Genomic DNA, 72,089 nt, shown 5'->3' on the forward strand with positions numbered 1-72,089 from the left:
CGCATGTTTCAATGTAATATTAATTACTCTTGTTGTATCTGATAGTTGTACTGTTCACCTTCGTGACTGTGAATATAATGATGTTAATTTAATTAAAACTATATGCTTGTTTGTTTGATAAGAAAATGAAGGAAAATTTATTGACTTAGAGAGGAAAAACAGAGATTGAAACTATATGCATCTGGAACTTTCCAAGTGTAACAGAATCATATACACACTCTCTGATATTCACCATAACAATTTGGTGGGAAATAAAAAACTTTTAACAACTTGCATTACAATCTTCCAGTAGGTTCCAGCAGCTTGTCCAGCTTGGCATCTGACATCAATTAGTTGACTCAACTTATTCTTAACAAATTTTTATGAACATATGAAATATCAATATCATTGGGCTTTTGATGCTCCCACCCACAGGCTACTTAAAATTGTACCTATAAAAGTCTGTTAGAAGAAAAGCTGATTCAAAATACTTACGGCAATATATGAAGAAAAACAATCAACAAACAGCAAACACACAAACATAGCAATAAAAGAAGACAAGGCAATGTTTGATGAGATTAAAAAGCTGACACATGTAGCATATATATTTACGTTTTCTTGGAGAGAGGAAACCGCTGTTGGATCTTCATTGATGAACCCTTCAACAGGCCTCCAAAAGGCTCTGCTGGGTCATAATAAATCGCAACATCCCCTGGCCTAATTGATTCATCAACCTATGTATCAGGTTTTTCATTCATCAGCAAAGAGTTTCAGCAATTGATCTAAAAAATAAAGACTGCTTTTGACACTCTATATATATGTGTGTGTGTGTGTGTGTCTTTTCCAGACATTAGCAGATCTAAAATACTGTAGTAGAACATACATACATATGTATATGTATATATATCCAGCGGCTCATGGAGCCCTTTTTCTTTTTTTCTTTTTATTTTGCAGGCTGCACGTGGTGGGAGCGCCCTTTATCCTCCTCTTTTTTTTTTTAATTTTGCAGGCTGCGCGTGGTGGACCTTTGATGTCCCGCATCGGATTACTATCCTCTCTCTCTCTCTCTCTATATAATTGTCCAGTTATTTCTAAATTTTAAGCAATTTAGATTTAGTGATGATTTAAATGTCAAAATTTAAAATTTTTATTTTTCTTTTTGAAATTTCGATATCCAAGAGATTGCAGTAATAATAACCCAATTAAACTTCCACCAGTGAAACCACTTCTCCATGAGATCTTATTGTAAATGCACAAAAAGTTGAGGGTACCATGCATATACAGGAGCGCCGTAGCTGAACCCTCAAATTATTTAATTGAGGACAAATTGTAAAAAGATAACCTTATTATCGAAGTCATGGAGTTCTAATATGAAAATGGCTATAGCTTTCTATTGGAACAGAAGCCTGTTAAAATATAATATTTCTCTCTAAAATCATCTAACAAATTAATAATGAAGATTTCTTTATAATGTTGTATGAGTTTTTATAGTATTAATAGTCGAATTGTTGTAGATTCTTGAATTTTAATGTTTTAATCTCTACCATTCATTTGATATAGTGGATAAAAAAAATTAATTATTTAAATAATAACAGGTAACCTTCAGGTTGCAAGTAAATGTGGATTTTTTTTTTTAAAGAAAATTTATATTATGTTGGATAAAAACCCCACATTCAATGGTGGGATCATTTGATTTAATATTATAATCTTTACCCTTAATTTAATTTTAATAGTTAAGTAATTATGTAGCAAATAATTTGCAAGTTGTGATATTTCTTCATACTTTAAATTATTTTTTATCTAATCAACTGATAAATACAAATAATTAATTTTGGAATTAAAATTGTTATGTACTGGTTCTATCACTTTACAATTTTACATTTTTTTTTTTGCTTTTACATTTAGCATTAAAAATATATGTAATAACATTAAAATAAATGTAATTAACCAGTAATATTATTTCAACAATACTTTATTTAAAGATATTTCATAAAATCTTATAACAATTTGTATTGTATGAATTTAATTACAAAGCCATTAATACTTAGACAATAATGAATTGGCAATGGAGATTATTAAGCTAAAGCCTTCATTTGCCAAGAAGCCCAACCAAGATGGCTTCTCTCCCATGCACTTGGCTTTGCGAAAATGGTCAAACTCAAACAGTGCTTCAGTTGATAGATACTGATCCGGAACTCGTTCGTGTTAAAGGAAGGGAAGGCATCACTCCTCTGCATCATGCGTCTGAAGATGGAGACCTGTATCTCTTGGAGAAATTTTTGTCTGTTTGTCTGAAATCTCTTGAAGATGTGACAAATAAAAGCGACACTGCTCTTCATATTGCTTTGAAAAACGATAAGGTTGAAGCTTTTCAAGTCCTAACAAGATGCCCTCCGTCGGTCATTGGCCTTAAAGAAGCTGATCAATGCTACAACAAAAGAATCCTCAACTCGAAAAATAGGGATGGCAGCACTCTGCTACACATTGCAACATCAAAAAATCAAGTCCAGGCAAGCTTGAATTAATATGCTAAAAAAATCGGTTGAGTGATTACATTATTGATATTGCCACCTGTTTTTTGTTTTAAAGTTTCAGAGTTTGTATATTACATAGTGTCGCGCCTTCTATTTTTGTGAGCTGTAGAGCTCTCACTCACACCTAACTTACTTAGGACCGTTTTCTAAGTATTTAGGGAGTAGATGATTCCTAATTAATTAGATTAGGAGTAAGTTTTTCTAAAGATAATCATGCACATATTATTATGTTTTCCCTTTTAAGTATGGTTTCTTCTCATTCGATTAGGATACCTTATAGTAGCAATATTACTTAAGACTTGTATATAAAGACCTCTTTGCAAGCATATAATACAACAAGATCTAAGCCATAATTAATTTGCTCTCTAAGTTCCCACATTCTCTCTTTCTTTGCCGTGATGCTACATTAAGAGTGTGAAAATCAGAAAAAGGACAAAAGACCCCTGTGGTTTAGTGAAATAGTTATGAAACCTACTTATTTTTAGAAATAATCATAAATACACCTTTTAGGATACACAAACCCAATTTATTTGCCAAACTTTAGGGGTCTATATGACTTTTCTAAATGTGAAAATGATTTACATGTCCCCAAAAGGGGTAATGTCGGACTATTTCTGAAAACAATCAGTCTCTATATGATCAATTTACTGAATTTATGAGTGTTGATGTCTTTTTTCCTACTACATCTTATAGCTTAAACACAGACTCACAAGCAAATAAAGAATTGATTTTTTCCATATTAAACATGTCTCATTACGTTATTCTAGTTTTGTACCATATTGTTACATTCCTTCATCATCTAGACCTAATATCAATGGCTTTCAATCAATTACATTACATTACAAAATGATGTAGAAGATATCATATGATATTTGTCTTATTACAGTATTACACATGACATTGCAACCTTAATTAATATAATCAACCTAGAGTGTTCTTGCTCTACAAGTTATACACTAGGTGAAATCATAGCCCTTGATTTTGACACTTGATGAAGATTCAATCATTACTTGATAACTTGTAGAATTCAAATCAAATGCTTCTCTGAAGCATTTCATCAAACAACTTATTCCAAATATCAAACACCCACTCTTTTAACTTCAAAACTACCTAACGACTTTGTATTCACATGTCCCAGCAGATTGTAACGAGTTTATTGAACTGCAAAGTTGAAATAAATTCTTTGAATTCTGATGGCTTGACACCTTTAGATATTACATTACTTGATCAAACTCAGTCAAGAAATCAGGAGATTGAGGATATGCTATGCAGCGCTGGAGCATTAGAAGCAACTCCACTTCCTATTATGGCCAACTGCACAAATGTATTGAGGTAAAACAACTCTTTTGCTAAACTATGGTCCATATATGGATAATAATTTTAAATAATATATTTCATTAATTTGCATTTTCCATGTTATGCACATTGTAATTACTTGCTAAGAATATTGCTTAAATCAATTAATTAATGTCCTTCAGAACGGATCAGAGGTTGAACGAGGCTGCTCAAGTAGGAAATGTTGATGCCTTGTATGAATTAATATGGGAGGACGCATATCTTTTAGATCAGATAGACCGGGTACCATTTGTGGATACACCTTTACATATAGCAGCATCGATGGGGCATGTCAACTTTGCCTTGGAGATTATGAGATTGAAGCCATCATTTGCAAGAAAGCAAAACCAATATGGGTTTAGCCCTTTGCATCTTGCTTTGCAGAATTCACACACTCAAATGGTGCTTCGGCTCATAGATGTCGATAGAAATCTTGTTCGTGTCCAAGGAAGGGAGGGTGTAACGCCTCTACACTATGTGGCTGAGTGAAGAAAATATGAAACGAAGTGTTTGGCTTAAAAGAAAATAACAGAGAAAATAATCTTCTGATTTTCCAGAACTTTTATTTTCATATAAAGAATGATTACATCACTTCTATTTATACTAACTAAACAATAACTAATTAAGAATCAACTCCAGCTAATCATTTTTTCAGTACACACTGTGAGTAATAACAAACTTTAACTAATTATGCTAAGCTAGCAGTCTGGACTGTTGCGTTGCTTAACAGCTTCTGATAGTTTGACTTGAGTTGACCCAAGCTTTGTTTTCTCATGCTCTGCATAATGTGCTTCCTTAACACTGAGAAGGGAAATGTCGATCTTCTATATAAATTTCTAGCAGCTTGCCCAGAGTCTATCCTGCAGGTGACAATTCGAAAAGAAACTGCTCTGCATGTTTTTTTCGAAATATTAGAGGGACTTTTATCCATATGTCTAAACGTTGTGAGTGTGTTAGTCTTTTTCCCTATTTACAAGTACAATTGTAAATTTATTTTCCCATTCTTCTTCCCTTCTCTTCAAAATTCAGCCCGATTTTCTCCATTTAATCATTCGCATCTACAACATTGCAAATCTAGAATTAGAATTAAAAATTCTTATGATTTTCCAATACCAATAAGTCAGTAAATCAACTATTATAGTCAAAACCAAACCCTAAAATAAAATTATCATTTTTTTCCTTCATCCTGTTCTCAAAAGGGGTTATCTTTGTTGCTAGGCATGTGGTGTTTAACGAATCAGAATTTCCTTTCTCTACGGATCCTCAATTCTCTAAGCAATCTTCTACCTCTGTTTCCGAGTATAGACATCCTATGTTTAAAACTTCTTCTGTGTTAGTTCTGCTACATGATCCTTCAGGCTCAAGTGACAACACTGTACAACAGCTTCAGCTCCATGCAGTTCCAGCTTCCTCTTCTTCCTCTAGTTCTTCATCATCATCACCTTTACCTCCAAATCCATATTTCCCTGATCCTTATCACAATATGTCCCATAATTCCCAACACTCTTCTTCTTCTACATCTATTGTGCCTATTCCACAGCCTTCTGTCCCTGCTCATGTACCATTGGCAACTCATCCAATGGTTACAAGAGCAAAAGCAGGAATATTTAAGCCAAAGTTTCTTGCATATTCTTTTGTTCTTGAAGAACATGAACCTGCTACAATTTCTCGAGCTCTCTCAAATCCTAAACGGAAAGCAGCAATGCAGGCTAAGTATGATGCACTCATGAAAAATGAAACTTGGGTTCTTGTTCCAACCTCTCAAGCTACTAAAGTTGTTGGTTGTAAATGGGTGTTTCACATTAAGTATAATGCAGATGGCTCTATATCTGAGTACAAAGCTCGTTTGGTTGCAAATGGGTTTCATCAAACCCCTGGTATTGATTACTTTGAGACTTTTAGTCCAGTGGTTAAGCAATCTACTATGAGAATTGTACTTAGTCTTGCTGTTATGAAGAGCTGGAAAATAAGGCAGATAGACATCAACAATGTTTTCCTTAATGGGCAGCTCAATGAAGATGTTTACATGTTTCAACCTGAGGGATTTGTCTAGCTTTCATCTGGTCATGTTTGTAAATTGCTTAAGGCTCTTTATGGTCTAAAACAGGCTCCTAGAGCCTGGTTTGATTGGTTAAGGAAAGCATTGTTGAAGTGGGGGTTTCAGAGCTCAAGAACAGATTCATCTTTATTCTTTAAACATGAACTTGGAGGTATTGTTGTTGTGTTGATATATGTTGATGACATTCTTATTACTGTAGATAATAATACAGTGATTGAAAGGTTCATCAAATATCTTGGAGATACTTTTGCTTTAAAAGACCTTGGTGAATTCAATTACTTCCTTGGTATTGAAGTTACTCAAGGTACAGAGGACAACTTACATCTCTCACAAGCCAAATATGTAAGAGATTTGCTCACAAAAACTGCAGAGAAAGTGATACTCCAATGAGTACAAGACAGAAACTAAGAAGAGCAAGAAATGAAGATAATTTGATTGTTAATGTTACTGAATATAGAAGCATAATAGGTGCATTGTAGTATTTGGTACTCACAAGGCCAGAGCTTGCTTTCTCAGTAAACAAGTTGAGTCAATTTCTTGCTGCATCTACAGAGAAGCATTGGACTGCTTGTAAGAGAATTCTAAGATACTTAAAGACAACTGAGGATTATGGCTTGCTATTTAAACCAGGTGGTGGTGTTGTCTTAACTGCATATACTGATGCAGATTGGGCATGTGATGTTGATGATAGGAAATCAGTTGGAGCATATTGTGTTTATCTTGGGCAAAATCTTATTTCATGGTCTTCTGAGAAGCAACAAACAATAGCTAGATCTAGCACATAATCAAAATATAGAGCATTATCAACATCATGTGCAGAAATCGTTTAGGTTCAGGCTTTGCTTGGTGAACTTAATATTAAGTGCAATCAAACACCAATAATCTGGTGTGACAACAATGGTACTGCTGCATTGACAACAAATCCAGTATATCATGCTAAAACCAAGCACATAGAATTATATGTACATTTCATAAGAGAGAATGTGACAAATAAACAAGTGGAAATCAAGTATGTGCCTAGTGAATGGAATATTGCAGATGTGCTTACAAAGCCTATGGCTTACTGCTTTTTTAATTACTGTAGGACAAGCTTAATGTTGTTTCATGACCGTTAAGCTTGAGGAGGAGTGTTAAGATGCTTAATCAACAGCAGTAGACCAGTGGCTGAGATTTGTGCGACAAGGATTGCTGAGCTGGACAAATTAGTTAAGTTGTTGTAATTAGTTTTAGTTTAGCCAATAGATGTATTACAGTTGTACAAAAGGTTGTTATTACTGTTGATCAACAATATAAGTTTGCTACGAGCTAAATGTAATTCATATAATTCATATCAATAAAATTTTCTCTGATTTAGTTACTTTTCTTTCTTCTTTCCGTCACTTTCCTACTAACCAAACAAACTATCAACCTAAGATCCGTGAGTTCTAACTTTTACAAATGTAATAATTACCATGAATTTACAAAAACTTGCAGCAAATATTTGTGTCCCAATAGGTTGACAATTGCAACACATATCGAAAAACTGTAATAGTACCCTTCATTATAATTACTTGACCATAGTCAGTGGCGAACTATGTATACGCCTGGCAGCCGAGGTGTCGAGAATTTAATTTAACAGGGGTGCCTAAGTTCAAACACTAACATAATTTAAAAAATGGTCAATAAATAACAAATATTAAAATATTTAGGGCTAGTTTGGTAATCTTATAACTTTTAAAATAATTGTTGTTACTTTCGCTGTAAAAATAATAAGTTGTGAATAGAATTAGTTAAACGTTTGACAAAATTTCTTCTTAAAAGTGCTTTTGTAAATCTCATTGTTGAACTATTATAAGAGTTTAAATGATTAAAATGGACATAATATTAAATAAAATATATTATATAGATATAAATACATACATATAATATTTTTTATTATGTATATTAGTAATTGATAACTAAATAATTATCTTTATTTTATTAATTATTTTTTATCTCAATATAATTAATAATAATAATAATAATCTCTAGATTTAATAATTTTATTTCCTAATTGAATAAGAATAATTTTAGATTTTTATAATATATGTAAGGATATATATGGAATTTTATTAATTAGAAAACTTATCCTAAAAATTAGATTTTGAAAGCCTACTTCTTTTTTGCTTTCCAAAATATACTGTATATAAGATACAGTGATTTTACCGAAAGTGATTTAAAAAAAAAAAATCTACCAAACAGTAAAATTAAAGTTTAACTTTTAAAATCACTTTTAAGTCTCTCAAAACTAATCCCAAATAGGCCCTTATTTCAATACAATTATAATTGTTCTCATGTATTTTCATATGTTAAAAATATTGAAGAATAACCTCATTATCATTACTACAAACATATTTTCTTCTACGTATACAATAAAACTATCATTCAACAATTGGTTTCCCATATGATTTTGTGGAAGCTTTTTCAGAAAATTCATAGCTGAAAATACCCTTTCTAATTTAGTTGTGTTACTTGATAAAATCATTGCTAATGTTACCAACATATAAATTAATGAATACAACTATCCATTATCTCAACCATTTTTCTTGCTAACTCACCAGTCTCTTTTAATCTTAAAAATGTTGTCAAAACCCACATTCATAATATAATCATCAAGTTGAATTTCAAGTGCCATAATGCAACAATCTTTCTTTATGGGTTCAAAGTGTTAAAAAGAATATTTAATATTTTACTTGTTTTTAAATTTTAACAAGGGCGTTATGGTAAATCAAATAAAAATAGGACAAATATTAAAATAAATTTTAAAAAATTAAAAAATTGAAAAAGGGTTTCAGCCCCTGTTAAAATGGCACCACATCTAAAGCCTAGGGTGCCTTGAGGCAACATACCAATAATAATAATAAAGAAAGAAATCAAGAAAAAAGAGACATAATAATAAGTAGTAACATTAGCAATGTTAATTATATTTTATGTTTTGACCCCTATAATTTTACAAGTTGATTTTATGTTACCGCCTACTCAAATTTATGGTTTTGGTCATTGTGTTTGGCCCTCTCAATTTTAGTGATTCTATACTGTATGAAATGTAAGTTATGCAACCCAAGAGGGGGGTGAATTGAGATTTTAAAACTTACGCTAAACAATTCGCACAACAATTTAATGTATTGCCTTAATCAAATGTAAAAACAATAAATTCAGTAAAGCACAATACTAAAAGAGTAAGTACAATAATAAAAGAGTAAGGGAAAAGAAAGCAAACACAACAATTTTTACGTGGTTCGGCAATCCCCGCTTACGTCCACGCCTCCAAGCCAACCAAACTCGAGGATTTCACTATCAAAGCCTCCCCAAAGCTTTAAGTTCTTACAATTAACTTCCAAGGTGTCAATGAACCTTTACAATGAAGAGATTATCTCCCCAATCTATTCACCTGAAGTGTTTCTCACACTTGTACACTTACAATTTGATGAGAAATGAACAATTACAACAAAAACTCTCTTTAAGAGTGGATTTACAAATAATAGCATAATAATAATTCAATAAATGATGATTTACGAAATGGAACCTCAATATGTGTTATATGATCTTATTTATGCTTGCATTAGTCTTGAAAATGAAAATGGAGTTAAGGTTTTATAGCTAAAGCCCGAAAACTAACCGTTATAGGCAAATTCCAGCGCTCAAGCGGTTAGCCGCTTGATTTATCCAGCTAGCCGCTCCAGAACAATGATGTTACCATTAAATTTGAATTTTGCTACAATATCATTGTTCATTAAATTACATTTGTGACCAAAACTTTGTATAATTATATTATAGCCCAACATGTCATAAAACTTTGCAAATAAGTCTAATTTCAGAATTTCTAAATAATACCTGTCATTCCTAAATCTTATTGTAATTATGATATGACCTAGTATATAATAACATTTTTCAAAAAGGTCCTTTTCAAAATTTAAAATAATACCCATAAATTTTAAAGTTCTCAAATCTTTTCAATTTAGTCCAAAATTTGAAAATATGAGACTTTCCTCAGGTGGTTAGCTGCTCACTCTCTGTCCAATTTTTTATTTCAATTGTTTGTATTATGTTTGGGTCCTCAAACTTTCTTAAATTGTAATATGACCCAAAATATTTCAAATATTTGCAAATAAATCTAAATTCAAAATTCAAAATTCAAAGCAATATTTAATAAAATAAAAGATTGCAAAACTTTTTCATTTTAGTCCAAATTACTCAAATCCACAAAATACTTTATGTTATAAATATAAAACCTTTTAGTTTATGAAAGGTAATTATTTAAATAAACTCTTGAGTTTCTCAAATGCTAAATCATGCATCAATTAAATCATACCGACTTTACAAGAATTTGTCACAATAATTTGTCTGTTGAGCTCTAAACTTATTCTTGATTTTGCCGTTGTCCGTTGAGTGTCTTGAACTTGATTCACTTGCATAAATATTATCCTTAAAAAACTAGTAAAAATGTGAAATACAATATTTATTAAATCACTTAAGACACATATTTGTTATCATCAAAATTATATTATGGATAGCCCTTTAGGGTAACATTGTGGCTTACTCAAGTATATAGTTTCTTCATTCGGCCCCAAAACCAAAATCCTAAGAGTATCTCCAAAAAGTTCTATTAATTTTACTCTTCAAATATTTATTTGCTTATCTATGTGGTAAAAAGGAGAGTGAAAAAATATGTTATTCTCCAAAAGACTCTTTAAATAGAAATAAGTTAATATTATTTTAATCAAATAAATATTTTTTCAAAGGAAAAATAAATGGTAATTAAAGCATTTCTCTCTCTCTTTCTCCCCAATAAAAAATAATAAAATATAAATTGAAGAGAGAGAAAGTAACTCTACAAATTGAAGAGAGAGAATTATTTCTTATTTGAAAAATCTTAATTAGAGTATATTTTGAAGTCTTAAATACTGATGTAACTCTTCAAATAAGTAATAAAATCTTATTTGAAGATTTTTTTGGATATGCTCTAACTTCACCACTAGATTTACTTGAGTATTCAACAATACCCGACTTACTTGAGCGTAGATGATTTAGTTATACTTAATTGACTACTAAAACAATTTATTCAACTTACTCGACGATACTTTACTTAGCTCACTCCATGTACTAATATTTTACTATTTTTCTAAGTGGTACATTTAATTACAAAAATCCATGAAAATTTGATAATGATGAAATGCTTAATAAATAAGGGTATTTGGTCAAATCATAACAATGTTTGTTAAACACTGGTCTAATAATAAGTAGTCATTTTCTGATGAAATAAAATTAAAGCTGAAAAAATTTAACATGACTGGTTTACTCTATACAAATACAATATGAATAAATATGTATCTATCATGAAAATTGACATGATTATTAAATGAATTTGGTCTAAGTCAACCCAATTGTTTCCCGTGTCAGGCTAGAATTCAATTTTTCAATGCATTTACTTGGTCAATGACGTGATTATTAATTAGTTAACCAAAACTAATTCATATTTGCATTAAAATATACTTATATTTTCAATTCTAAATTAATTTATAGAATCTTATCATTAAAACTCAAAATTTGGTCATGATTCTAGTGAACATATATTTGATGTTCTATTTTGTAAAATTCTTGATAGATTTAAAACTTCAATGGTTCATACATGTTGTATTTGCATCAAATGAGTGTGTAGTATTTGATGTAAATCGTGTTAGAATTTAAATAGGTATTCAGTGAATTTTTAGGTTAAATCATGTTAGATGACACAACTACCTAGTCATTAAAAGAGCGTATCAAGTCACTATTTTATTTTTCGTATCGAGTTCAAGTTTTAATATTTTAACATTTTATTTTTCGTATCAAGTTTAAGTTTTAATATTTTAACACAATTATTAAATAAGTCGTGTTTTAACCAACATAAATTTAAAACAACACAAAATTGACACAATATGAGTGGCTTAATGACCTATTTTGTTAGTTTTATTTAAAACCCTCTAATCTATAAAAAAAAATAAAAAACGGTCCATGGGCCTAGCCCAAATATATATCCAACAAAACCAGCTCCCGCTCAAATCACACTCTCTCGGTCGTTCCCTTCACTCTCCAAAACCCCCCATTCCAAACAAAACCCTCATTTTTCCCTCTTAACGAAGTCACTTTCTCGAGAACCAAACATTCCCTTAGATCTCCAATTTCATAATGAGAGAAGATGAAATAGAGAAACTTCGAGGATTGGTTCGCGACTGTGTGAGTAAGCATTTGTACTCGTCGGCCATTTTCTTCGCCGATAAAATCGCCGCTTTGATCAATGACCCTACTGGCGTTTACATGCAGGCTCAGGCTCTGTTCCTTGGCCGCCACTACCGCCGTCCATTTCACCTCCCTAACGCCTCAAAAATTGTGCTCCGTGACCTCCGATTTCGTTACTTGGCTGGTAAGTGTCTGGTAAAGTTCTGTTTTTTGATTGCATTAGAAAATTTGAATTTCAGATTTTGGGATTTGTGCTTTTTGCGTTTTTAGTTTTTTTTTTAATGTTATGAAAAAGGGAAATTTTGAAAATTTTAACTTGAAATTGGTGTTCTTTTTATTTTAGAACAAAAGAATTTCAATGAAAAATATGTGGAAATTGAATTGCTCTAGCAAATTTGCATGTGTTGTGTGTTTTAAGAAAATGAAAACTAGATTTTAAGCAATTAAGGAGAAATTATCGACTTTGAGCTGAATGGTTTTGATCAATTTTTTCTTGAATGTTTATTTGTTTATACAACTGGGTAGTTTTTCTTTTACTTATTTATTTCTGGTCTGTCCTTTGTATAATTAGGAGGAACTGAAGGAGTGGGACTAGTGTTTGTCGATGCTCGGTGATGCTAAGGTCGATGAAGATGGTAATGTTTTTGACACAAAGGATAGCAATGTCATGTACTTAGATAAAGATGGGGAAGACAGAGAAATCAATGTAAGTTTTTGTTTGTAATCTCATTTTATCTGGCCTTTTATTTTTTAATTTGTTGCATATTTGTTGTATACTTGACCCAATATTTCTTTTTTCTATTACAGATCTCTTCAGCTATATGCTTTTTGAGAGGCAAAGCATATGAAGCCTCAGGAAATTGTGCCCAAGCTCGGCTGTGGTTAGTTTCTTGCGATGAATTTACATGAAAATCACTCTGCTTAATTGTAAAATGCTTTATGGTTATTTTCCCTTAGTTTTTCAGTCAAAATGATACCAACTTATACTGTCTAACAGTCTTCTGTTATAGTAACTTAGGTGTAGTAATTTAACGTACTGTTAAAGAAAGGAAATGACTTTATTGTTTTAATGGGAGAATTTTGAACATTGTTATAAACTTGTTTAAGTTGGGCATAAGTAAATTTATCTTCAATTTCATTACTGAGCAGATTTTGTTTGAATGCATGAATGTTTGATATATGTGTTTAATAGCCAAGGAGTTTGTTTAGATACTACTTTAAGAATTATCTATATATAGATTGGGTAGTCTAGAAAACTCTCCTTGATTAAATCAATGTATAATTTTGATAAGACAGTTTAAAATGTTAACATCCCATGTCTTCTGGAGTCCATTTGGTGACACAGGAATGGTAGTATATGCTGGGATGGTTTAGTTCAATAAGGCTATTAGTTCTGATCTGCTTTTTCAAAGAGGTTGATTGCCAAATTAACAGCCACATGAAGGAGATTGTCTTTTTTTTTTTTTTTTTTTGTGTATCCTGAATTGTTTTTGCTTCCAACCACAATTCTGGTCTTCTATTGGTTCACACTTCCTACTTCTATCTCGATGATTTTAGCTGCAATACCTCATTACTAAATTCAGCTCTAACAACAGAGGAACTTATTTGCTTCCTCTTTATCTTGTTCCATTACTAGCTTTCATGTGCAGCATTTTTAGAATGTTAAAGACTAATAGTACAGAAAGGTGGTTTTAAATCAAATGTAACAAGATTCAATTGACAGATCAGCTATGCTTCACTCCATGTGGTTACCTACACACCTGGATATTTGTTTTAGAGTTTTATGCTGTCTGAATTAGTGGCCTCATTTTGTTATCTGATTGAAAGCTTGCATGTATTTCGGTAAGTTAGGTTCTTCCCTCAACTCTTTTTCTTTAGTAACTATCATGGTATTGTTTTATAACCTTAATTAGCTTCTCTTTGGTTTTTCATTTGTCAGTATATCTGCTCTATTCTGTTCAATTCCTTTTTCTCTATTCTCTCAGTTATGTTGAACTAAAACGCTATAGTTCATACAAAGGCTTGCTATATTTTTTCATAATGATTTAAGGTACAAAGCAGCAATCATAGCTGATCCTTTGTGCTATGAGGTATGCATGACACGCTATCAATGTTTTTTTTTTTCCTTTCCCCCTAGGGATAAGCTGGTGGGGGGAGCGTCCCGTTCTCAAAAACTCCTTACCTTGAATTTTGTGGCTGCATAAATTTCAGACATGACTTTCTATGCAAAATATTACAACCTGTGGAAACTGTTGCCTTCTCAAGGATTAGAAAATTACTCAAAAGAGGGCTAGATTTTTTGAGCTAGGCTTGTCCCTTTTTTTTTTTTTGTAAATAGAATTTTAATCCTTTTCTTTAATTTGACCTCTGCTGATCACATAGATGTCTCATTTGGATGTTCCTTATAAGATATATCGATTCTCATTCTTTATGATTTTTTTTATGGCTGTACCTTGATTTCTTTTTCAGGCTTTGGAATGCCTTATAGAAAATCACATGCTAACATGCGAGCAAGGTAATGATGTAGTTTTTTCCTAGTCATCTGTTTCTTTCATCTGAGAGAAGTGGATTATGAAAATGTTTACATTTTGAATTATAGTTCTTACATAAGTGTGCACGCGCACACACACACACACACATAAATGAAATTATAGTCACACACAAACATGTTGATATAAATTTAATTTGGCAAAAATTTCTTTGGCTGTGTTCAACTAGCATTGGATCTTTCATGGAACATGTTATAATAGGCTAATACTTTAAATTTTTGGATTTGCTGTTGAATTTCAGAAACAAGTTTACTTTCATCATTGGAATTTGGTTTTGAAGATGGATGGCTTTCTTCATTCTACTCATGTTTGATAAAAAAGGTGAACTGTGTGCAAATTCATTATATGCTCTTCCAAATGTAAACATTTCAATAATAAGTTTCCCATATGTTTTCGTGATGTTGATTCTTTTTGCTGTGTTTGAGTGCAGTGAACAATTTCTTTCCTTCTTTCCTGTCTCCCTTTGTTTTATGCAGTATGACAAGGAGAATGTTGTAGAAGCCAAATTTGGAGAAATTGAAAAAGAAAGATGTGATAGTGTCCATTCGAGCCCATCCTTCTCACACAGTCTGAAAAACAATACTGATCTTTTAGAGGGCTTATTATTCTGTCGACCTGCGATACTAGATTTCAGAAATCTTCTCTTCACACAGTGTTCTTGGCTCTCTAATTGTCAAAAAGTTGAACAGCCTTTTTCTGTCTGATGCATCATATATATGCAGTTTAATATTTGTGGACTTCAATAATATTGATTACCTTGATTATAATATTTTCAATTGTATGGTTTTTGGGTTTCTTCTTGGTAGGGAAGATTTTTGTCTTTTTCTTTTTTTGACTTGATTCTTCTTCTTTCTTATTATTATTGTTACTGTTTCCCATTCACAAGGAAAAAATTGGAACTTGCTCCACCTCGCAAAAGTTTTAGAGCGCATTTAATTCTCGAATTGGGGAATTGGAATGGAGAATGGGAATGATTGATTGTGTTTACTTGCTAAAAACATGAAATAATGACGATCGATTTTGGGTGGAGCTCACAAGTTTGGGAATGAGGTATTGGAATCCCATTGCAATAAGAGAGGTGGGAATGAAAATGGGAAAATTAACACTTTTATCCTTAAAGAAAATTAAATATTTATTTTTTACCTTATATAAATAAATAACTAATAATAATAGTCGTAGTAGTAATAATAGTTATAATAATAATAATAATAATAATAATAATAATAATAATAATAATGAAAATTATAGTATTATCCTCAATATTATAATAAACATGTATATATTTATTTATTTATTTATTTTGTTAGTGAAAAATGTACAATTTTAACTAAGGGCATCATGATAATTTTCAATAATCCATTTTGATTACGAAATAAAATAAATGGATAAATGAAATTCAGCTCATTCGATTCTTATATTTCAAGTAAATAATTTATTATGGTTCTCATTTCTTATTCCGATTCCAGATTCCATCCCATTTCAATTCCTAATCATTTTGATTCATGGGAAGTAAACGCACCGTTAATTTGTCGCTCTTGTTAAATATATCCTTTGTGGATTTCATATGAGGTTTGAAATGTTATTTAGTGAAATTTAATTTCTTGTTGGCTCTATTCACCACAGCAAGGCTACAAATCTTGATGGGACATTCGCCCCCGCTTGGATAGGTTATGGAAATGCTTTTGCTGCTCAAGAAGAGGGTGACCAAGCAATGTTGGGTTATCGCACTGCTGCTTGTTTGTTTCCAGGGTAATTTTTAGCATTATTTATTCATTTCTGTACCTTCCTGATTTTCTTTTCCTTGGATCAGCATATTCATGCAATGAGGACAAGGACAAAGCCACTAACTTGCTTTTGAGCAAGTTTCAGGACACTTTTAGAATTTCATTTTTGGCTTTTTTAAAAAAAAATTTTGGTCTCTGAAAGATATCTTAAGGGTAGGGTTTGGTTGTTTTTGCTCATCTTGATATTATTCAATTCTTGTTCAATTTGAAGAACAGTGTGCTTTGGCTGTATAATCATGTGGGTAAAAAAATTTTTTGGTCCCTCAAGTTTCTATTAGGTTTCATGTAATCCATGAAATTTCAGTTGCTTCAGCTTAATCTGTTTCAAGTGCGCTACACTAAAAAACTTGGGTGTCATGGGTTATCAACCAAGATTTTTTTTTTCTCCTTTGATTTAATATTAATAAACTGTTTTACCAATATAGACTTTTGATGAATGCTTCGCATTTGATTTCCATATTTCTTCCTGAGAAATGTTGTAAGTTGATTAAACATAGTCTTAAATCGACCCAAGGCATTGTTGTAATGTCTTTCTATTTTGATAATAAACCACACTGTCATAGTAGTTTTATGGTCGTAAAGATCAATGAATTTCATTGTTTATTGTTTAGTGATGGTATGCATTGTGTTGTGGGAGTACTCTTATCACTATGAATTGTCTTTTTACAGGTTGAATCTTGATGTTCTCTTATTCCAGGTGCCATTTACCAACTTTGTATATTGGAATGGAGTACATGCGAACTCACAGCTTTAAGCTTGCCGAACAGGTGTATTACCTTCTTCTAAATATAGGCTGCCTTTCATTTCTCTTTAGATTTCAGTGAGAACTCTTAAGAGGTTGTTTGTTTGCAATATGAAGTCTGATTGTTGGATATTCAGATGTTGGTCTATACGATTTGCTAGTTGATGTTGTCTTGGGGGTTTCATTTTCCTCTTTGGATTTAATGTGAATACGACTTCTTTCCTCTTTGTTTAATTGATGTCCAATCCATATCCAATCTACGATTTTACGGATTATAAATTTTCAATCCAATTCAATTCACGGATTGATGAAATTCAATTCAAATCCAAATTCAATTCATACATCTGCAGATCGGATGCGGATTTGATCAAATCCATATCCAATCCATCATTTTGCGGATTGGTTTGCGGGCTGAAAATTTTTAATTCTGTCAAATCCACGAACTAACTAAATATAAAAATAATTTTACTACCGATCAAATTTAAAATTAAATAAGATTTAAATAATTAATTGTTTAAATAAAGCTAGAAAATACATTTACAGTTTTAAAATATAACACACCAAAATGAAAAAAATCTTATTCGTTTAGATCAGTACATTTTTTTTATGCGAATACCACTCTATTGGTGGGGGGCTTAGGCGGGACCCCTACTTTTCATTTAGAACAGATAATGAAGATTACATGTGGAGGGGGACATAAACCAAACCTCCAATCTAGAGAAATAAATATAACAGTAAAAGAAATGATTTAGGCATAGCCTAACATAAGAAGAAAAAGAGTAATGCAGACGGTGACAATATCTCTTACGATACTTGCGGCCGGCAAGTAATTTAATGCCCTTTTTCGAGTGACTGACAACACTAAAATCAAGGCTAGAGTCAATTCTCTCAGAATTCTCAGGAGCAGACAGAAAATAGTCATTATTCGCCAAATGTTTGTTAGAACTATCATCATTATCAGTATAAGAACTGTAATGCCTAAAATATGTGCTGGATGCTCGATGAAGCTATGTATTATATTCACCTAGTTCTCGGATCCTAGAATCAGGAGTCGTGACATCCTGGCCAATCGGCTCCTGAATGGAAGTAGAGTTTGTAGCGTTAACTCGGTTCTCTTAGGTACAATCGGAGACCCCACATCTGCAATTTGCTTAATGATGGAAGGCTAAAGTCGTGGAGTATCCAAGGGTTGTGGAGTATCTGACGGCAAAACTTCTAACTTCTTATTATCTACTCTAGTTTGCCAATTCCCACTGGGCCGCTGGGGAAGGACCCCTGGATTGGCCACGGAACACGTCTCAATGGTATGGCCAAGGCACTTGTAGGAAGCACAGTAGAGTGGGATTTTCTAAAAAATTATACTCTGCCAAAATCCAGAATCTCTCACACCGATTTAGATTCGTGACAACAGAGTTGAGTGACATTATTCTTCACTAACACCCTACTTACAGAAGGGCGAGCTAAAAAGGCAGTAGCTTGGTCAATTCGTAATGGCTTACCAATAGATGATGTAATAGAAAATAATGCTTCCTTACAGTGCATAAAATGGACAAGCAAGTAAGGAATTGAAATCCATACTGGGACTATAGAGGACTCCTTGGAAAATCAAAAATCGGTGGTTTATTTAAAAATTCTCATTGCACTCTCATTGATGTACCATGTCTGTCTAACCCGTAGGCGGGAGTAGTCCTCCTCAACATCCAATTGAATTAACACATGTCGATTATCTAAAAAGGACATCTTGGAAATTCCCTTCAATCTCATAGTATTAAAAAATTTACAAATTAATTCCATACTAGGTCTATTGTAGGAAAATTTACCTACCAATGTCCGCAGTGGAAAATTGTACTTTAGGCTCTCCCTCGAATAAAGTGACGATCTTGATTGGAATAGACAAGCTAGTTGGGTCGTTCATAATATCCACCAAAGATTTTTTAGTGGGTTTATTTTGATTCAGATTGGGGATGGATTTCAAAACCGAGGTATAAGAAGGTACGTATGTGGGCTGAGTGGTATTTTGGATTAACGGATCATTTTGGGGGTTATTTAATAAGATTGGAGAGGGCATTCGGGAGGGCTGGGTGTTGGGGTTTATTTCGAAAATGGATTGGGCTTGGGTTTGACTAGTGGGAAAGGTTAATGGGGCATGGGAAGAGCTAGTGGTAGACACACATGAGGAACACAATTCATGTGCTACCGAAAGTGTCTTATGAGCATGGGAATTACACGCGTGCAGACTTTTGAGCTGATGTTGGGTGGATGTTTGCTGACCTTGGCTGGGTTCTGTGGTGGTTGCTTGCAGCTGACTTTCGGTTGACAGCTGCAGCTGGACGTGAGCTTGTGATTTGCATGGGGTTTTTTTTGTTGTGTGGGAGTTATTTGTGTAGGTAGTGATTGTGGCTGGCTGGTGGTTGTATCTTGGACCGAATCTTGAGACAAATGGCCATGGAGTACGGGCTGGTTTTGATGGTGTATAGGGGCTGTGACAGCAGGATGAACTCTCGAATAGTGTGTGGTTTGTGTTGGCTACGGGCTAGAGGCTGGTGGCTGGTTGGTTTGAGATGAAAACCCATTCACCAAGTTTGGTGGTGAAAGCTTGGAGTTGGCTGTTGAAGGGGTGACGATGGCAGTTGGAGATGGTTGTTGAAGGGACGACGATGGCGGTGTGTTTGCGGAAGTTGAGGGTTGTTGGGGTTGGGCTGGCGTTTGACTCCTGTATTTTGAGCGAGTTTGCCTTTGGGATCTCCTAAGAAAAGAATGTTCATTTATGGAAGTAAGGGGAGGAGCAGATGGTGGCTGGCTGCCATTATCGTCAGCCGGCGAGATAAGAATCGACTTGTCTCGAGCATTGGTTTCTTCCCCTTCTTCTAGTGAATGGAGGGGTGATTTTGCTACCTCACGGCAGCATTCATAGTCATTGATGCCACCATTGATTACCATTTCTTTTTGCTCACTTGCGGCATTAGGTGTGATTGAAGGTTGTTGAAGTTTCGAGAGGATAGCGGCAATGGACAATGGTGGTTGGTTTGCATGGGGTTGGATTTGAGATGGAGGGTCTGCATGAGAGTGGTTTGGTTGGATTCGCGGTGGTGGCAACTGGACGTCCGGTGGCAGTTCATTGGTGAATTTTGGGGGTCGTCTAAATGATTTTTTAGGAGGGTTCAAACTCCTGATAATTTGTTCTTCTGCAGAGAGGGTGTAGACCGGTGATGGCCGGTTGCCATCATCGGCGGCCGGAGAGGCCATTAAGGCCGTTTAAGGCTTTTGAGGGGGGAAGGGGGAGACATGTAGTTGATATTAGCAATTAGATTAGTGCATGGAACTTAACTATTTTAGAAGTTATATTTGTTTATTTAGTTATTTTTATTTTATATTATTATTGGATAAGATATAATATAGTGTTAATATAACTATATTTTAACTTATTTATTTACTAGTAAGTACTAATATTATATTTACAAGTTTTATTTTTTAATTAAATAAATACTTTTTATTTTTTTACGAATTTGCGGATTTTTGCGGATTTATAGAAATAGATCCATATCCAATCCATCGATTTCGGATTATCAAATTTTCAATCCAATCCAATCCATCAATCCACGAATCGGATTTTTACGGATCAAACGGATTGAGCGGATCGGATTGTGAACACCCCCGTACGAAGGACCCCTGATATTGATGTCCATACATCCGAATAAATTTTCTTTATGAGGAGTCTACGTCATGATTTCTACGTCACGAATTCTCCAAAATATGATGTCTCTCACTCTTATCTCTCACTCTTATTTAAGGCAAACCTCATAGAGGCAAATACAGAACATGAAGAAAATTAATTTTGTTCCTAGTCCTCACTATCTAAAAAGAATTTTCGTTGAAGCTATATATATATATATATTGAATCTTTTGAAAAAAATTGCTTCCTGAGCATATGATTTCTTGCTGGTTAATTTTAAAATAAAAATTATTTTGACTATTATATAAAAGTTAATTTTAATATTATTAATAGAGAGATTTTTTAAATTGTAAAATCTATTTAACCCAAAGATTATTTAAAATCTTTTTAATATTACAATTATATTATTAAAATAAATATAATAATTTAAAATTTTAATATTATTTTAAATGTAAAAAATAATTTAATATTATTAGTCTACCAAATAGATTTATATTATTTATATAAAATTTGTGTTAGTTAAAAAAATTTAAAAATCAAATTTTTAATTAATATAATCAAAAGTTATTGTGGGCAAAAAAAAGTTTTTGTATCTTTTTTTTAGGATTTAAAGAGTTTTTTATAACTATTTTCCCAAATCTTAGAATGTCGTTATTCTTTTTCTTTTTTTATCCCATCTCAGTTTTTTTACAAGTATTCAAATATTAGCACGTGAAATATATTTTAAAATATCCATCAATTTATTATTTCTTAAAGTACCTTTTATTAATAAATAGCATAATACACACGAAGGACCATTGATATTGATGTTCATACATCCGAATCAATTTTCGAGTCTACGTCATGATTTCTACGTCACGAATTCTCCAAATTATGATGTATATCTATTCTTTCCCCTTTTGGTAAACATATCTCACTCTTATTTAAGGCAAACCTCATAGAGTCAATCACAAAACATGAAGAAAATTGATTTTGTTCCTAGTCCTCACTTTCTAAAAAGAATTTTCGTTGAAGCTATATATATATATATATTGAATCTTTTGAAAAAAATTGCTTCCTGAGCATATGATTTCTTGCTGGGTTTCTTCAATTGCTCTTCTTGTTCAGTTGTTAAAGCTTTCCAGTTTCCTCTCTGTCGTTCAAAGAATATTTGATCATTGAAGTGTCACCTTCGTAGTGTTAATTTCGGTGATGGAGTCCGCTGCTCAAGTGAGGGATGTCGATGCTTTGTATGAGCTAATTCAACATGATCGATATTTTTTGGACAACTTCGACGAGAAACCTTTTGTCGATACTCCTTTGCATGCTGCTCCAAGGGATGGAAATGTTGAATGGTCCATGGAGATTATCAGACTAAAGCCATCATTTGCCAGGAAGCTAAACCAAGATGGCTTCTCTCCGGTGCATTTAGCTTTGCAAAATGATCAAACTCAGTTAGTGCTTCAGCTGATAGATATTGATCTGGACCTTGTTCGTGTCCAAGGAAGAGAAGGCATCACTCCTTTGCATTTCGTGTCTGAAAAAGGAGACATCCATCTGCTGAGGGAATTTTTGTCTGCTTGTCCGAAATCTCTTGAAGATGTGACGAATAAAGGCGAGACTGCTCTTCATATTGCTTTGAAAAACGATAAGGTCGAAGCTTTTGATCAAGCCTTAACAACAGTACGACCACCGTGGCTTGGCCCTGAAGAAGCTCAACAATACAATCAAAGAATCCTCAACTTGAAGGATAGGGATGGCAACACTTTGTTACACATAGCAACATCCAAAAGTCAAGTCCAGGCAAGCTCGAATCCACACACATATATATAGAAATTTTTCAATGAGGTGCAGGCACTTCATTATTTTTAATGCAGACATGCTATTAAATTATGTGATTTAATAGAGTCAATGTTTAATTCATTATAAAGCCGTGTATTTTAATAGCATGCCTGCATATAAGTTAATAGAGTGTTCGTATGAGAAAAAAAAAGAGAGAGTATTCACATTAGAGAATAACTATATTTATATATATAGTATCTAATTAATGACCTTATCTTCATTTTAACAAAGTAAAGATATCACTAATAAATTAAAAAAAAAAGTAGTTTAACAAAGTAAGGATATCACTAAAAAAAAAAAGCAATTTTCAATATATTGAAATATGTGTTTTTTTTAATTTTATTTGCATTCTTATTTTATTAAAATTTTTTATTAGGGAAGGACTATATCTATCTGGTCACAAATAAAATTCAGTTGAATGATGTCTAAATTGATGAATTTGTTTATCCAAAGCAGATTGTCAGGTGTTTATTGAATTGCAAAGTTGATACAAATGCCCGGAATTCGGAAGGTTTGACACCTTTAGATATTTCATTACTTGATCAAACTAAATCAGAAAACCAAGAGATTGCGGCAATGCTGCGGGAAGCTGGAGCACTAGAGGCAACTTCACTTCCTATTACCGACAAGGATAGACATTTATCGAGGTAACAGGAACACTGCTCTTTTACTAAATTACAGTCCATTTATCGATTATCTTTTTAAAAACAATATGGCATTTTCATATTATGTACATCTCAAAAATTGTTTAATGTCCTTCAGAAGTAAGGATCAGAGGCTGAACGAGGCTGCTAAAACAGGAAATGTTGATGCCTTGTATGAATTAATATGGGAGGACGCATATCTTTTAGATCAGATAGACCAAGTACCATTCGTGGATACTCCTTTACATATAGCAGCATCAATGGGGCACGTCAACTTTGCCCTGGAGATAATGAGGTTAAAGCCATCATTTGCGAGAAAGCAAAACCAATATGGATTTAGTTCTCTGCATCTTGCTTTGCAGAAGCAAAACCAATATGTACTTGATCACGAGCATCTTAAGGAAAAGAAACAGACCCAAATGGTGCGTCGGCTCATAGATGTGGACAGAAATCTTGTTCGTGTCCAAGGAAGGGAGGGTGTAACGCCTCTACACTATATTGCTGAGAAAGGAAATGTCGATCTTCTATGCAAACTTCTAGAGGCTTGCCCTGAGTCCATCACAGAGGTGACAATCCGTTAAGAGACTGCTTTGCATGTTGCTGCAAAAAATGACCAGTTGGAGGCCGTTGAGTGCATGCTAGGATGGCTTCGATATGTGGGCATGGAGGATATCCTTAACTGGACGGACGATGAAGGCAACACTTTATTGCATATCACAATCTCCAAAAGTCAAATAAAGACATGAAAAGTTTTTAAATTTTACTTCAGTTAGTCCCTATATTTTCATGATTATTAATTGCATGCATATATAAATATATACTTGCAGTTGGTGAGGCTACTAGTTAAAAGAGCACGTGATCAAATAAATGCCCGGAACTTAGACAATAAGACACCCTTGGACATGGTAGAAGAACATTTGGGAGGGAAACCTGAATTTAAAGAAGTAACACGCATGGTGCGCAAAGCTGGCGGTAGAGAAGGGTCCTTCCTTCCTCCTCGTAGGGACGTTGCATATTACTTAAAACAAGGTTTAACATGGCGTCGAAAGGTGCTTTTGCTCTTTTACCGCTAGATAAATTTCTTAAAGGAATAGCTTTTTATTGCGGTATGTGTCCTTTGTACAGAGCTCTGCTATTTATATGCAGGGCTAGATACTTTACATGGTAAGTGTTTACATGGCAAGAATCACCGTTTAATTATACAATATTTTCAATCTCCTCATATTTACAATCTCGTTGATCTCCTTCCTTGAATACAGATTCTTGCTTTGTGTCCAAGGTTATTGCTTGACAGCTTCACACGATTATGTGGCATCTGACTTGGACTCTTTTCTAACTCCCCCCTTCAAGCTTAACTGTCTGTTTGAGACTTTAAGCTTGTCTCTTAAAAATCTGAAACGATCACAGCTCAAGGGTTTTGTCAAAACATCTGCCACTTGTTCCTTTGTCGGTACATATCTCACTTCTTGTTCACCATTTGCAATTTTTTCTCTGACGAAATGTACATCAATTTCTATGTGTTTAGTTCGGGCATGAAATACTGGATTGCTGGCAAGGGATGCTGCACTTGTGTTATCACACCAGATTACTGGTCTTTGTTTTGGCTTCATTCCAAGTTCTCCTAGCAAAGAACATATCCACGTGATTTCAGCACTTGTATCGGCAAGGGACCTATATTCTGATTCAGTGCTTGAGCGTGCCACCACCTTCTGTTTTTTCGATCTCCATGAGACTAGATTCCCACCAAGGAAGGTGCAGTAACCACCAGTAGACCGTCTGTCATCTTGATCACTTGCCTAATCTGCATCAGTGAAACACATCAGTCCTGGTTTTCCTTTTGGTGTGAAGTGTAGGCCATAATTTAAGGTTCCTTTCAAGTATCTGAGAATTCTCTTACACCCCTCCCAATGAGTTTGTTTAGGTGCTTCTAAATATTGGCTTAGTGTGTTCACTGCATATGTTATTTCAGGCCTTGTTAAGGTAGCATATTGTAGGCCTCCAATTACACTCCTGTACAAGGTATTGTCACTGAAGGCTTTCCCTCCTTCCTTTCTCAGCTTGGTACTTGTGCTCATTGGTGTAGGCAAGCTTTTGCAATTTTCCATTCCTATTCGTTGTAGGAGGTCAGTGATGTATTTCCCTTGCGATAGATGCATTCCCTCAGCAGTCCTTTCTACTTCAATTCCCAAGAAGTATTTTAGCGAGCCAAGATCCTTCAGAGAGAAGCTTTTGTTCAGCTTCTGAATCACGTCGTCAATTATCCTGCTATTACTTCCTGTGAGTAGTATGTCATCTACATACACAGGTAGCAGCACTGTATCTCCATCTTTGTTCATAAAGAATAGTGAGGTGTCTGATATTGAGTTTTTGAACCCCCAGTCTTTAAGGGCTTAACTGAGCTTATTATACCAGGCCCTTGGAGCTTGTTTGAGACCATAGAGTGCCTTTTTTAACTTGCAAACATATTGTGGCTTTCTTTTGTCCTCGAAGCCTTGCGGTTGTCTTATAAAAACTTCTTCACATAGTTCACCATGCAAGAATGCATTATTCACGTCCACTTGTTTGATATCCCAGTTGTTCATAATAGCTAGGTTCAACACAATTCTAATAGTTGGTGATTTGGCCACTGGACTGAAAGTTTCGTTAAAATCGATGCCCGCTGTTTGATGAAACCCTTTAGCCACAAGTCTCGCTTTATACCTTGCTATAGTGCCATCTGGATTATACTTCACCTTGTAAACCCATTTATTTCCTATTACCTTTTGATCCTGAAAGGGTGGAACCAATTCCCAGGTTCTGTTTTTCTGAAGTGCTTCAAACTCTTCCTTCATGGCTGTCTCCCATTTTTTATTTTTCAACGCCTCTTCTACACTTGCTGGAGTGTCAATTTTCTCTCTTGCTAATCTTTTTGCTGTGTAAATTTTGGGTTTATATATCCCAGACTTGGCTCTTGTGATCATAGGGTGACTGGGGGGAAGTGTTTGTGGCTGGCTTGTTGACTCTGTAGCTGCAGTATTTTGGGTACTTTTTTGCTGTTGTTTCTGAGTTTGTCATGACTGGTTCTGGTGTTTTAGGTTCTGTAGTGTTGGTCTCTTGGTTTGGTGAAAGGATGTGGAGCTCTCGGTCTGTTGGACAGTGAAGGTTGGAGCCTGCTTCTTGAACGACTGCTGGTGGAGATGTAGCTGAGACACATCCTGAAGTAGAAACCTGTGGCACTGTTAGGATTTGAGTATAATATGGACACACAGCTGTATTTTTCTCAGTAGGTTGAAAAGCTTTGTCATTTTGAAATGGAAATTCAAACTCATTAAAGACCACATTTATTGCTATATAAACTCTCCCACTACTGTGTAAGCACAAGTATCCTTTGTGTTGAGAGCTATATCCTATAAACACACATTTAGCAGTGCGAAAATCTAATTTATGTGAATTGTATGGCCTTAAGTGGGGAAAACATGCACAACCGAAATCCTTCATGAATTTGTAATCAGGCTTTTGATGATAGATTATCTCATATGGGGATTTTCGATTGAGTATTAATGTCGGCATCCTATTTATTAAGAATGTGGCTGTTTCAAAGGCTTGCCACCAATACTTTGTAGGTATTGAGGCTTGTGGTAGTAAGGTTAGGCCGATTTCTACTATATGCCTATGTTTTCTTTCCACCCTTCCATTTTGGTGATGAGAGTGAGGACATGAATGCCTAAATAAAATTCCATTTTCTTTGAGAAATGGTACGAAGGATCTGAATTCACCCCCCCAATCTGTTTGCAAGGTTTTAATTTTCTTTTCAAGTTGGGTTTCAATCATTTTCTTAAATACTTGGAAGGTGGAAAAGGTTTCTGATTTGGCAGCCAATGGATAAATCCATGTAAATCTGGAATAGTCATCTACAATGCTTAGGTAGTACCTATAGTTGTTTCCAGAGGCTATTGGTGATGGTCCCCAGAGGTCAATATGCAATAATTCCAGTGGTTCATTTGTTTTTGTTGCTGAGTTTGTATGGCTTAGTCTATGACTTTTTCCATATTGGCATGCTACACAAAATTGAGGAACGGAAATTTTATTGATGTTACTAGATACATCACATGACATTAATATGTCATTTAATGTTTGAACACTAGGGTGACCAAATCTTTGATGTAATGTATCTATTTTATTGACTCCATTACAAGTTGATTCTAGACTTCGACTCTTAGAAGACTCTGATTCGCTGTGTGACAACACAGGCTTATTTAAAGCAGCAAAAAGAGAAGTTGCAAGGGGACTTTTGACTCTAGATTCAGGTGTCTTGCAGGATGTTTCCAACAGATACAATCCTCCATCAGCCGTTCCTTGAAGCAAGACTTTCTTCCTCATCTTGTCCTGTATAAGGCAAGTATTTTTCTTGAAAACAACAAACAAGTCATTGTCAGATAATAATTTAGAGATGCTAAGGAGATTTTTTGTAATATGAGGGACATGCAAAACATCTTTTAAAATAATTGGCTTCTGACATGGGACATGTAATGAGGATCTACCAATATAATTTATTTTTAACTTATGACCATTACCAACCATAAGTTTGTCACTTCCCTTGTATTCAAATTTCGTTTCAAGGTTTTCAATCTGATATGTGACATGGTTTGTAGCACCACTATCCAGGTACCAACCTTGATCATTTTCCGAATCAATCTTTGCAACATTAGCCGTGGCTTGACTCTGGTTTTTCTCATTGCTTTGTGGCTCGTAGTCTTCTTTAAAGCGATGCCAGCAATCGAATGCAGTGTGTCCTACCTTTCCACAAATTTGGCAAGTTGGCTTTGATTTTCCTCTGCCAGATGTTTGTGGTGTTTTTGCTCTGCCTCTACCTCTTGGATTGTTTCCTCTTCCACTATTGTATTTTCTTTGGTTTTGAGTAGATTGAGCATAGTTTGCTGATATGTTCCCATCAGAAGCTATGTTGGCAGCAGTATGCAGCTGATCAAGTCTGCTTTCATGGTTCAAGAGAAGTGAATACACTTCTTGAAGAGGTAGTGTGTCTGATCTTGCTGTTATATTAACCACTACAGGGTCATATTCTGATCCCAAGCCTGCAAGAATATAGAGAACTAAGTCTTCTTCTGTGATGGGATTTCCTGAGGCGGTGAGATTGTCAGCAAAGTTTTTCATTTTGGAATAAAAATCACTAACAGTCATAGACCCCTTTTTCTGGGTTTGAAGCTGCATCCTAAGTTGTAGGATTCGAGCTTTTGACTGAGAGGAGAAAAGCCTTTCCAGTGCATTCCAAACTTCATAAGAAGTGGTGCAACTGATGACTGAACTTAAGACACTTTCATTCATTGAAGACAGCAGCCAACTAAGAAGAAGTTGGTCCTGTTTCTTCCAAAGTGCATATTCTGGATTTACAGTCGTTTCTGCAGTTTGGTCATCTACAGCAACTACCAGAAATTTGTTTGGGCAAGGTTTTGTGCTGTTTATGAAGCCTTCAAGTTCATTGCCACGGATTGAGGGCAGGACTTGAGATTTCCACATCAGGTAATTTTGTCTATCTAGCTTGATTGGGACGGTGAAATTGAAGGTGGTGGGATTGGTTTGTGGTATTGTATGGGTGGCGGAATTGGTGGTATTAACAAAACTAGATGAAGCCATTATTTCGACTTACCCGCTCTGATACCAAGATAAATTTCTTAAAGGAATAGCTTTTTATTGCGGTATGTGTTCTTTGTACAGAGCTCTGCTATTTATATGCAGGGCTAGATACTTTACATGGTAAGTGTTTACATGGCAAGAATCACCATTTAATTATACAATATTTTCAATCTCCTCATATTTACAATTTCGTTGATCTCCTTCCTTGAATACAGATTCTTGCTTTGTGTCCAAGGTTATTGCTTAACAGCTTCACACGATTATGTGGCATCTGACTTGGACTCTTTTCTAACTCCGCTCATCACATGGCACTACGGATGAAAATCGAAACGCACTACTTGTGGTTGCTGTACTAATCGCGACAGCCACATTCCAAGCAGCGCTTACCCTGGCTGACGATCTTCAGGGAAATAAGTCAACTGGAACCAGCAACTCTGTTGCCAATTTTGGATCACAATCAGCGTCGACATCGACATCGGCATCAGCATGGGCATATGTAACACCATCAGGAAGAGCAAATGCAACCGCCATTTATCGGAGCAATGGAACCAGCAGCAGCATCCCAACAAGTGACAAGATTCGATTCGCTCACGGGAAATTTTATGGCGATGCCGTCAGTGATACGATCTCCTCACTTTTCGCATTTTCAAATATTACAGCATTTTGTATATCTATGCTGGTGATTAATTATCACCTTCCGTATGGCTCCGCAGCTACTCTGGTATATCCTCTAGTTATTTGCTTTTGCCTGTTAGTGGTTGGCAGAACCCCGTTGTCGCTACTTGCCTCATTCTTAATGCTTATCGTCTTTCGGATTTTTTTATTTGTACAACTGGACTTCTCCAAGGTTCGATTTAGACGAAGCTTCTGGATTACACAAGTTTTGGGCTCCGTTTTCAAACATTACGGAAGCTTCCGCAATAAGATGAACGAAGATGAAAAATAGCTATAATGCCAATATGCTGCCAAGGACAAAACACATGTCCGTTGGTCTGTTGATGTTCTCTGCCATGGACAAGTGTTTTAGTTAAACACTTCCTCTGAAGTAATATTGCTGGTTTTGTTTTGTGTAAGAAGGTGTGCTTTTCTGTACTGTATTTTCTGAATTATGTTCGTTTGCTTTTGCTTCATTTTGTAAGGTCTTGCATGTTTCAATGTAACATTAATTACTCTTGTTGTATCTGATAGTTGTATTGTTCACGTTCGTGACTGTGAATATAATGATGTTAATTTAATTAAAACTATATGCTTGTTTGGCTGATAAGAAAATGAAGGAAAATTTATTGACTTAGAGAGGAAAAACAGAAATTGAATTCGTTATGATTGATACAGTGAAATGAGATTACAATACACTATATATATATAGTAGCATCTGGAACTTTCCAAGTGTAACAGAATCATATACAAAGTCTCTGATATTCACCATAACATTTTGGTGGGAAATAACAAACTAATAACAAACTTTGAACAGCTTGCATAACAATCTTCCAGTAGCTTCCAGCATCTTGTCCAGCGTGGCATCTGATTCATTACTCTACTTAACAATTTTCTGACATCAATTAGCTGACTCAACATATTCTTAACAAATTTGTATGAACATATGAAATATCAATATCATTGGGCTTTTGATGCTCCCACAGGCTACTTAAAATTGTACCTATAAAAGTCTGTTAGAAGAAAAGCTGATTCAAAATACTTACGGCAATATATAAGTATGCTTCCGGCAATAGGGTGAAAGCCTACACATGAAGAAAAACAAACAACAAACAGCAAACGCACAAACATAGCAACAAAAGAAGACAAGACAATGTCTGATGAGATTAAAAAGCTGACAATTGATGAACCCTTCAACACCCCTCCAAAAGGCTCAGCTGGGTCATAATAAATGTCAACATCCTCTGACCTAACTGACTCATCAACCCTAAGTGACTCATCAACCTATGTATCGGGTTTTTCATTCATCAGCAAAGAGTTTCAGCACTTGATCTGAAAAATAAAGACTGCTTTTGACACTCTAGAAATTCAATTTCATTTTTCCATGTTATTGATGATCAAACTCAGATTAGCAACTGAAAATATAATATAACAATTTGACATCAAAAGTAAGTCCACTGAAAATCTTTGGAAATATATTAATTAAAATTATGTTGATGAAATTTTTTAAAATTTTATGGTTTTGGTTTACGAATCGTGTTGGCGAACGGCTTTATTGTACAAGTACAGGTGCTGCTTCCTCTTCATCTATATTATACGGTTTACATTGTTAATTTATTTTAGTACTTTGTTTCCTCATTTGTTGAAATCCACTGAGTGCTTTAAAGTTACCTGATTGACACTAAAATTATCATTTTTTTCCTTCATCCTGTTCTCAAATTCAGTCACGTTCCTTCGTCATTTGTTCACGAAATCCAAGTGCGGGCAACCAAATGAGAAAGCCTGTATTTTGACAAGCTCAATCAAAATTCTTCGGTTCCTTACGTGTTGATTTCGACCTCTATAAATTAAATTTATTTAGCTTGAAGAGAGAATTTGATAAAAATTTAAATAAAGAAATTGGGCAATGAGAATATATTTATAATTTTATTAACAATATATGGACAAATTGGACAATTAACAACTATTTTTTTATGTGCTAGAAGGGTATAACGGTAATTATATATTAAAATTATAATTTCTGTTAAAAGTAACGGTTTCCGTTGATGAATGAGGGTGTGAATGTCTTTTTTGAAATATTGGAAGGACTTTTATCCATCTGTCTAAACGTTGTGAGTGTGTTAGTCTTTTTCCCTATTTACAAGTACAATTGTAAATTTATTTTCCCATTCTTCTTCCCTTCTCTTCAAAATTCAGCCCGATTTTCTCCATTTAATCATTCGCATTTACAACATTGCAAATCTAGAATTAGAATTAAAAATTCTTCTGATTTTCCAATACCAATAAGTCAATAAATCAACTATTATAGTCAAAACCAAACCCTAAAACAAAATAATCATTTTTTTTCCTTCATCCTGTTCTCAAAAGGGGTTATCTTTGTTGCTAGGCATGTGGTGTTTTACGAATCAAAATTTCCTTTCTCTACTGATCCTCAATTCTCTAAGCAATCTTCTACCTCTGTTTCCGAGTATAGACATCCTATGTTTAAAACTTCTTCTGTGTTAGTTCTGCTACATGATCCTTCAGGCTCAAGTGACAACACTGTACAACAGCTTTAGCTCCATGCAGTTCCAGCTTCCTCTTCTTCCTCTAGTTCTTCATCATCATCACCTTTACCTCCAAATCCATATTTCCCTGATCCTTATCACAATATGTCCCATAATTCCCAACACTCTTCTTCTTCTACATCTATTGTGCCTATTCCACAGCCTTCTGTCCCTGCTCACGTACCACTGCCAACTCATCCAATGGTTACAAGAGCAAAAGCAGGAATATTTAAGCCAAAGTTTCTTGCATATTCTTCTGTTCTTGAAGAACATGAACCTGCTACAATTTCTCAAGCTCTCTCCAATCCTAAATGGAAAGCAGCAATGCAGGCTGAGTATGATGCACTCATGAAAAATGAAACTTGGGTTCTTGTTCCAGCCTCTCAAGCTACTAAAGTTGTTGGTTGTAAATGGGTGTTTCGCATTAAGTATAATGCAGATGGCTCTATCTCTGAGTATAAAGCTCGTTTGGTTGCAAATGGGTTTCATCAAACCCCTGGTATTGATTACTTTGAGAATTTTAGTCTAGTGGTTAAGCAATCTACTATGAGAATTGTACTTAGTCTTGCTGTTATGAAGAGCTGGAAAATAAGGCAGATAGACATCAACAATGCTTTCCTTAATGGGCAGCTCAATGAAGATGTTTACATGTTTCAACCTGAGGGATTTGTCTAGCCTTCATCTGGTCATGTTTGTAAATTGCTTAAGGCTCTTTATGGTCTAAAACAGGCTCCTAGAGCCTGGTTTGATCGGTTAAGGAAAGCATTGTTGAAGTGGGGGTTTCAGAACTCAAGAACAGATTCATCTTTATTCTTTAAACATGAACTTGGAGGTATTGTAGTTGTGTTGGTATATGTGGATGAAATTCTTATTACTGTAGATAATAATACAGTGATTGAAAGGTTCATCAAATATCTTGGAGATACTTTTGCTTTAAAAGACCTTGGTGAATTCAATTACTTCCTTGGTATTGAAGTTACTCAAGGTACAAAGGACAACTTACATCTCTCACAGGCCAAATATGTAAGAGATTTGCTCACAAAAACTGCAGAGAAAGTGGTACTCCAATGAGTACAGGACAGAAACTAAGAAGAGCAAGAAATGAAGATAATTTGATTGTTAATGTTACTGAATATAAAAGCATAATAGGTGCATTGTAGTATTTGGTACTCACAAGGCCAGAACTTGCTTTCTCAGTAAACAAGTTGAGTCAATTTCTTGCTGCATCTACAGAGAAGTACTGGACTGCTTGTAAGAGAATTCTAAGATACTTAAAGGCAACTGAGGATTATGGCTTGCTATTTAAACCAGGTGGTGGTGTTGTCTTAACTGCATATACTGATGCAGATTGGGCATGTGATGTTGATGACAGGAAATCAGTTGAAGCATATTGTGTTTATCTTGGGCAAAATCTTATTTCATGGTCTTCTGAGAAGCAACAAACAATAGCTAGATCTAGCACATAATCAAAATATAGAGCATTATCAACATCATGTGCAGAAATCGTTTGGGTTCAGGCTTTGCTTGGTGAACTTAATATAATCAAACACCAATAATCTGGTGTGACAACAATGGTACTGCTGCATTGACAACAAATCCAGTATATCATGCTAAAACCAAGCACATAGAATTATATGTACATTTCATAAGAGAGAATGTGACAAATAAACAAGTGGAAATCAAGTATGTGCCTAGTGAATGGAATATTGCAGATGTGCTTACAAAGCCTATGGCTTACTGCTTTTTTAATTACTGTAGGACAAGCTTAATGTTGTTTCATGACCGTTAAGCTTGAGGAGGAGTGTTAAGATGCTTAATCAACAGCAGTAGACCAGTGGCTGAGATTTGTGCGACAAGGATTGCTGAGCTGGACAAATTAGTTAAGTTGTTGTAATTAGTTTTAGTTTAGCCAATAGATGTATTACAATTGTACAAAAGGTTGTTATTACTGTTGATCAACAATATAAGTTTGCTACGAGCTAAATGTAATTCATATAATTCATATCAATAAAATTTTCTCCGATTTAGTTACTTTTCTTTCTTCTTTCTGTCACTTTCCTGCTAGCCAAACAAACTATCAACCTAAGATCCGTGAGTTCTAACTTTTACAAATGTAATAATTACCATGAATTTGCAAAAACTTGCAGCAAATATTTGTGTCCCAATAGGTTTACAATTGCAACACATATCGAAAAACTGTAATAGTACCCTTGATTATAATTACTTGACCATAGTCAGTGGCGAACTATGTATACGCCTGGCAGCCGAGGTGTCAGGAATTTAATTTAACAGGGGTGCCTAAGTTCAAACACTAACATAATTAAAAAAATGGTCAATAAATAACAAATATTAAAATATTTAGGGCTAGTTTGGCAATCTTATAACTTTTAAAATAATTGTTGTTACTTGCGCTGTAAAAATAATAAGTTGTGAATGGAATTAGTTAAACGTTTGACAAAATTTCTTCTTAAAAGTGCTTTTGTAAATCTCATTGTTGAACTATTATAAGAGTTTAAATGATTAAAATGGACATAATATTAAATAAAATATATTATATAGATATAAATACATACATATAATATTTTTTATTATGTCTATTAGTAATTGAAAACTAAAATAATTATCTTTGTTTTATTAATTATTTTTTATCTCAATATAATTAGTAATAATAATAATCTCTAGATTTAATAATTTTATTTCCTAATTGAATAAGGATAATTTTAGATTTTTATAATATATGTAAGGATATATATGGAATTTTATTAATTAGAAAACTTATCCTGAAAATTAGATTTTGAAAGCCTACTTCTTTTTTGCTTTCCAAAATATGCTGTTAATAAGATAGAGTGATTTTACCGAAAGTGATTTAAAAAAAAAAAATCTACCAAACAGTAAAATTAAAGTTTAGCTTTTAAAATCACTTTTAAGTCTCTCAAAAGGAATCCCAAATAGGCCATTAATTCAATACAATTATAATTGTTCTCATGTATTTTCATATGTTAAAAATATTGAAGAATAACCTCATTATCATTACTACAAACATATTTTTTTCTACGTATACAATAAAACTATCATTCAACAATTGGTTTCCCATATGATTTTGTGGAAGATTTTTCAGAAAATTCATAGCTGAAAATACCCTTTCTAATTTAGTTGTGTTGCCTGATAAAATCATTGCTAATGTTACCAACATATAAATTAATGAATACAACTATCCATTATCTCAACCATTTTTCTTGCTAACTCACCAGTCTCTTTTAATCTTAAAAATGTTGTCAAAACCCACATTCATAATATAATCATCAAGTTGAATTTCAAGTGCCATAATGCAACAATCTTTCTTTATGGGTTCAAAGTGTTAAAAAGAATATTTAATATTTTACTTGTTTTTAAATTTTAACAAGGGCATTATGGTAAATCAAATAAAATAGGACAAATATTAAAAAAATTAAAAAATTGAAAAAGGGTTTTAGCCCCTGCTAAAATGGCACCGCATCTAAAGCCTAGGGTGCCTTGAGGCAACATACCAATAATAATAATAAAGAAAGAAATCAAGAAAAAAGACACATAATAATAAGTAGTAACATTAGCAATGTTATTTGTATTTTATGTTTTGACCCCTATAATTTTACAAGTTGATTTTATGTTACCGCCTACTGAAATTTATGGTTTTGGTCATTGTGTTTGGCCCTCTCAATTTTAGTGATTCTATACTGTATGAAATGTAAGTTATGCAACCCAAGAGGGGGGTGAATTGAGATTTTAAAACTTACGCTAAATAATTCGCACAACAATTTAATGTATTGCCTTAATCAAATGCAAAAACAATAAATTCAGTAAAGCACAATACTAAAAGAGTAAGTACAATAATAAAAGAGTAAGGGAAAAGAAAGCAAACACAAAAATTTTTACGTGGTTCGGCAATCCCCGCTTACGTCCACGCCTCCAAGCCAACCAAACTCGAGGATTTCACTATCAAAGCCTCCCAAATCCTTAAGTTCTTACAATTAACTTCCAATGTGTCAATGAACCTTTACAATCAAGAGATTATCTCCCCAATCTATTCACCCTAAGTGTTTCTCACACTTGTACACTTACAATTTGATGAGAAATGAACAATTACAACAAAAACTCTCTTTAAGAGTGGATTTGCAAATAATAGCATAATAATGATTCAATAAATGATGGTTTACGAAATAGAACCTCAATATGTGTTATATGATCTTATTTATGCTTACATTAGTCTTGAAAATGAAGATGGAGTTAAGGTTTTATAACTAAAGCTCGAAAACTAACCGTTATAGGCAAATTCCAGCGCTCAAGCGGTTAGCCGCTTGATTTATCCAACTAGCCGCTCCAGAACAATGATGTTACCATTAAATTTGAATTTTACTACAGTATCATTGTTCATTAAATTACATTTGTGACCAAAACTTTCTATAATTATATTATAGCCTAACATGTCATAAAACTTTGCAAATAAGTCTAATTTCAGAATTTCTAAATAATACATGTCATTCCTAAATCTTATTGTAATTATGATATGACCTAGTATATAATAACATTTTTAAAAAAGGTCCTTTTCAAAATTTAAAATAATACCCATAAATTTTAAAGTTCTCAAATCTTTTCAATTTAGTCCAAAATTTGAAAATATGAGACTTTCCTCAAGCGGTTGGCCGCTCACTCTCTGTCCAATTTTTTATTTCAATTGTTTGGATTACGTTTTGGTCCTCAAACTTTCTTAAATTGTAATATGACCCAAAATATTTCAAATATTTACAAATAAATCTAAATTCGAAATTCAAAACAATACTTAATAAAATAAAAGATTGCAAAACTTTTTCATTTTAGTCCAAATTACTCAAATCCACAAAATACTTTATCTTATAAATATAAAACCTTTTAGTTTATGAAAGGTAATTATTTAAATAAACTCTTGAGTTTCTCAAATGCTAAATCATATATCAATTAAATCATACCGATTTTACAAGAATTTGTCACAATAATTTGTCCGTTGAGCTCTAAACTTTATTCTTGATTTTGCCGTTGTCCGTTGAGTGTCTTGAACTTGATTCACTTGCATAAATATTATCCTTAAAAAACTAGTAAAAATGTGAAATACAATATTTATTAAATCACTTAACACATGTTTGTTATTATCAAAATTACATTATGGGTAGCCCTTTAGGCTAACACTGTAGCCTACTCAAGTATATAGTTTCTTCATTAGGCCCCAAAACCAAAATCCTAAGAGTATCTCCAAAAAGTTCTATTAATTTTACTCTTCAAATATTTATTTGCTTACCTATGTGGTAAAAAGGAGAGTGAAAAAATATGTTATTCTCCAAAAGACTCTTTAAATAGAAATAAGTTAATATTATTTTAATCAAATAAATATTTTTTCAAAGGAAAAATAAATGGTAATTAAAGCATTTCTCTCTCTCTCTCTCCCCAATAAAAAGTAATAAAATATAAATTGAAGAGAGAGAAAGTAACTCTACAAATTAAAGAGAGAGAATTATTTCTTATTTGAAAAATCTTAATTAGAGTATCTTTTGAAGTCTTAAATACTGATGTAACTCTTCAAATAAGTAATAAAATCTTATTTGAAGATTTTTTTGGAGATGCTCTAACTTCACCACTAGATTTACTTGAGTATTCAACAATACTCGACTTACTTGAGCGTAGGTGATTTAGTTATACTTAATTGACTACTAAAACAATTTATTCGACTTACTCGACGATACTTTACTTAGCTCACTCCATGTACTAATATTTTACTATTTTTCTAAGTGGTACATTTAATTACAAAAATCCATGAAAATTTGATAATGATGAAATGCTTAATAAATAAGGGTATTTGGTCGAATTATAACAATGTTTGTTAAACACTGGTCTAATAATAAGTAGTCATTTTCTGATGAAATAAAATTAAAGCTGACAAAATTTAACATTACTGGTTTACTCTATACAAATACAACATGAATAAATATGTATCTATCATGAAAATTGACATGATTATTAAATGAATTTGGTCTAAGTCAACCCAATTGTTTCCCGTGTCAGGCTAGAATTCAATTTTTCAATGCATTTACTTGGTCAATGACGTGATTGTTAAATAGTTAACCAAAACTAATTCATATTTGCATTAAAATATACTTATATTTTCAATTCTAAATTAATTTATAGAATCTTATCATTAAAACTCAAAATTTGGTCATGATTCTAGATGAACATATATTTGATGTTCTATTTTGTAAAATTCTTGATAGATTTAAAACTTCAATGGTTCATACATGTTGTATTTGCATCAAATGAGTGTGTAGTATTTGATGTAAATCGTGTTAGAATTTAAATAGGTATTCAGTGAATTTTTAGGTTATATCATGTTAGATGACACAACTACCTAGTTATTAAAAGAGCGTATCAAGTCACTATTTTATTTTTCGTATCGAGTTCAAGTTTTAATATTTTAACATTTTATTTTTCGTATCAAGTTCAAGTTTTAATATTTTAACACGACTATTAAATAAGTCGTGTTTTAACCAACATAAATTTAACACAAAATTGACACAATATGAGTGGCTTAATGACCTATTTTGTTAGTTTTATTTAAAACCCTCTAATCTATAAATAAAAAATAAAAAACGGTCCATGGGCCTAGCCCAAATATAAATTCAACAAAACCAGCTCCCGCTCAATCACACTCTCTCGGTCGTTCCCTTCACTCTCCAAAACCCCCCATTCCAAACAAAACCCTCATTTTTCCCTCTTAACGAAGTCACTTTCTCGAGAACCAAACATTCCCTTAGATCTCCAATTTCATAATGAGAGAAGAAGAAATAGAGAAACTTCGAGGATTGGTTCGCGACTGTGTGAGTAAGCATTTGTACTCGTCGGCCATTTTCTTCGCCGATAAAATCGCCGCTTTGACCAATGACCCTACTGGCGTGTACATGCAGGCTCAGGCTCTGTTCCTTGGCCGCCACTACCGCCGTCCATTTCACCTCCTTAACGCCTCAAAAATTGTGCTCCGTGACCTCCGATTTCGTTACTTGGCTGGTAAGTGTCAGGTAAAGTTCTGTTTTTTGATTGCATTAGAAAATTTGACTTTCAGATTTTGGGATTTGTGCTTTTTGCGTTTTTAGTTTTTTTTTAATGTTATGAAAAAGGGAAATTTTGAAAATTTTTACTTGAAATTCGTGTTCTTTTTATTTTAGAACAAAAGAATTTCAATGAAAAATATTTGGAAATTGAATTGCTCTAGCAAATTTGCATGTGTTGTGTGTTTTAAGAAAATGAAAACTAGATTTTGAGCAATTAAGGAGAAATTATCGACTTTGAGCTGAATGATTTTGATCAATTTTTTCTTGAATGTTTATTTGTTTATACAACTGGGTAGTTTTTCTTTTACTTATTTATTTCTGGTCTGTCCTTTGTATAATTAGGAGGAACTGAAGGAGTGGGACTAGTGTTTGTCGATGCTCGGTGATGCTAAGGTTGATGAAGATGGTAATGTTTATGACACAAAGGATATCAATGTCATGTACTTAGATAAAGATGGGGAAGACGGAGAAATCAATGTAAGTTTTTGTTTGTAATCTCATTTTATCTGGCCTTTTATTTTTTAATTTGTTGCACATTTGTTGTATACTTGACCCAATATTTCTTTTTTCTATTACAGATCTCTTCAGCTATATGCTTTTTGAGAGGCAAAGCATATGAAGCCTTGGGAAATTGTGCCCAAGCTCGGCTGTGGTTAGTTTCTTGCGATGAATTTACATGAAAATCACTCTGCTTAATTGTAAAATGCTTTATGGTTATTTTCCCTTAGTTTTTCAGTCAAAATGATACCAACTTATACTGTCTAACGGTCTTCTGTTATAGTAACTTAGGTGTAGTAATTTAACGTACTGTTAAAGAAAGGAAATGACTTTATTGTTTTAATGGGAGAATTTTGAACATTGTTATAAACTTGTTTAAGTTGGGCATAAGTAAATTTATCTTCAATTTCATTACTGAGCAGATTTTGTTTGAATGCATGAATGTTTGATATATGTGTTTAATAACCAAGGAGTTTGTTTAGATACTACTTTAAGAATTATCTATATATAGATTGGGTAGTCTAGAAAACTCTCCTTGATTAAATCAATGTATAATTTTGATAAGACAGTTTAAAATGTTAACATCCCATGTCTTCTGGAGTCCATTTGGTGACAGAGGAATGGTAGTATATGCTGGGATGGTTTAGTTCAATAAGGCTATTAGTTCTGTTCTGCTTTTTCAAAGAGGTTGATTGCCAAATTAACAGCCACATGAAGGAGATTGTCTTTTTTTTTTTTTTGTATCCTGAATTGTTTTTGCTTCCAACCACAATTCTGGTCTTCTATTGGTTCACACTTCCTACTTGTATCTCGATGATTTTAGCTGCAATACCTCATTACTAAATTCAGCTCTAACAACAGAGGAACTTATTTGCTTCCTCTTTATCTTGTTCCATTACTAACTTTCATGTGCAGCATTTTTAGAAGGTTAAAACTAATAGTACAGAAAGGTGGTTTTAAATCAAATGTAACAAGATTCAATTGACAGATCAGCTATGCTTCACTCCATGTGGTTACCTACACACCTGGATATTTGTTTTAGAGTTGTATGCTGTCTGAATTAGTGGCCTCATTTTGTTATCTGATTGAAAGCTTGCATGTATTTCAGTAAGTTAGGTTCTTCCCTCAACTCTTTTTCTTTAGTAACTATTATGGTATTGTTTTATAACCTTAATTAGCTTCTCTTTGGTTTTTCATTTGTCAGTATATCTGCTCTATTCTGTTCAATTCCTTTTTCTCTATTCTCTCAGTTATGTTGAACTAAAACGCTATAGTTCATACAAAGGCTTACTATATTTTTTCATAATGATTTAAGGTACAAAGCAGCAATCATAGCTGATCCTTTGTGCTATGAGGTATGCATGACACGCTATCAATGTTTTTTTTTTCCTTTCCCCCTAGGGATAAGCTGGTGGGGGGAGCGTCCCGTTCTCAAAAACTCCTTACCTTGAATTTTGTGGCTGCATAAATTTCAGACATGACTTTCTATGCAAAATATTACAACCTGTGGAAACTGTTGCCTTCTCAAGGATTAGAAAATTACTCAAAAGAGGGCTAGATTTTTTGAGCTAGGCTTGTCCCTTTTTTTTTTTTGTAAATAGAATTTTAATCCTTTTCTTTAATTTGACCTCTGCTGATCACATAGATGTCTCATTTGGATGTTCCTTATAAGATATATCGATTCTCATTCTTTATGATTTTTTTTATGGCTGTACCTTGATTTCTTTTTCAGGCTTTGGAATGCCTTATAGAAAATCACATGCTAACATGCGAGCAAGGTAATGATGTAGTTTTTTCCTAGTCATCTGTTTCTTTCATCTGAGAGAAGTGGATTATGAAAATGTTTACATTTTGAATTATAGTTCTTACATAAGTGTGCACGCGCACACACACACACACACACATAAATGAAATTATAGTCACACACAAACATGTTGATATAAATTTAATTTTGGTAAAAATTTCTTTGGCTGTGTTCAACTAGCATTGGATTTTTCATGGAACATGTTATAATAGGCTAATACTTTAAATTATTGGATTTGCTGTTGAATTTCAGAAACAAGTTTACTTTCATCATTGGAATTTGGTTTTGAAGATGGATGGCTTTGTTCATTCTACTCATGTTTGATAAAAAAGGTGAACTGTGTGCAAATTCATATGCTCTTCCAAATGTAACCATTTCAATAATAAGTTTCCCATATGTTTTCGTGATGTTGATTCTTTTTGCTGTGTTCGAGTGCAGTGAACAATTTCTTTCCTTCTTTCCTGTCTCCCTTTGTTTTATGCAGTATGACAAAGAGAATGTTGTAGAAGCCAAATTCAGAGAAATTGAAAAAGAAAGATGTGACAGTGTCCATTCGAGCCCATCCTTCTCACACAGTCTGAAAAACAATACTGATCTTTTAGAGGGCTTATTATTCTGTCAACCAGCGATACTAGATTTCAGAAATATTCTCTTCACACAGTGTTCTTGGCTCTGTAATTGTCAAAAAGTTGAAAAGCCTTTTTTCTGTCTGATGCATTGTATATATGCAGTTTAATATTTGTGGACTTCAATAATATTGATTACCTTGATTATAATATTTTCAATTGTATGGTTTTTGGGTTAGGGAAGATTTTTGTCTTTTTCTTTTTTTGGCTTGATTCTTCTTCTTTATTATTATTATTGTTACTATTTCCCTTTCACAAGGAAAAAATTGGAACTTGCTCCACCTCGCAAAAGTTTTAGAGCGCATTTAATTCTCGAATTGGAGAATTGGAATGGAGAATGGGAATGATTGATTGTGTTTACTTGCTAAAAACATGAAGAAATGAGGATTGATTTTGGGTGGAGCCCACAAGTTTGGAAATGAGGTACTGGAATCCCATTGCCATGAGAGAGGTGGGAATGAAAATGGGAAAATTAACACTTTTATTCTTAAAGAAAATTAAATATTTTTTTTATCTTATATAAATAAATAATTAATAATAATAGTAGTAGTAGTAGTAATAGTTATAATAATAATAAAAAAAATTTAATGATAACATTAGTAGTAGTAATAATAATAATAATAATAAATATTTCTTTTTTACCTTATGTAAATAAATAACTAATAATAATAGTAATAGTAGTAATAATAATAATAACAAAATTTAATGATAACAATAGTAGTAGTATTAATAATAATAATAATAATAATAATGAAAATTATAGTATTACGCTCAATATTATAATAAACATGTATATATTTATTTATTTTGTTAGTGAAATATATATAATTTTAACTAAGGGCATCATGATAACTTTCAATAATCTAATCTGACTACGAAATAAAATAAATGCATAAATGAAATTCAGTTAATTCGATAGTAAACAATTTATTATGATTCTCATTTCTTATTTTGGTTCCAAATTCCATCCCATTTCAACTCCTGCTCATTTTGATTCATGGGAAGTAAACGCATTGTTTTTTTTTTTTGAAGAAAGGAAGAAATTCATTAAACAGACAAATGAGAAAATAACCAGGGTGGTGGAACATGTCTCCATTCACCCGGACCTGACAAAGAACACCCCACCTTAGCCACAATATGGGCAGCGGTATTCATAGATCTCCTTACAAAAGAGAAAGTCACCTCTTTTAAGCTATGAGCCAAGGCTCTACAATCCGAAATAATAAGGCCAAATCCATTCTGATAGTCCTTGGAATCAATCAACACATTAAACACTTGTAAACAATCAGTCTCAATAATAATAGGAAAAAACTGGGTGTTCTTAAGCCAACTCAAGACCTCCCGCACACCCAAAGCCTCTGCCTCACGGGCTGCAAAATTGCCAACCAAAGATCCACATTTTGCAGCAAGAAATTGACCCTCAGAAGACCGGATAACTGTGCCGTAGCTAATCCTAGTAGTAGCACGGGAAGTGGCAGCGTCCACATTGCATTTAAACCATCCAACGCGAGGGCGTTTCCAACAAAAAGAGCCAAGAGTTAAATCTGCTGGCATCTGAGTAAAGTGACTCAGTTGACGAGCCCTTTGCCACTGGAACAAGTCTTGACCAGCTTTATTGAGCACTTGAGGCACTCTGCCTACTACATGCCTCCAAACTTTAGTATTCCGATTTTGCCAAAGACCCCAACAAACCATTGCAGCAAGACAACTATCCTCAATACTACACCGAGTAAATAGAGCATCCAACCAAGCTCCAAAAGTAACAAAATTTCCAGCAAAACCAACCAAAGAAACCATCCAGCATTGTTTGGCAAAAGGACAATCAACTAAGACATGATAAATTGTCTCAAGAGATGCATTACAGATAGAACAATAAGGGTGTACCTCAACTCGACGACTGAGAAGGTTATCAGCAGTGGGAACCACATTTGCCACAGCTCTCCAAAGAAAATTCTTGATTTTGGCGGGCACAGCCAGCTTCCAAATCTTATTCCAAACTCCACTGTCAGGCGGTTCCGATATAATATCCATCCACTTATAACAACTCCGAACAGTGTAAACTCCTTTGCGTCGGGGAACCAATACCAAGTATCACAATCCCTCCGAGAGCTAAGAGGAATTTGGAGAATGCAGTCTCGATCTCTTCTATTACACACATCCTTTACAAGGTCATAATCCCACATTCGGTGATCAGGAATCATAAGACTACTCACAGGAGCTGATGCTAACGTCGCTGGAAGATTAGTTGTAATAAAGCCACTCTCCTGATCAGGCAACCAAGGAACCGAGCCAATAGTAATGCTCTGTCCACTTCCAACTTGGACACGACTCCCTTGGATTAAAATCTTCTGAGCAGCCAAAATCGATCTCCATACAAAACTCGGATTACTTCCCATCTTTGCTTGAGTGAAGTCTGCATTAGGATAATACCGTGCTTTAAACAATCTGCCCACCAGCGAAGATGGATTTGTAATTAACCTCCAACCTTGTCTCCCTAGCATAGCAACATTAAAGTTGTGGATGTGTTTAAATCCAATACCACCATAAGATTTGGGCTTACAAAGTCTGCCCCACTGCATCCACCTAATTCCACCACTACCATATCTTTTACTGCCCCACCAAAAAGAATTCAGCATCCTTTCAAGTTCCCGGCATAGGTCGAGAGGGAGGAGGTAAACTTGCATAGCATAATTAGGTATGGCATGTGCCACAGTTTTAATTAAGATTTCCTTTCCAGCTCTAGAGAGGAGTTTCTGACCACCCTTGAATTCTCTGCCAAACTTTATCCTTTATATATCGGAAAATGTCTATCTTCTTGCGCCCAACATAAGATGGTAATCCAAGATAGGTACCATGGTCTGTAGTAGCTACAACTCCAAGCTGTTGACATATATTATGAACAGTATCGTCTGCCACATTCCTACTGAAAGAAATTAAGGATTTATTGTAGTTCACTTGCTGCCCCGAAGCTGCTTCATAAGTTGCCAAAACCTTTTTTACCAGATGAGCCTCCTGGACAGTAGCTTTAAAGAAAAGAAAACAGTCATTAGCAAAAAAGAGGTGAGAAACCAAAGGAGCACCTCTAGCAACTCGAGCCCCATGGATCATCCCGGCCCTCTCATAGTGATTTATCAGCAAACTCAGCCCCTCTGCACAGATGATAAACAGATATGGCTATAGCAGATCTCCTTGTCTAAGACCTCGACTTGGCACGATAGGGCCTAGCTCCAACTCTCCCCGGGTAATCTTATAGGTAACTGTAGTGACACAGAGCATAATAAGATTCACCCAAACAACATCAAAGCCCAACTTCAGTAAAATCGATTTAAAAAACCCCCACTCAATCCGATCATAAGCCTTGGACATGTCAATCTTTAATGCAGCAATCCCCTCTTTTCCTTGACGTTTCCGTTTGAGAAAGTGCATTATCTCAGCCGAGATTAAAACATTATCAGCAATAGCTCTGCCTGGAACAAAAGCACTCTGTGAATCGGAAATTATCGATCCTAAAACCATCTTCATACGGTTAGCAAGCATCTTGGCTACAATTTTATAGAGGACATTGCATAAGGAAATTGGTCGAACATCAGTTAAAAATTCTATCTGTTTCTTCTTAGGAATAAAGACAATAGAAGTCTCATTAAGACCCTCAGGGAAAGAACAATCCCGAATGAACCTAAGACACGCCTCAGTAATATCAGTACCCACTACATTCCAAAACTTTTGGTAAAATGTTGGGTTCATTCCATCAGGACCAGGGGATTTATCAGGGTGCATATCAAACACGGCAGATTGAACATCTTCAGCAGTAAAAGGTTCCAAAAGAGATTGATTTTGTGCATCAGTAATTTTAGATTCCACACAATTAAGCACATCATCATAGGAACAAATCCTAGCAGTAAATAAAGTTGTGAAATACTCACAAATTAAATTATTTACATCCGCAGGATTAGTACACCATTGCCCCTCTTGATTGCGAAGCTTGATTAAGGTATTCTTACGCTTCCTTGACGAGGCCATGGCATGGAAATACTTTGAATTTGAATCCCCATCTCGAAGCCAAAACGTCTTCGAACGCTGCTTCCAATAAACTTCGTGGCTATGCAAGAGCTCATTGTATCTATCTCGAGCTTCAATAAAATCAGCCAAGCTAACTGCATCACGCTTGCCCCTAAGCTGATGCATTTTATCCTTACACTCCTTAATTTGAGCTTTGAAATCCCGAGTACGATGATAGCCCCACCGAACTAAATCTAAGCTGCAAGCCGAGATTTTACTGAGAATAGGAAGCCCACCCACCATAGACCAACTCTTCTCAACAATATTAGCACAATCCGGATCTCTAAGCCATGAGTTCTCAAAACGAAACTTCATAGACCGTCGTCTAAAACCACAGGAGACACATCCAAAAAGATAGGGAGGTGATCTGAACTCGAAGCTTCAAGACACAGAACCTTCACTTGCGGGAAAAGATTCACCCAAGCGGAATTTGCAAGGGCTCGATCTAACTGTTCTTCAACCCAAGCTTCAGTGCCCCGTGACCTTTCCCACGTGAACTGGTAACCATCCATACCCAAATCAATGAGGCCCGAATCAGAAAGTGCAGCCCTGAAACCATTTATCTTCCACTGCGGGTGAGCATGAGAGCCGCGCTTCTCTGAGAAATTGAGGAGGTCATTGAAGTCCCCTAGACAGACCCATGGTAACGACGAAGTAGAAGCTAAATACCGGAGAAGATTCCAAGAATCATGTCTGCGAAATGACTCGGGAAACCCTTAGAAACCAGTAAGTCTCCAGTTGCCCCTTTCACTATCCTCAACTGCAAAGTCTATAAAATTACACCCAAACTTCAATAAATTAACTTTAAAACTATTTTTCCAGAACATAGCAAGCCCACCACTACGGCCCTTTCTATCCACCACAAACAGACCCTCAAAACCTAATCTAATTTTGATGCTTTCTAACTTATCTCTGTAACACAATGTCTCAATCAAGAAAATAAAATCCGGTCTTTTATTCTGGACCAACTCAACAAGAGCTTGAACTGACCGTGGTTGGCCCAACCTACGACAGTTCCAACTTAAACAACTCATTGGTGTCGGTGGGCCTAGAATACAGGGCCCACCGCTGGTCCATTTTTTGAGTGCTCACTCATCTCTATTATCTCAGTATCAGCATGCTCTTCTAAATTCAAGTTGATAGGAGGCCCACCTCCTGATCTTCTCCGTTTTGCATCAACTAAAATTAATGCAGAATTATACTCCACATCAGTTTCCTTCACAAGCATCGAATGATTAGCTATTAGTTCCTCGTCAATTCCATCTACACGCATTGACTTACAGCCTGTTACAAGAATATTAGAATTCATTGTGACTTGAGCACTTTCCTTCCCAAGGTCTCCGTGACCAGCTGTCCCATGATTCACGCCATTTTCCAAGTCAACTGCCATTTCAACAGCGTAAGTTGAGGGATTACCAAATTTCACCTCATCTATCTCTAACACTCCCGATCTGAGCCAACGGTCACCGGTGTTCATCGAGCTTCTCCGATTGGGAGCCTTCATCCAAGGGCCATAAGGTTTAATAACAGGGGTAGCATCAGTTTCATATATTGAGGGGCAATTTTTATCAGTGTGTCCTAAAATGCCACAGATAAAACAAAAATTGTGCAGTCGCTCATACTTGAAGTCTACCTATAACCACTCCCCACCCGCTCTTTTGAGGCGCATTCGTCGTTTAAGGGGTTTCCTAACATCAATCGAAACCCTCAGCCTCATGTAATTACGCCATACTCCTGTAAGATTATGTTCATCAGATGCCAAAAATTCACCAATAAAGTTGCCAATACTCTGTAATATTTTCTCGGACTGAAATCCAAGAGGCAGATTATACACTTGAACCCAGAAATATGTGTGGAAAAGAGGGATATTCTGCGGTTGTTCGTCTACCCCAAGTCTCCGAATTATAAGAATATGCTGATCAAAGGTCCAGGGACCAGATTCAAGAACCCTCCTCATATCAATTTCATGAAAGAACTGGAAGAGAAAAAGCGTGGGAGATAAATCCTTAATACAAACACCACGCCCAGGACGCCATAACGAAGCCATAGTATTTTTCATGGCAATAAAGTTCACTACTTTGTCCGTGAGAAATCTTCCCACAAGGCAGAATTTGGAATCAAGACGGATATCCCCAGGATTATCAATCTCCTCTCCAGCCACAATCAAACCACCCTCCTCCTCCTCGTCAAGTTGCAGGCGCGCACAGATGTTGCTCATCTCAGATTTCAAAGTATTACTTGTGTTGGCCATGGATTAAAGAAAGAAAAGGATTGAATCCGTAGACAGTAGAGAAATAACAAAAGGAGACCAGAATTTACTTGTCAAAAGACAAGACACACACACTTGTCAAAAGACAAGACTCATTTTTTAACAATACTCAAAACAAGTAAACGCATTGTTAATTTGTCGCTGTTGTTAAATATATCCTTTATGGATTTCATATGAGGTTTGAAATGTTATTTAGTGAAATTTAATTTCTTGTTGGCTCTATTCACCACAGCAAGGCTACAAATCTTGATGGGACATTCGCCCCCGCTTGGATAGGTTATGGAAATGCTTTTGCTGCTCAAGAAGAGGGTGACCAAGCAATGTTGGGTTATCGCACTGCTGCTTGTTTGTTTCCAGGGTAATTTTTAGCATTATTTATTCATTTCTATACCTTCCTGATTTTCTTTTCCTTGGATCAGCATATTCATGCAATGAGGACAAGGACAAAGCCACTAACTTGCTTTTGAGCAAGTTTCAGAACACTTTTAGAATTTCATTTTTGGCTTTTTTTTTTTACTTTCTTGGTCTCTGAAAGATATCTTAAGGGTAGGGTTTGGTTGATTTTGCTCATCTTGATATTATTCAATTCTTGTTTAATTTGAAGAACAGTGTGCTTTAGGTGTATAATCATGTGGGTAAAAAATTTTTTTGGTCCCTCAAGTTTCTATTAGGTTTCATGTAATCCATGAAATTTCTGTTGCTTCAGCTTAATCTGTTTCAAGTGCGCTACCACTAAAAAAATTGGGTTTCATGGGTTATCAACCAAGATTTTTTTTTCTCCTTTGATTTAATATTAATAAACTGTTTTACCAATATAAACTTTTGATGAATGCTTTGCATTTGATTTCCATATTTCTTCCTGAGAAATGTTGTAAGTTGATTAAACATAGTCTTAAATCAACCCAAGGCATTGTTGTAATGTCTTTCTATTGTGATAATAAACCACAATGTCATAGTAGTTTTATGGTCGTAAAGATCAATGAATTTCATTGTTTATTGTTTAGTGATGGTATGCATTGTGTTGTGGGAGTACTCTTATCACTATGAATTGTCTTTTTACAGGTTGAATCTTGATGGTCTCTTATTCCAGGTGCCATTTACCAACTTTGTATATTGGAATGGAGTACATGCGAACTCACAGCTTTAAGCTTGCCGAACAGGTGTATTACTTTCTTCTAAATATAGGCTGCCTTTCATTTTTCTCTTTAGATTTCAATGAGAACTCTTAAGAGGTTGTTTGTTTGCAATATGAAGTCTGATTGTTGGATATTCAGATGTTGGTCTATACGATTTGCTAGTTGATGTTGTCTTGGGGGTTTCATTTTCCTCTTTGGATTTAATGTGAATACGACTTCTTTCCTCTTTGTTTAATTGTGACAACTTCTAATAGATGCTAATCACAATCTTTATTCATGATTCTGAGACCTGTGTAATTAGAATTTTGGTCATATCGTCCATTTTCCTTTGTTGTCAAAATAATGTCTTCTTTACCCAAATCTCTTAGTCATAATTCTTTGAATATATTGTTGAATTTCTGATTAGCTGCCCTTTCTCCAGTTTTTCATGCAGGCAAAGACCATATGCCCATCAGATCCACTTGTATATAATGAACTTGGTGTTGTTGCTTACCACATGAAGGATGTTTGGTTCACTTGAGTTGCTGTTTTCTGTTGATCCGTTTACCTTATTAGTGTTTCATTTTTAATAATATTATTACTTAAGTATATGAAATTCTAGTTGATTTAAACTTAGGTCTTGTTTGGTGTTGAGGTGTTGTATCTTTTAAACTACAAGTGTTGTGGAAAAAAGCTGCAACTATTAAATAAAAGTTAATAGCTTGTAGTAAATATAATTTTTAAATAATAATTTTGACAAAATTAGTAAAGATATAATAAAGTTTTCATCATACAAGTGTAAAATCAAATCAAGTTAACTTTCAAACTACAACAGCTGGTGCTTACCAAATACTTTAGTGCTTTAGTTTTTAAGCTATAGTTGTCCAATTCAATCCCAAACGGTGCTTTTCAGGAATTGTGCTCTTTTTATTGTTATATGTTATGGCTTTTGTATGAGTTCCCAATCATCAGTTTGACCAGCAATTATTTGAAATGTGTGGTGGTTTGAAAAGACCTTGGCGCACATTCCGTCCTCTTTAAGTGAAATGTGGAAACCAACCGTGGTGAATCTTGCACATGCTTACAGAAAGTTAAAGTATGTTTAAATTTATTGGAATAGGTTGTCTCACTTGCATTTTCTTGTTCTATTGCCTACTCAAGATATTTATCCTTTATTTTATTGTGTTTTTGTTGAATTTTACATGAAATATCATTCAGATATCTAGATTTGTTTTTTTTTTTTTGGCTAAATTTTCAAGTAGAGGATCATCTTTATCTTGATAAATGCATTTTATTTTAGGGATTCCAGCATAGGGTAATAATGTAAGATTTTTCAGTTTGCATCGTCTGAGATTGTGAGCAGCATGAAGATATAAGAAAGAAGTATAACCTTCCTTATACCGTCATGGCTGCTTATGATCAGCTTTGCCCAGTAAGCTCGAGAGACTACTAGGAGCCGTAGAAGTTGTCTGTAGCACTTCCTAAAAGGACTTGATGCAAATAGTTTAAATAAGGATATGCCGGATTATGGATTGGTCTACTCTCTACTGGCTACTTCATATGCTACCCGTTTATATATTTTTCTCTTTATGGAAGAGTACTTTTTTTTTCATGTTTTTGCTTTTTTCCTTCTTAGTAGGCGGTGGATTTAGGTTTATTTCTAGTATTGCTAATCTATAAACATACATTTGACTTATTGTTTATTGAACCTGATTCTAGAATCTATCATGTTTCAGGATATATCACGAGGCAATATCCAGTTACGAGCGAGCGCTGACGTTGTCGAATAGAAGTTTGAGCACAATATAAGTTTGAGCACCTATGCAGGTCTTGCTTACACTTACCATTTGCAGGTATGGTGGATTTATTATTAATTCATTTTTCAATGAAAACTTGTGTGCCTATGAATATTCTGCTGATGTGAGGAGTAGTTAGCAAATTGATCTAAGTAGTATTTGTTAGCAAATACTAGTTTATTGGATGCATCTAATATTTGTAGCTTAGGGTTTAAAAAACTATTGTCAGATCTTCACCGTTGCGTTAAAAAAACTGCTAGAGTCTATGGTGGCGAATTTGTTTCTTTTGGGTCTCTTGTGCAGGATAACTTCTCTGCGGCCATTACATATTATCACAAGGTAAACTAAAAAGTGCTCTTGCTGTTTCCTTTATGTGCAATAAGCTTACTGTCTATCGTAGTCATCCACTGTTGAAGAGACAACTCTAATCTCGCTACATTATATGGATCATTGATTTGCTTTTTCATTCTAATCTGCAAATCAGGCATTGTGGCTGAAGCCAGATGATCTGTTTTGTACCGAAATGTTAAGTTTGGCTCTTGTTGATGAAGGTCGCCATGGCATTGACCCCAAACTCGAATTTGAGTGTAATTTGTTATTCATACCTATAACAGTTTAATTATTTTGGTATTGGTGAAGGGCTTTTATTGTATAAGCTCAAGGGCGTCATCTTCATCTATATTCTACCTTTTACATTATTAATTTATTTCCTCATTTGTTGAAATCTACTTGGCTTAGAAGTGATTTAAATTGCTTGCTTTCATGGAACCATTTTCTTCATAGTTTTTATTATTTACCACCAAACAGTTAAGTCCAGGGAAATTTACAAAAAGAGCAAAAAAAATTAAGCATTTTTCAACTTTAACCCCCTCAATTTTTTTCTATCAACATTAGTCAAATCACCAAATTGTGGACGAAATTGCCCTCAGCATTCTCACATTTCCCTCAAGCAAATTCCTCCCCTTTTCACCAAAATCTCATCACCGGAATCCTGTATACATCGTCGGCGGCATAGATCGGCAGCGGAGGAAGTTGTCGGCGGCTGAAACAAGCTAAATCACGTTGAAAATCTTCGGAGATCTCCAAAATCAAAGACAAAAATTGGAAACCCTAGGTGAGTTGTTATTATCGTTGTTGTTGTTGTTGTTGTTGATGTTGTTGTTGTTGTTGTTGTTTGGGCTGTTGTTGTTCTTGTTGTTATTGTTGTTGTTGTTGTTGTTGTTGTTATTTGGGTTGTTGTTGTTGTTGTTATTTGGGTTGTTGTTGTTGTTGTTATTTGGGCTGTTGTTGTTGTTATTGGTGTTTAATGGCGGTGGTGGGTGAGATGTATGTGGGAAAGGGAAGGGAAGAGAAAGGGAAGGGAAAGGGAAGTGAAGGGGAGCGCGAGGCCGCGGCTGTCGCACGTGAGATGCTCATCTCGTGCGCGCGAGGCTGCGCCTGACGCACGCGAGATGCGCATCCCCCTCACGCGAGGCCGCGCCTGTCGCAAGCGAGATGCACACGACACGCTCATCCAGCGCGCACGGATGGGTATGCCACACGCATTTCGGATGAGCGTGCCGCGCGCATCTCGCGGGCGACAGGCGCGGCCTCACCCACGAGATGCGCATGCCGCGCGCGAGACGCGTGCTAGCCTGCGCGCTTAGCGCAGCTCTTGGTGCCTGTCGCACCCCCGTCGCACCAAGAGACAGCTCATTGTTTGGTGCTGCCTTTTTTTTTTTTGCTTTTGTTCATAATTTATTAACATATAATACTTTTAACTTGTACTAGATAAATGGGAAAATAAAAAATAGCATTGCATAACTCACCTGGACCGACGAAAGAACGAGGAATGATGAAGATACCTTATGCTGATCACTTTCCCGGGCGTATCACGAGTATGTGTAAATTAGATGTCGTTGTTAATGTCATCCGGGAAAAATTAACAAAGCAACAGTTGCAACTGTTCAAAGATAATATATTTGGGCATTTCCTACAGTGCCGAAGCTATCCGTTCAGTGGCGCAATTGTGCACAATATATTGCTTCGGCAAGTGTCCCATGGCGCTGGAAATGAATAGAATGAGTTATGGTTTCAAGTTGGCGACCATTTGATATGGCTATCGATTGGAGAGTGGTGCCTTGTAACGGGACTTTGCTATGGCAAAAATGTCGTCCTGACGAAGTATAAAACAATGCATAGGTTACTTAAGAAGTACTTTGGAGGTAGGAATCGATATAAATCTTGGCCAGTTCGAGGAAAGATTTATGAACTTAGACTTTAAGACTATGGATGACACCGATGCGCTAAAAATTGCTATGTTTTACTTTGCTGATAGACCACTAAACGGAAGAAAAGATCATTGTCAAATCAATTTCAAGTTGCTTAATGAGGTAGATGACATAAATCACTTTCGAAGTTGTTCGTGGGGTCGTTTGTCATAGGAAACAATATATAAAAGCATTAATAATGCATTGAACGGCAAAGCCAATAAATTTAAGAGAGCAAGCGCAGAAAATCCCTTGCATAGAATTAAGAAATACAATTTTTACGACTTTACGTCTGCAGTGCATGTGAGTGAAGAATTTTTTTTTATAACTTAGTTTTGTTATAATAATTATTTAATGACACGTTTTTTTACTTCATATTTTTCCTTGTTGAAGGCATGGATTTTTGAAGCGATTGGAGGACTACCATCATAGTGGGTGGTGAAAATTAGGAGGAAGGGTCCTCAAATCGTGCGATGGAAGCCCGTGGCTTCTTCAAATATAAACTTCGGCGAAGTCTATATATACCTCAACGAGCGTCTTGAAGTCATTTATATGTATGTATGTATATAACTGTTAAATAATAGATGGTTATACTAATTGAAAATTTGGTATTCTTTACGACAGGATGGCACCATTTTCCAAACCCTCAAACCGGATGCAAATGAGAAAGCCACAAATTATTGGAAGACCGTCGAGGATTACGTGCCATATTTGCCAAGTTAGGTCCGTAATGTGGGTATCCTTTATAGTATCATTGAAAACCGGATGCAAAGTCATTTATATGTTTTTTTTTTGTATTTACTGTTTTCTGTTTTACTTGGTGCAGCACCAGCCTTCAATCAACGAGGCGGATCATGACACCACGAGCCAAATAGGACTGCAGCAGAGTCATGTTGAGGATGACTGTGCTGCCGACGACCATTATGAATCCGCACATGATTCAGATGATAGAAATGAGCCGGAGATAACTTTTGTCATCTTGAACATTTTGTTTAATCACATATACCTAATTTCAGCACTTTGTCATTACTTTCTTATTTTGTAATAATAAGTAAGGACTAAGTTCCGCAATGATTATTTCGTTCAACGACTGGACAAAATAGAGTCTTCCATTCATAAGTTGAGGTCGGAACTTCAGACTGGACACAGTTCCATTAACGAACTGAGGTCAGAACTTCTGGCAGAACGCAGAGAAGCACAACAATACAGAGAAGCGGTCATGGGTTTATGGCTTCGTTTGGCACGGGTTCTTCAAAGGGCGCGTACGTTGATTTTCCGTTTGGCCCCTCGCACACGGTGAGCAAGTTTCATATGCTTTTGTTATGTTATTATAATTTCAAACCCGAAATTATTTTAATATGTTCATCTCCTCGAAACAACAAGCCCCAGATGGCTATGGTCCAAATGTTGATGCTAGCTACGGTACGCATACTGATGCTGGTAATGACGATGAACACACCCCTATGTCGTTGTACAGTTTATATGGGGACATAAGTGGCGACAGTGTACAGATATTCACGGAGGCACCTCCCGGCGTTAGTAATTTGGCCGTCCGTACTGACCGTCGTATATCATTGGCAATCCTTACTTCAATCCCCCTTTCAAGAGAGTTAGGAATGCCAGGCCTATGAAATTGATGAACATTACAGACTATGAAATTGATAAAAGATCGAGTGTGGATATGAATCCACTTAGGGGATTAGAAGATTCAAGGCTATGTGAGAAGTTTGATCAGTGGTTTGCCGGTAAATTTTCCGTGGATCAGCCCGTCCAACAGTCCCGAAATTTCTTTGAAATACTCATGGGCAATGCTTTGATGGGGTGGCTTGGTGACGAGGTAAGTGTGTTTAATGGTCAATACATTACAATATTGTTCATATTTCCGCTAGCATGAATTATGTTCTAAATTTACTTGGTTTAATCCCTTCACAACATATTCACACATATTACCGCTTGATCAGCGAGAAGCAACGTCGGTTTTCAAATGCACTACCGCAGTGCGTCACGCATACAGATACATACTTTTGGGCATGTTCACGAACTCTATAATCATTAACTATAATTTTGATATTTTAAATATCTCGAAATGTTATTAATTTTCTACTCATCATATAATAGGTGTTCCTGAAGCAATTATGGAACAATGGTAGTTGTGATGTCCATTCATTACAATATGGCAGCAACTTAAACTGATATATGGATGGACGGAAAGATATTATGTCCAAACCGTTTACGGACGTTGATATGGTAAGAATTGTCACTCAAGCTTATGGTAATTGTGTATAAAATATACTAATTTAGTATTTTTTTATGTAGATATTCATCCCTGTGAATTTGGGCGGCGATCATTGGGTACTAGCTCAAGCAGACCTTCACACAAAGAGGGTGCGGATTTACGACTCGTTGGTTACCTTTCGCGATGACAAAACATATTTGCGTAAATTCAAACCTCTTTAGGTCGTCTTCCCTCAATGGCTACAAGATGTTGGATTCTACAACATCTGACCTGGGCTGCAGAATGCCAACCCTTGGAAAATAAGAATCGTTAAGGATGTGCCCCAACAAGAACCTGGAAGTGGTGATTGTGGCGTATTTATGTTGATGTTTACAATGTATTTGATGTTCAGGCTAAAACTTGATTTTGATAGTAGCCACGAGCATTACTTTAGGAAGAAAATTGTTGTAGATATATTCACGGGCGATATTGCCTTGTAAGGCATTGTATTGTGTTCAGACTTGATATATGGATGTAGATTATTTTTCTAATAGATATAAACTTTTGATATATTCATATATTTAGCTATAAGTAATTGTTGATCTACTTTAATACTCATTATGCAAATGAACATAAAATAATATACCTCATTACATATAATTGTAAAATAAATTATAATAAGAGTTCAGAATTCATAATTAGTTACAATGATACAGTCAGTTTGGATTCGACACAATGAGATTTTTACATCTCTTGCGGTTATGACCTGGTTGGTTGCATCGACCGCATCTCATAGTTCTTCGGTTAACATTCTCACCGATAGAAGGAATTCTTAACTCTGGACGACGACCAGGTGGTGGTGCTTCGATCGGTGGGTTAACTCTGATTTCCTAGATTCTTCTGGAATGTCCCAATCTGTCACGTCACCAACCAGCTCCACTGGTTCTACATATGCCATGACCAATGAATATTTAAAGTAATAATCAGAGCAAAGACTTATGTAATCCACACGGACGGTCAGACAAGCAGCAATTGCATGCGCACAAACAAGCTGATCGAGTTGGAATACTCTACAGGAGCTAGTTCTTTCATGAATGTCAACTATCCCTTCCTTCGTACCTTCACCCAAAACATGAAATCGATGCTGAGACACAGGCCGAATGGTCATTCTTTCGGCCAAAATTCTCCTTTCCCCGACTATCTCATCTGCCTACGTCGTTAGACGAGTGCTCATCGATTCAGCCACAATTTTCCTATCATAAAACCATTGCTGTAATATTTTTCTAAAGTGATTAACAAGATGAGTTACAGGGAATTTATGTGGTTCCCTAATTAAAGAATTCACGCTTTCCGCAATGTTGGTGGTAAGTATATTGTATCTCCTACCTTTAAATTCAAACCTTGCCCAATTACACGTACCCATATTATTCTCTAAGTAATCAGCCACACCCGAGTGGAGCATCCACAACCCTTCAAGTTGTCTTTTAAATTCTTCGTGTCCATATGCATTTGCTGCATTAATAAAGCCTGGCTCGAATTGATCCCAAATAGCTTTGGACATCCTAAATTTAGACTTAATGTTGCCTTTGACATGGTAAAAAAAAACTCCATAAGCAACAGTGTGAAATGCTTTTAAAATGGCTCTCTTGATGGTAGTGCATCGATCAGAGATAAATACTAACTCTGTTCTATCGCCAATCACTCCGTGTAACTTCGTTATAAACCATTCCTAAGCATCATTGTTTTCTGAATCCATGACCCCAATAGCTAACGAATACAATTGATTATTACCATCCAGACATGCTGCTATAAACATGCTTCCACGATATAGCCCCTTTAAATGAGTGTCATCTACAGTGATCACAGGCCTAATGTACTGCGTGAAGCCCTTGATGGAAGATCCAAGCGCAACAAAGTAATATAAGAAATTATCATCTCCATCCAGCTGGAGGTATGTCACTGTGCCCTCATTCGCTTTGGTCAAAACGTGAGAGTATTTGGGAAGTAAGTTGTATGACTTTGCAGGGTTCCCTCGTACTATTTCAAGACCGACTTCTTTAGCCCGATATGCTTGCTGATATGTTAACTGGACCCCGTATTCTTACTGCATGTCTGCTCTAATGTCATTCGGCGTGTATATCCGTTTAGCTTGAATAAATTTATCTGCAATAAGATGGCCAACAACCCGACTCTTAACTTGACAGAGGCCACTAGGCAAAACCTCATTAGAGTACGTATGAACATTGTCAACTCTTCTCACTACCCAAGGAACATTCTGCTCATTCGAATCTTTCGTTGCGCAAAGATGCCAATTACATGATTCCGAAGAACAGTTAGCCTTAAAGCGTGTCGTTATGGACCGTGCAATCTTGAAATCAAACTTTTCCCGCAAGGACACTTTGTGCAATTCCAGTATTAACTCATTCTACTCAGCGAATAACTTTCCCACACCAATGTCAGCAGAATTACAGCTTCTAACTAAGTCTGGAGCAACCAAATTTAAAGGCAAAACTGGAGCAAGACTCACCAGGGGATTAACTGTTGTCCTCCTCCTCGAACGGGCCATCAGAGGAATAGGTCGGTTGTCTCTATTGTTAATAGGAATATCATACTGATGCTCATCCTCATCATTGATAGGAATATCGGAATGACCAATGCCTATATCATCAACTTCAGTATTGGAGTTCATGCCTTGCACACTATTGAACGGTTCCAAACAAGCATTATCAGCTTCTGTGTTTTTGGTGTCATAACCAAGATCATCATAACTGCGGAACTCATTATTGTGAAATGGAGAGTAATGTTGCCCTAACGATGTCCCTAATGGTAACACATTTTCTTCAACATCCGCTAACATAATGCCATTATCATCAATAGTGTCATTGTTTTCGTTGACTGGTGAGTAACGTTGCTGGAACGACATGTGTTGTGGTAACACATCTTCCTAAATATCGGGGACAGACTAGTTTGCTCTAAACGAAGTTTCACTTTCCACAAGTGGCTCAGGATTTTCGGCCGGAACTCGAGGATATGTGGTGACAAATATAGGGAGACATCCATAATTGACCACATCAGAGGCCATGTGCAGTACAACATTAACCATTTCATCATTAAATATGTCCATAGGTAGTGAACATGCACGATATATTGTGTTACTAGACCTCAAAGTTGTCTTCATCATCAAACTATATTCATTAGGATTTATCTGTAAAACTTCATACACCCTTGCCAGAAATTGCTCAAACGTACAATCTTTCCGAACTAAAAATGTTGTATTCTTCGCATTCACGTACTCCGTACGGCCATCTGCTAACGTCTCCTACCAACCGTCGTAACATAATTGAAGTACAACGAAATCCATTAAACTTAAAAATTATAAAAAAAAACATAAGAGATAAGATTTCACGCTACAAAACCTAGTAAAGTGAATATGCAGTACATTTATGTGGATGAAATGAAGTATACAATTTTGGATTTGCTTCGTCTCATCGTAAGCTTCAAAACGATATATTATACGCCTAAAACGGACACATCTAGCCCAAGTTATTACTTTCGAAAAATAGCTTAAATTTAGTGAGACAGGCAGTGGGACATGTGCCTGTCTCACATAAAACCAGTGGGAACAAGTGAGACAGGCGCCTGTCTCACATAAAACCAGTGGGTTTATATGTGCGACAGGCGCCTGTCCCACTTGCCCGTCACACATATTTTGGTGAGACAGGCAAGTGGGACAAGTGCCTATCTCACATAAATCTGCTGGTTTTATGTGAGACAGGCGTCTGTCTCACTTGTTCTGGGCTTTTGTTTTGCTCGATTTTTTAGGGGTTTAAATGATTGATCTTCATTTCTCAACTCAAACTAACTAATTTAACAAGTCACATTATTTTGTTAATGAAAAATAACAACGTTTGCAATAAAAAACGCACTTCAATTTCGAACTCAAATGATAAAATCAATAGATTAAAAGTTTAAGTTATGGTAAGAGTATAAACTAACCTTAAGAAGCTCTCCAATTGATAATTATATCTTCAATTATGTAATGCTTGTTTGATGAAATTTGTTAATTTATTGAGAGTGATGGAGTTTGTTGAGTGATGAAGTTTGTTAAGTTGAAAAGAGAAAAGTGGTGGAAGTGTTGGAATTGAAAAGGGAAAAGTGGCATGCTTTGTAAATTTGATGAAAGTGATGAGGGTAATGTAGTACAAAAATAGGGTGTTTGGCTAGTTATGATAGAAAAAACTTTGAGGGGTTAAAGTTGAAAAACGCTTAATTTTTTTGGTTATTTTTGTAAATTTCCCTTAAGTCCATTAAGAAATTAATGATGTCACATGGATATTTCAAGAATTTTAGTTTATTAAGCTGGAAGTATTATAATATTTACAATTTTATCAATTGATCAATTTGGATAAATAAAACAACCAATTGATAAAAGTATTATCTCTTTGTGTATGTTAACTTTATTTTTTTATTGATTTGGAAGATTAAACTTATTTTCACAATTTAGGGGTAAACCAGACTTTTAGTATAAATTCTATTAAAATTTTGTTATTTTAGCAAGTAAAATGTAATAGTTGGAATATTAAACTGTAAAAATATAATTATTAAAAAAATTTACTAATAAAGTGATATATTAGACGAAGTTAGGCGATAAAGAGATAACATCCCTCTTAGGAATTAATTATATTAGTTTACAACCTTGTAATCCTTTGTTAAGCAGCAAAGTTAAATATCTTTTATTGAGTATTTTTGTTTCCTATTTAACACATGCAATCTTTATTAAATGAATAAAGATTTTTTTTAAATAAATAAATAAAAGAGGAGCAAAGCCGAAATCAAAAGAGTTAAATTTCGTCGAGCCTCGTGTACTCAGTTTAGAATTCTAAATTCACAAGTCTAATTAGGTTTATATTATTATTATGATATTAGTTAGAAAGGCAGCTAGTAAGCAAGTCGAATAAGACAGCTATTATTATTATTATTAAGTTTTTTTGGCCTCCTGCCTTTCCTCTTATGTGAACTTTGGTGAACGACTAAAGAAAGCATCAGCTAAGCTTCTGAGTCTCATCCAAAAATTATTGGTTTATACCAAGATTCCTAATTGCTACCATTTGAATTGTTTTTCAACTTCTAGTTCTCATAATTTTGAGAACAATGAAACATGAAAATAATTGCTTTCTTTGGTGATTGATTGATGTGATTCTATTTCATTGGATCATTTTCTATTTCATTATTATTATTATTATTATTATTATTATTGTGGTCGTCGTTTGTTTAGGTCACTTTGTAGTGTAGATCCCGATAAGTAATGAATTTTTTTGTCATTTATTCTTTTAGCAACTTTAATATTTTTCCTTAAGACTTTTCGTTTTCAGTGGAAACACGAGATGCACGCGAGGTAGTTGTTAATTTAGGAGTTGAGTTGAGTTTTTATTGAGTATTGAATTAATATTTATCAAATAAAAGAATAAAAGGATAAAATTGTAAAATAAATTCTTATCATTAATATATTGTTCAGTAAAAATTGAGTTGAATATTAAATATAGGTTATATTGTAACTTTCTTTTAAGTTATATAATTTTATAATTAAATCTAGAGTCGTGCTAAATTACCGGGTGAGTAATTTATGACCCAATCATTTTGTGTAAATATGAATAATTATAAGAGTGGATCCGGGCTACAAGTTACTACTGATGCTTTATCTCAGCGAAAAGCCTTAAGTTTAATTTTTTTGGGATTATTTTCTCCATTTGGATAACACCACTCGAACTTTAGTTGACTACGTGTCAACATTTCAATGGTATCATATCAAATTATTAGCTGTGAATAATTGAGCGAGAAAACATACGGAGCCACAACTTTTGCTTTTACGTGAACGTGAATCAGATTCTTGGAAGCTGTGAAGTGGGGACTGATCGTTTAAATTATTTAAAGCCAGCAATAATTGAAGTTTTATTTATTTTTTAAATGAGGCAATAATTGATTATTACTTTCGAAAGTTGTCAATTTTCTCTCTATAATAATTAATATATATTATTTTTTTATTATTTTTATAATGGTAAAAAATTTTCATGACAGTATAAGTTTATAATATTACCCTTATTTTTAACTATTTTTTTATTTATATTTATTATAAGTTAAATAAATCACATGAATAGAAACTAAATAAAAAATCAAATATGAAAAATAAAAAATATATGTTATGATATGAGCAAAAAAATTAATAATAAATTTTTTTCTTGTACTTATTTATTTTGTGAAAATTTTCTTATAATAAATATATAAGAAAATTATTATAAAATGATAAAAAAATTATTATAAGAAAACTTGAATGAAAAATAAAAATTTATTATAAGATAAATAATAAAATATTTTACCTATACTTTTTACATTTAATAATTATAAGAAAAAAATTTTATTATTATTTTTTTACTCATATCAAAATATATATTTCTTATTTAATTTCTATTCATGTAATTTATAATAAATATAAATAAAAAAATAACTAAAAATAAAGATAATATTATAAATTTATGGTGTTAGGAGGGATTTTAATAATTATAAAAATAATAAAAAATACATAATATATTTTAATTACTGTAAGAAAAAAAATGGCAATCCCCTTATTACCTCCACCAAAGCTTTATGAAAAGGGAGCTGCTACCTTGTTTTCCACGAGACGGCATAAGACGATCGCTCTTAATTTTTAAATGACTCAAGTTGACTTACCGTTGAACTGGAAGGACATAAAGCGAATGACCTTCTCATTTTCCATCTGCCACAAAAATTTATTTAAAAAATAAGTGCATAAACTAAGCCGGTCTTAACGTTTAATTTTTAACCAATATATATATATATATATATAGAAAAATGATATTTACATTTCAAGGTTTAGGAAAATAATCACAAAAACTCTTGAGTTTTTAATAAAGGACACCGAAATTCATTTATGACTATAATACCCTTTGACTCTATAAATCTCTAAAAAAATAACTCTAAAATTTTATAATAAATAAAAATATGGCATTAAAATAAATGTAATAATATATATATTTCAAAATAATTTTAATATTTAAAAATATTTTAATATTTTTAATCTATTAGACCTCTTTTATTATATTAAAGCAATTTTTAATAATAAATAGAAACAAAATATTAAAATTAAAATTATTTTGGCTATTATGTAAAAGTTAATTTTAATATTATTAATAGGGGGATTTTTTTAATTGTAAAATCTATTTAACCCAAAGATTTATTTAAAATCTTTTTAATATTACAATTATATTATTAAAATAAATATAATAATTTAAAATTTTAATATTATTTTAAATGTAAAAAAAATTATTATTATTAGTCTACCAAATAGATTTATATTATTTATATTAAATTTGTGTTAATTAAAAACTTTTAAAATCAATTTTTTAATTACTATAATCAAAGGGTATTATGGGTAAAAAAGAGTTTTTGTATCTTTTTTTTAAAACTTGAGAGTTTTTATAACTATTTTCTCAAATTTGGGAAATGTCATTGTCCTTTTTCTTTTTTTATACGAACTTGGATCTCAGTTTTTTACAAGTATTTAAATATTAGTACGTGAAATGTATTTTAAAATATCCATCAATTTATTATTTCTTAAAGTACCTTTTATTAATAAATAGCATAATACACACGAAGGACCACTGATATTGATGTTCAGACATCCGAATCAATTTTCTTTATGAGGAGTCTACGTCATGATTTTTATGTCACGAATTCTCCAAAATATGATGTATATCTTGATTTCTACCTTTTATGAGGAGTCTATGTCATGATTTCTACCTTTTATTAATAAATAACATAATACACACGAAGATATGGGTGATCGCGGATCGGATTTTATGGATTGGACATTAATCCATATCCGATCTACGATTTTACGGATTATAAATTTTCAATTCAATCCAATCTATGGATTGGTAAAATTCAATTCAAATCCAAATACAATCCATACATTTGCAGATCGGATACGGATTTGACCAAATCCATATCCAATTCATCATTTTACGGATTAGTTTGCGGGCTAAAAATTTTTAATTCTGTCAAATCCACAAACTAACTAAATAAAAAAAATTTAATATAAAAATAATTTTACTACCGATCAAATTTAAAATTAAATAAGATTTCAATAAATTAATTGTTTAAATAAAGCTAGAAAATATATTTAAAGTTTCAAAAGATAGCACACTAAAACGAAAAAAATCTTATTTGTTTAGATCGGTACATTTTTTTTTTATGCAAATACCACTCTATTGGTGGGGGGTTAGGTGGGACCCCTACTTGGCATTTAGAACAGATAATGAAAAATACATGTGGAGGGAGACATAAACCAAAACCTCCAATCTAGAGAAATAAATATAACAGTAAAAGAAATGACTTAGGCATAGCCTAACATAAGAAGAAAAAGAGTAATGCAGACGGTGACAATATCTCTTACGATACTTGCGGCCAGCAAGTAATTTAATGTCATTTTTCGAGTGACCGACAACGCTAAAATCAGGGCTAGAGTCAATTCTCTCAGAATTCTCAGGAGCAGACAGAAAATATTCATTATTCGCCAAATGTTCGTCAGAACTATCATCATTATCAATATGAGAATTGTAATGCCTAAAATATGTGCTGGATGCTCGATGAAGCTATCTATTATACTCACTTGGTTCTCGGATCCTAGAATCATGAGTCGTGACATCCTGGCCAGTCGGCTCCTGAATGGAAGTAGAGTTTGTAGCGTTAACTCGGTTCTCCGTAGGTACAATTGGAGACCCCACATCTGCAATTTGCTTAGTGATGGAAGGCTCAAGTTGTGGAGTATCCAAGGGTTGTGGAGTATCTGACGGCAGAATTTCAGACCTTTTATTATTTACTCTGGTCTGTCAATTCCCACTAGGTCGCTGGGGAAGGACCCCTGGATTGGACACGAAACACATCTCAATGGTATGGCCAAGGCGCTTGCAGGAAGCACAGTAGAGAGGGATTTTCTAAAAAATTACACTCTGCCAAAATCCAGAATCTCTCACACTGATTCGTATTCGTGGCAACGAAGGTTGAGTGACATCATACTCCATTAACACCCTAGTTGCAGAAGGGCGAGCTAAAGAGGCAGTAGCTTGGTCAATCCGTAATGGCTTGCCAATAGCTTATGTAATAGAAAATAATGCTTCCTTACAGTGCATAAAGTGGACAAGCAAGTAAGGAAATGAAATCCATACTGGAACTATAGGGGACTCCTCGGAACATCGAAAATCGATGGTCTATTTAAAAATTCTCATGGCACTCTCATTGATGTACCATGTCTATCTAACCCGTAGGCGGGAGTAGTCCTCCTCAACATCCAATTGAATTAACACATGTCGATTATCTAAAAAGGACACCTTGGAAGTTCCCTTCAATCTCATAGTATTAAAAAAATTTTAAATTAATTCCATACTAGGTCTATTGTAGGAAAATTTACCTACCAATGTCAGCTTGAAAGGAATAGCCATCGCTTGAATTTCAGCAGTGGAAAATTGCACTTTAGGCTCTCCCTCGAATGAAGTGGCAATCTTGATTAGAATCGACGAGCTAGTTGGGCCGTTCATAATATCCACCAAAGATTTTTTAGTGGGTTTATTTTGATTCAGATTAGGGATGGATTTCAAAACCGAGGCATGAGAAGGTGCGGATGTGGGCTGAGTGGTATTTTAGATTAGCAGATTATTTTGGGGGTTATTTAATAAGATTGGAGAGGGCATTCGGGAGGGCTGGGTGTTGGGGTTTATTTCGAAAACAGATTGGGCTTAGGTTTTGTTTGGGGGAAAAATAAGAAAGATAGTAGAACGCCACGTGTCGAAGAATGAAATAACTTCAGTGCAATCCGAGGTACCCGACATGATTAGAGGTACCTCGCATGATTAGAAATACCTGTCCTGATTTGAGGTACCCGGCACCGTCAGAGGTACCCCGCATAGACTGGGGTACCCTGTATAATTCGAGGTACCCGGAATAACTCCAGCATAATTTAAGGTACCCGGCCTGATTAGAGGTACCCTACATAATTAGAGGTACCCGGTGTGATTAGAGGTACCCAGCCTGATTAGAGGTACCCCGCGTGATTAGTGGTACCCTGCGTGATTAGAGGTACCCGGCCTGATTAGAGGTACGCCGCATGATTAGAGGTACCCGGCGTGATTAGAGGTACCCCGCATGATTAGAGGTACCCGGCGTAATTAGAGGTCCCCGGCTTGATTAGAGGTACCCTGCGCAATTAGAGGTACCCGGCGTAATTAGAAGTACCCTGCTTGATTAGAGGTACCCCTCACAATTAGAAGTACCCTACATGATACGAGGTACCCCACACAAATAGAGGTACCCCGCACAATTAGGGGTACCCCACATAAATTGAGGTACCCCACGTAACTCGAGGTACCCGGCAGATCAGATGCAAGAGAATCCTCCAAAAATATCCGCCATGAGAAACGTCTCCACCTCTTAAAAGATATTATTCGATTTTGTCAGAATTAGGAATCAAGAACTTCGTACCAAAAGGGGGGGGACAACCGCCTGCTACCTCTGTCAAAAGTAAAGGACACTGTCCCAAGGGCAGTGGTCCTCAGCCGTCTACCCGACAGTTACTGCAGAGGTACCCTGGACCACTCTCCAGCGCACGCCACGTTTCCAAAGGATGAGATACGCCGCGAACATGCACATAACGGCCCAAAAATCATAAAAATGTAAAAGGACGTTAGCCAAAAGGATACGCCACGTGATAGCTGAGGTACTCCATGTATAAAGGTGCCTAGATTTCATTCTCCAAGAGTTTCTGACTCACCAAAAACACTCACACTCCAAAATAGAGATTTTCTTCAACCTTAAACTCTAATTTACAGAGGGTTAGCCAGCTCTCTTTGCCATAAAAGCTTAAGTTTGCTAACTTGAGCGTCGGAGTGTGAACGCCGGGGTACCCCGGTTTCACCTTTAACCTCTATTTCACTGTTTTGCTGGCATGTAGTTCATTTTGAAGGACACCTCTCTTGGTTTTGACCTTTCACCATTGTTACCACTCTCTCTCCCCTTCTCACCTCCCCCGAACTTCAGATACACCGCACCGCACACAACAAACCAGTGAGGTACCCCATCTCCCCCAAAAATATAAATTCATTGTTCAAGATAGATTTTGGCTTTTCCTACCTCAAAATCAGTTGAAAACAGGTTTGACTAGTGGGAAAGGTTAATGGGGCATGGGAAGAGCTAGTGGGAGACACACATAAGGAGCACAATTCATGTGCTATCGAAAGTGTCTTATGAGCATGGGAATTACACGCGTGTAGACTTTTAAGCTGGTGTTGGGTGGATGTTTGCTGACCTTGGCTGGGTTCTGTGGTGGTTGCTTGCATCTGACTTTCTGTTGACAGCTGCAGCTGGCCGTGAGCTTGTGATTTGCATGGGGTTTTTTGTCTTGTGGGAGTTGTTTGTGTAGGTGGTGATTGTGGCTGGCTAGTGGTTCTATCTTGGACCGAATCTTGAGACAAATGGCCATGGAGTACGGGCTGGTTTTGATGGTGTCTAGAGGCTGTGACAGCAGGATGAACTCCCGAATGGTGTGTGGTTTGTGTTGGCTACGGGCTAGAGGCTGGTGGCTGGTTGGTTTGAGATGAAAACCCATTCACCAAGTCTGGTGGTGAAAGCTTGGAGTTGGATGTTGAAGAGGTGACGATGGCGGTTGGAGATGATTGTTGAAGGGACGACGATAGCGGTGTGTTTGCAGAAGTTGAGGGCTGTTGGGGTTGAGCTGGTGTTTGACTCCTATATTTTGAGCGAGTTTGCCTTTGGGATCTCCTAAGAAAAGGAGGTTCATTTCTGGAAGTGAGGGGAGGAGCCGGTGGTGGTTGGCTGCCATTATCGTCAACCGGCAAGATAAGAATCGACTTGTCTCCAGTATTGGTTTCTTCCCCTTCTTCTAGTGAATGGAGGGGTGATTTTGCTACCTCACGGCAGCATTCATAGTCATTAATGCCACCATTGATTGCCATTTCTTTTTGCTCACTTATGGCATTAGGTGTGATTGAAGGTTGTTGAAGTTTCGAGAGGATAGCAACAGTGGACAATGGTGGTTGGTTTGCATGGGGTTGGATTTGAGATGGAGGGTCTGCATGAGAGTGGTTTGGTTTGATTCGCGGTGATGGCAACTGGACGTCCGGTGGCGGTTCATTGGTGAATTTTGGGGGTCGTCTAAATGATTTCTTAGGAGGGTTCAAACTCCTGATAATTTGTTCTTCTGCAGAGAGGGTGTAGACTGGCGGCGGCCGGTTGCCATCATCGGCGGCCGGAGAGGCCATTAAGGCCGTTTAAGGCTTTTGAAGGGGGAAGGGGGAGACATGTAGTTGATATTAGCAATTAGATCAGTACATGGAAATTAACTATTTAAGAAGTTATATTTGTTTATTTAGTTGTTTTTATTTTATATTATTATTGGCTAAAATATAATATAGTGTTAATGTAACTATATTTTAATTTATTTATTTACTAGTAAATACTAATGTCATATTTACAAGTTTTATTTTTTTAATTAAATAAATACTTTTTATTTTTTTGCGGATTCGTGGATTTTTGTGAATTTACAGAAGTAAATCCATATTCAATCCATCGATTGCGGATTATCAAATTTTCAATCCAATTCAATCCACGGATCGGATTTCTACGGATCAGACGGATTGAGCGGATCGAATTGGATTCTGAACACCTCTATATGAAGGACCACTGATATTGATGTTCATACATCCGAATCAATTTTCTTTACGAGGAGTCTACGTCATGATTTCTACGTCACGAATTCTCCAAAATATGATGTCTCTCACTCTTATTTAAGGCAAACCTCATAGAGGCAATCACAGAACATGAAGAAAATTAATTTTGTTCCTAGTCCTCACTATCTAAAGAGAATTTTCGTTGAAGCTATATATATATATATATTGAATCTTTTGAAAAAAATTGCTTCCTGAGCAAATGATTTCTTGCTGGGTTTCTTCAATTGCTCTTCTTGTTCAGTTGTTAAAACTTTCCAGTTTCCTCTCTGTAGTACAAAGAATATTTGATCATTGAAGTGCCACCTTCGTAGTGTTAATTTCGGTGATGGAGTCCGCTGCTCAAGTGAGGGATGTCGATGCTTTGTATGAGCTAATTCGACATGATCGATATTTTTTGGACAACTTTGACGAGAAACCTTTTGTCGATACTCCTTTGCATGCTGCTGCAAGGGATGGAAATGTTGAATGGTCCATGGAGATTATCAGACTAAAGCCATCATTTGCCAGGAAGCTAAACCAAGATGGCTTCTCTCCAGTGCATTTAGCTTTGCAAAATGATCAAACTCATTTAGTGCTTCAGCTGATAGATATTGATCCGGACCTTGTTCGTGTCCAAGGAAGAGAAGGCATCACTCCTTTGCATTTCGTGTCTGAAAAAGGAGACATCCATCTGTTGAGGGAATTTTTGTCTGCTTGTCCGAAATCTCTTGAAGATGTGACGAATAAAGGCGAGACTGCTCTTCATATTGCTTTGAAAAACGATAAGGTCGAAGCTTTTGATCAAGCCTTAACAACAGTACGACCACCGTGGCTTGGCCCTGAAGAAGCTCAACAATACAATCAAAGAATCCTCAACCTGAAGGATAGGGATGGCAACACTTTGTTACACATAGCAACATCCAAAAGTCAAGTCCAGGCAAGCTCGAATCCACACACAGATATAGAAAATTTTCAATGAGGTGCAGGCATCCCATTTTTTCTTTTTTTAATGTAGACACGCTATTAAATTATGTGGTTAAATAGAATTAATTTTTAATTCATTATAAAACCATGTATTTTAATAGCATGCCTGCATATAGATTAATAGCGTGTCCATATGAGGAAAAAAATTGAGGGTATTCATATTAGAAAATGACTATATATATATATATATATATATATATATATATATCCTTTTAACATAAAATAATTATGTGTAAAATATGTATTTTTTTCACTAACAAAAAAATAATAATTTTCAATATATTAAAATATGTATTTTTTTTAATTTGCATTCTTACTTTATTAAAGTTTCTCGTTAGGGAAGGATTATATGTATATAGTCACAAATAAAATTCAGTTGAATGATGTCTAAATTGATGAATTTGTTTATCCAAAGCAGGTTGTAAGGTGTTTAGTGAATTGGAAAGTTGATACAAATGCCCGGAATTCGGAAGGTTTGACACCTTTAGATATTTCATTACTTGATCAAACTAAATCAGAAAACCATATAGTTGCGGCAATGCTGCGCGAAGCTGGAGCACTAGAGGCAACTTCACTTCCTATTACCAACAGCGATAGACATTTATCGAGGTAACAGGAACACTGCTCTTTTACTAAATTAAAGTCCATTTATCGATTATCTTTTTAAAAACAATATGGCATTTTCATATTATGTACATCTCAAAAAATGTTTAATGTCCTTCAGAAGTAAGGATCAGAGGCTGAACGAGGCTGCTCAAGCAGGAAATGTTGATGCCTTGTATGAATTAATATGGGAGGACGCATATCTTTTAGATCAGATAGACCGAGTACCATTCATGGATACTCCTTTACATATAGCAGCATCAATGGGGCATGTCAACTTTGCCCTGGAGATAATGCGGTTAAAGCCATCATTTGCAAGAAAGCAAAACCAATATGGATTTAGTCCCCTGCATCTTGCTTTGCAGAAGAAAGATACCCAAATGGTGCGTCGGCTCATAGATGTGGACAGAAATCTTGTTCGTGTCCAAGGAAGGGAGGGTGTAACGCCTCTACACTATGTTGCTGAGAAAGGAAATGTCGATCTTCTATGCAAACTTCTAGAGGCTTGCCCTGAGTCCATCACAGAGGTGACAATCCGTAAAGAGACTGCTTTGCATGTTGCTGCAAAAAATGACCAGTTGGAGGCCGTTGAGTGCATGCTAGGATGGCTTCGATATGTCGATATGGAGGATATCCTTAACTGGACGGACGATGAAGGCAACACTTTATTGCATATCACAATCTCCAAAAGTCAAATAAAGGCATGAAATTTTTTTAAATTTTACTTCAGTTAGTCCCTATATTTTCATGATTATTAATTGCATGCATATATAAATATATACTTGCAGTTGGTGAGGCTACTAGTTAAAAGAGCACGTGATCAAATAAATGCCCGGAACTTAGACAATAAGACACCCATGGACATGGTAGAAGAACATTTGGGAGGGAAACCTGAATTTAAAGAAGTAACACGCATGGTGCGTAAAGCTGGCGGTAGACAAGGGTCCTCCCGTACTGATGGGGATATTGCAGGTTACTTAAAACAAGGTTTGACATGTCGTCGAAAGGTGCTTTTGTTCTTTTACCGCTCATCACAGCGCATTACGGATGAAAATCGAAGCGCACTACTTGTGGTTGCTATACTAATCGTGACAGCCACATTCCAAGCAGCGCTTACCCCGTCCGACGATCTTGAGGGAAATAAGTCAACTGGAACCCCCAACTATATTGCCACTAATGGATCACACTCACCATCGACATCGGCATCGACGTGGACATCAGTATGGGCATCAGTAACACGATCAGGAACAGCAAATGCAACCGCCACTACTCTGAGCAATGGAACAAGCAGCAGCATCCCAAGAAGTGACAAGATTCTATTCGCTGCGGGGCAATTATATGGCGAAGCCATCAGTGATATGATCTCCATACTTTTCGCATTTTCAAATATTACAGCATTTTTTATATCTATGCTGGTGATTAATTATCACCTCCCGTATGGCTCCGCAGCTACTCTGGTATATCCTCTAGTTATTTGCTTTTGCCTGTTAGTGGTTGGCAGAACCCCGGTGATGCTACTTGCCTCACTTTCAATGCTTATCGTCTTTCGGATTTGTTTATTTGTACAACTGGACTTCTCCAAGATTCGATTTAGACGAAGCTTCTGGATTACACAAGTTTTAGGCTCCGTTTTCAAACATTATAGAAGCTTCCTCAATAAGATAATGAAAGAAGCTGAAAATTAGCTATGATGCCAATATGCTGCCATGGATAAAACACATGTCCGTTGGTCTGTTGATGTTCTCTGCTGGCTTAGCTATATCTACTTAGTGTGGGACTTCCT

At 35.0% G+C, this 72,089-nt stretch overlaps 2 protein-coding genes and 2 pseudogenes across 4 annotated transcripts; all 4 read left to right on the forward strand.

The window, feature by feature from the left end:
- Positions 1-11,989: 11,989 nt before the first annotated feature.
- Positions 11,990-17,265, forward strand: LOC18049479 (anaphase-promoting complex subunit 6). Of its 3 annotated transcripts, XM_024189984.1 has the most exons (7): positions 11,990-12,142; positions 12,226-12,325; positions 12,713-12,847; positions 12,949-13,022; positions 14,611-14,656; positions 16,314-16,439; positions 17,144-17,265. In XM_024189984.1, exons 4-7 carry the CDS (start codon positions 12,986-12,988, stop codon positions 17,226-17,228), a joined length of 294 nt encoding a protein of 97 aa, XP_024045752.1. In that variant the 5' UTR covers positions 11,990-12,142; positions 12,226-12,325; positions 12,713-12,847; positions 12,949-12,985; the 3' UTR covers positions 17,229-17,265. The 3 variants fall into 3 exon arrangements, 2 of the variants coding, with proteins under 2 accessions (XP_024045752.1, XP_024045751.1); XR_002906783.1 differs by lacking the exons at positions 16,314-16,439; positions 17,144-17,265 and adding an exon at positions 14,932-14,961; XM_024189983.1 differs by lacking the exons at positions 11,990-12,142; positions 12,226-12,325; positions 12,713-12,847; ... (1 more) ...; positions 16,314-16,439; positions 17,144-17,265 and adding exons at positions 14,932-15,011; positions 15,167-15,395 and having other exon boundaries at positions 14,492-14,656.
- A 4,815-nt stretch (positions 17,266-22,080) lies between these two features.
- Positions 22,081-24,100, forward strand: LOC18049481 (annotated as a pseudogene).
- A 14,815-nt stretch (positions 24,101-38,915) lies between these two features.
- LOC18049482 lies at positions 38,916-50,214 on the forward strand (annotated as a pseudogene).
- An 18,851-nt stretch (positions 50,215-69,065) lies between these two features.
- On the forward strand, positions 69,066-71,991 carry LOC18049484 (ankyrin-1). Its single transcript, XM_024187394.1, has 4 exons — positions 69,066-69,656; positions 70,122-70,312; positions 70,431-71,007; positions 71,095-71,991. Exons 1-4 carry the CDS (start codon positions 69,066-69,068, stop codon positions 71,989-71,991), a joined length of 2,256 nt encoding a protein of 751 aa, XP_024043162.1.
- Positions 71,992-72,089: the final 98 nt, after the last annotated feature.

The sequence above is a fragment of the Citrus clementina genome, unplaced genomic scaffold, assembly GCF_000493195.1.
Source record: "Citrus clementina cultivar Clemenules unplaced genomic scaffold, Citrus_clementina_v1.0 scaffold_3, whole genome shotgun sequence".
NCBI classification, from domain to species: domain Eukaryota; kingdom Viridiplantae; phylum Streptophyta; class Magnoliopsida; order Sapindales; family Rutaceae; genus Citrus; species Citrus x clementina.

What these genes read in the sequence shown, in the direction of transcription:
- LOC18049479 (XM_024189983.1), top strand. An exon ending in ACTCATGTTTGATAAAAAAG is followed by an intron (nt 15,012 to 15,166) that starts GTGAACTGTGTG and finishes TGTTTTATGCAG; the next exon opens with TATGACAAGGAGAATGTTGT.
- LOC18049484 (XM_024187394.1), top strand. Translation starts at nt 69,066, where the DNA reads ATGGAGTCCGCTGCTCAAGTGAGGGATGTCGATGCTTTGTATGAGCTA. An exon ending in CATCCAAAAGTCAAGTCCAG is followed by an intron (nt 69,657 to 70,121) that starts GCAAGCTCGAAT and finishes TATCCAAAGCAG; the next exon opens with GTTGTAAGGTGTTTAGTGAA. An exon ending in AGCGATAGACATTTATCGAG is followed by an intron (nt 70,313 to 70,430) that starts GTAACAGGAACA and finishes GTCCTTCAGAAG; the next exon opens with TAAGGATCAGAGGCTGAACG.